Consider the following 72,089-nt stretch of genomic DNA (forward strand, 5'->3'; position numbering starts at 1 on the left):
AATGTAATTGCTTGCAGCATTGTCAGATAAGTCAATGATTCACCTCAGGGGGCAGCAACTTCACTAAGTTGAAGGGGGACCGCCGTTCATGGATATGGCAAAGCCACCCATGACTATGGCCACATTACTGGTCCCAGCAGGAAAACAATACCTGGACTTGTTGGACTGCAAGGGTGAGTGGTGTTGGAGAAGAGTTGTTACATTGGGGAAGTGAAAAAAAGCACATTGTAGCGTTCTCTCCCCGCGCGCCTCCCACATGAGGGAATTGTTCTGCTTCTGTCTCACGCTGCCCGTTTGCACGCGAGACCCAGTGCTTACTTTGACAGTTGGAATTAATGGTCAGGAGGAGTCGTCGCCATCATCTAGAGGTGCTTGCACGTACGTTATGACTGTCTGTGGGAACTTGTCTCTACAAATAAAGTTTACTTGAAATCCCTTGATGACTCGTGGATTACTACACATATCTTGTACAGAGCTTTTTGTCCAGGCATGCTGCATTTCTGAGTGGTGCAACACAGTTTTCTGGTGGGGAACTTCCCAAGATCAGGGTTTTTAAGGCGAGAATGGGGAAGCTGTCTGCGTCCTGTACACCTTCATGCTGTGAATTCCTGGACACACCTAGCAGTTTGTTTGCAATGAGGGTAGGCAGTCCAGATGAAAGACATCTGGAGCTTTGGTCTCTGAAAGAAAAGAAATCTGGAGATTAGCTCAGAAGATTAATGCATATGGAATAAAGACTTGTGTGTAACCTACACGCCATACGGTCAACTGCCTCTAAGATAGCCTTGTTGTTTTTAACTTGATTGTGTAGGCATATATTTCAACTCACCCTCATTTGGAAGCAGATATCCTCCGTTTCAACTCATTTCCCCCTTCCAAACGAGTGAAATGCCTCCCATAGACTTGAGTGGGATCGCCCACTGTGAAAACATGCCCAGATTCCAAAAAGCTAAATTAAATTGCCATGTACATCAATTTAAATAGATTTATCCTCCAGGACCTCTAAAATTCACCCTCCTCTGGGGCTACAAGGTGGCACCACTGGATTGTACTTTGGTACTTCACAACTCTCGGCTCATGACCTTTCACAGGTGACGCCCCAGGGTCCTCGCACTCACCCAGGTGCTCGCCTCTCTTCGTCACCCGTCTTGTCGCTTTGTGTTACTGTCACAGTGTTTCTGAAGCTCTGGCACTGACTATGGCGCTTGGACCAGGCCTGTTGGATGAGATTATAGTTCACAGAGTCCCACCCAACATAGGATCACAAGGGTTAGCAGGTGTAAACATATCATTTAAATCCGTACATTTTTAAAATACATTTAATGCAAGAAATATAAACTCGTCTAAAATATTCCAATGCAAGTCAGTCCTAAAATACTTTAAAAGTAAACGAGCAAAACTGCTGAGATAAATTACTTTCAGGGGTTTTACACAAACTGTAGCACTTCCAGAACCACTAACAAACTGAGTTAGCCTAACGACTAGACCGGCCGACCAAAAAGCTGAAGAACAGGATTTGAGTCTCAGCTCAAAAATATCCTGTGATTCTGGATGAATAACATAAATCTCTCCCCGCCTAAAAACGAACATATCCGTCTGTAGTGTAACTGGATCTCATATAAATGATTCTGATACCTTTGGTTCAGTTTGTGCTATTGCAAAAATGGCATAAAATGTCCAGTAAGAGGCGCCCCCTGCTGGAGCTGTCAGTACAGATGAAACCATGCCCTGGATAGATCACTCTGTCTGAGCATGCGCGGAACACCAGTTTTTGTGAGCATGTGCGGAATGTAGTGTTTTTTCTCTGCGCATGCGCAGTCATAGTATGTCTGTTCAGCGCCTGCGCACTCGCCCCATCTCCATCTTGCTCTGCAGGGCCCTCTCTGCTGTCGGTGCTGTTCCTCCTCCTTCCTCGGAGCCGCTCTCGGGTCTCGGTTCACGCGGAAAACATGAGGAAGAAAGGACCGGAGGAATGAGGGGAAGGAAACCAGAACAAGTGAGTGATGCTGTGTGCATTGAGTCTCAGGGCTGGAGGGAGGAGGGTCTCCCTGTGAATAGTAGTGCCCTTTCTTGGGTGAACAGGCCACAAGGCCGACCCTGAGCTAAGGCTGAGTCAAGGACGACCCTGAGCTGAGGCTGAGTCAAGGACGACCCTGAGCTGAGGCTGAGTCAAGGCTGACCCTGAGCTGGGGCTGGGGCTGGGGCTGGTCCTGGAAAGGTCAAGAGCTCAATACAACCTCGATTTGCTCTAATTTTGTTTTCAACGTTTACGAATTTGTTTGAAAGGGAGAAAAATACAGATTTTACAAAAGTTCGATTTTTACTGGCTGGGTTTATAAAACTGGGCATCCTGGTTGAAACCCTGGCCAGGTGGCAATCCTGTACGCAATATTTCATATTTTGTTTAATTTTATTTTTCATTTTTGGAGATTTATATAGCGCTAGCCTGACCCGAGGGTATCGGAGCGCATTACAACAGTGTTTCAGTGGAGATATTTAATAAAGCAGTCTCAAACAAAAGTTCGGAAGTCCACAGGTGCTGCAAATTATTGAGGAGTAGCAGAGTACTGAGGAGGATTTGTTGCATGCAATTGCAGAGGTAGTTCAGGGTTGCTGCAAATTCTAGAGGTAGTAGTCGAGTCTTGGGGTGATCTTGTTTCATGCATTGTTGAGGTAGTTCAGGAGACCTGGGGAAGCCTTGGTTTTGGTTGTGGTGGGTCATATGTAGCGGAGCCAGCGCGGGGGTAGGGTTAGACGTTAGTTATCCTTTCGGGTTGGAGCGGTTGAGGAGAAGGGCTTTAAGGCGCATTTTTAATTTGAGATGGAGTTCCAAATTTTGGCCGCATTTCCTGCGAAAGACCTAGCAGCTGTTGATTGATTGCGTGCTCTCATGGGGAGGAGAAGGAGGGAGTTGGAACTTCTGAGGTTCCTTGTCTGACCTGCCCTTTTGAGCTTGGCTGATAGGTAGTCCGGCTTCCCTGTGTGTAGTGCTTTGTGCGTGAGGCAGGCTGTTCTGAAGTATTATCACAACAGAAAACACCTGGGGGTCAAAAATAAGAGGTGGATCATAAAACCAATGCAACACAAAAGACACCAGTGAGTGAGCTTCGATAGTGAAATGCAGGCCGGGTTAAGGCTCAAGAGCAAATGGAGAAATAGTTCCCATCAGAAGCCACACTGTACCGCCCTTATTCTCATCATCTGGGTTCTCCTTACCCAGGAGACTGAACGGCCGGTCAGGTGTTACCGTAACCGATATGTGTGAGATAAGGGAAGTGAATAGAGTACAAAGAGTTAAGGTGGCTACTGTAGAGGCAGTGTTGTGGTGGGAAAAGTGTTAAGTGAGGGGAGAGAATATAAAATTAGGTGATCGGGTGGACGAACAACATTTATTAGTGTCTCCCAATCCCTAAAGTTTAAAAAGCAAGTGTAGGTGCGGGTTCCAAATAATCACCGTACTACATGGTGGTCGACATGTTTCTGCATTGTGTTGAACAAAGTTTCAAATGCATTCTTCAGGACCGAAAATGTAAAACACTGCTACTTAAATTTTGAGAAATTAAAAACAATATCACCTGATCTTCAGGTACAAACTCAACCGAATACTGTTGCGTCGCACGACATTAGATCCACACAAAAAGACAGACAAAATACAAAAGAGAACATGGATGAGTCATATTCCCATGATTGATATACTGTGACAAAAGGACATTCACATGTATAGAGACAAACATTGTCGATTAGCAGACTCACCCAAATATTGTGGTTGAGAGGCTTCACCCCACCTGGCCACAGCGCAGGTTTGAGGAGCACCGCTCTACAAAGAATTCATAAGTAATATCTTTAGAGCAATAAATCAAAAATTAAAATGAGTTCACATGGTGGTTAAAAGCTTGATATGTCCTTCATACTCCTCATTGAAAATGCGGAGCATCCCACTAATACTCAACTCCATCAATCCAAAAATGGCTGGCCAAGAGAAGGATAGCTTGGTCATAGAGAAGTTACTCGTTATATAAACTACGCTAGTCAGCGTGTATGTTTGTCAGTAAAGAATACCCCTCGAGTGTCAAATATCTTTAAGCCACATGCTGTTAGTATAATATTCGGCATTGTGCACTTCAAACTATAGGGCACTACTCCTAGCGCGATCGATATTAATATAACTAAAGTGACAGTATTTATTGCAATAACCGGGTCAAAGTACCCGTCTTACTAATAACGCGCTCGGCGTCCTGGAACAGGCAGGGAGTACTGGAGCGCGATAGCTGCACCAGCGCGTGTCAGTGCTGGCGTTCGTGATAGCGCGATCGTCATCTAACAGCGCTATTTTGGTTAGGCTTCGCGCACAGAGAAAGCTCACGCTCGCTTACCTAATCCGTCGATGTCTCCTGGCAGTCAGCTGTACTGCTTGGGGGGGCACCGACGTCACTGTGGACGGGACTGATATGCACTTCCTCGTTGTGCAATGAACAATGGCAGTCACATGGTCAAGTCACATGACCGCAGGAATGCTGGGAATTGTAGTCCCAACCGAAAACAGTGTGTAATATAGATAATCATTAGGGCAAATAAGTGCACCAATGAATATCTGGGGAATTCAATAGAGTAGTCTATGGCCAGAGGGCGCCGAGGCAGAGTTAAAGGGCTAGTGAGAACCCAGTGGGTAACTTATTGAGACTGCGTATATTGTAGTATCATAGGGACATCCAAGGGATAGGTTCATTTAGTCCCTCTTTGTCACTGTTAAGACGATATACCCACTTCTGTTCTATTTTGAACAGGAACCGGCTGATGTCAGTGCAGGACAGGGGTATTAGTGGTTGTTCAAGAACAGTCCAACAGAAATCTTCCGGGCCATGTCCCTTTTCTAAGAAATGCGCGGTGAGGCGGGTGGCTTGTTTTTTACAACGCACCGTGCTTTTGTGTTCCTGTAGCCTCGTCCTGATTTTGCGGGTCGTCATGCCTACGTATCGCAAAGGGCAAGGGCAGGTAATCAAGTATATTAAGTTGCTGCTGTTGCAGTTGGTGAATCTCTTCTGTGTCCAAGGGCGATTAGTCCCAATGTCAACCTCGGTGGATTTCCTGGTTTGGGGACAGACACTGCATGCCCCGCATGCCCCGCAAGGATGGTGTCCAGAAACTGGAGGTAAGTCCCACAACGTGCCAACTTGCCTGGGTTCTTTGTTGCGTGGGCGTGTGTGGACCAATTGATCTTTGAGATTTTTTCCTCTTTTGAAAGCAAAAATAGGTGGGGCGATGTCATCATTTTCAGTTTTTAGGATAGACCAATGTTTCTTTATGATTTTCTGTACCTTAAGGTGGAGCAACAGTCATCCTGGATACCGAGACGTACCGGAATGAGTGCATCCGGCAACTGAGTGACCAGAAATCATATCTTCCATTGAGAGAGGACCCCACCGAGAGGTTGCAGAGTAAAATCAGCAACCTGGTAGAAGAAGCAACCGGCGAAGGTTGGATAACGCCTCAAGAAGGACAGTATCTGATCACAAAACACCCGATAGTTCCGTACTTTTACTGTCTTCCAAAAGTGCACAAACCTCAGAGACCACCACCTGGCAGGCCCATTATCTCTGGTATTGGCTCCGTTTTAGAACCTCTATCAACTTTTGTTGATCATTTTTTGAACCCCATGGTCAGGGCCATGCCTACCTTCCTGCAGGACACAAAAGATGTCCTTAGACTACTACCAACAATATCATATGACGTCAATACAGACATCTTGGTGTCATTTGACGTAGAGTCTCTATATAGTCTATTCCTCAGACTGAGACCCTAGAAGTAGTAGGTGCCCTATTGGAACAGAGTGATCATCAATCTATCACGCCCACAAGTTTCATTATGCAACTTGCCAAGATCGCAATGAAAGAAAATTATTTTCGCTTTGAGGAGACCATCTACCTGCAGACGTCCGGGACCAGCATGGGCAGTGTTTTCGCGCCGAGCCTGGCGAACCTCTATGTTCATCATTTTGAACAGCAGGAGGTTCTGACGCCCACCAATCCATATATGTCGTCATTACATATATGGAAACGATATATTGATGACATTCTGGTGGTGTGGCGCGGCACAGAAGAAGACCTACTACTATTCCATGGCTGGTTGAATAGTAAGAATGCATACTTGAAGTTCACCATTGAACATAGTAGAACTTCATTAGCCTTTCTGGACCTGAGGTTACACGCAACCGTCAATGGCATTGAATCAGAACTTTATCGGAAGCCCATGGCTAGAAATGCACTACTAAGGTACGACAGTTGTCATCCTCGAGCCCTGAGAGACAATCTGCCCTTTGGCCAATTTCTAAGGGTACAAAGGAACTGCTCCAGCAAAGAAGCATTTGAAATTCACTCTAAGAATCTGGAAACCCAACTGAGTGAAAAGGATTACCCGAGAAAGATCATTCGGAAATCAAAGAAGAGGGCGTCCAACAATAATAGGGAGTCCCTTTTGGAGATACAGCCACCCAAAGACAAGACAAACCGCATTGCCTTTGTGAACACATTTAACACACGCTCAAACCAGGTACAGAAAATCATAAAGAAACATTGGTCTATCCTAAAAACTGAAAATGATGACATCGCCCCACCTATTTTTGCTTTCAAAAGAGGAAAAAATCTCAAAGATCAATTGGTCCACACACGCCCACGCAACAAAGAACCCAGGCAAGTTGGCACGTTGTGGGACTTACCTCCAGTTTCTGGACACCATCCTTGCGGGGCATGCAGTGTCTGTCCCCAAACCAGGAAATCCACCGAGGTTGACATTGGGACTAATCGCCCTTGGACACAGAAGAGATTCACCAACTGCAACAGCAGCAACTTAATATACTTGATTACCTGCCCTTGCCCTTTGCGATACATAGGCATGACGACCCGCAAAATCAGGACGAGGCTACAGGAACACAAAAGCACGGTGCGTTGTAAAAAACAAGCCACCCGCCTCACCGCGCATTTCTTAGAAAAGGGACATGGCCCGGAAGATTTCTGTTGGACTGTTCTTGAACAACCACTAATACCCCTGTCCTGCACTGACATCAGCCGGTTCCTGTTCAAAATAGAACAGAAGTGGGTATATCGTCTTAACAGTGACAAAGAGGGACTAAATGAACCTATCCCTTGGATGTCCCTATGATACTACAATATACGCAGTCTCAATAAGTTACCCACTGGGTTCTCACTAGCCCTTTAACTCTGCCTCGGCGCCCTCTGGCCATAGACTACTCTATTGAATTCCCCAGATATTCATTGGTGCACTTATTTGCCCTAATGATTATCTATATTACACACTGTTTTCGGTTGGGACTACAATTCCCAGCATTCCTGCGGTCATGTGACTTGACCATGTGACTGCCATTGTTCATTGCACAACGAGGAAGTGCATATCAGTCCCGTCCACAGTGACGTCGGTGCCCCCCCAAGCAGTACAGCTGACTGCCAGGAGACATCGACGGATTAGGTAAGCGAGCGTGAGCTTTCTCTGTGCGCGAAGCCTAACCAAAATAGCGCTGTTAGATGACGATCGCGCTATCACGAACGCCAGCACTGACACGCGCTGGTGCAGCTATCGCGCTCCAGTACTCCCTGCCTGTTCCAGGACGCCGAGCGCGTTATTAGTAAGACGGGTACTTTGACCCGGTTATTGCAATAAATACTGTCACTTTAGTTATATTAATATCGATCGCGCTAGGAGTAGTGCCCTATAGTTTGAAGTGCACAATGCCGAATATTATACTAACAGCATGTGGCTTAAAGATATTTGACACTCGAGGGGTATTCTTTACTGACAAACATACACGCTGACTAGCGTAGTTTATATAACGAGTAACTTCTCTATGACCAAGCTATCCTTCTCTTGGCCAGCCATTTTTGGATTGATGGAGTTGAGTATTAGTGGGATGCTCCGCATTTTCAATGAGGAGTATGAAGGACATATCAAGCTTTTAACCACCATGTGAACTCATTTTAATTTTTGATTTATTGCTCTAAAGATATTACTTATGAATTCTTTGTAGAGCGGTGCTCCTCAAACCTGCGCTGTGGCCAGGTGGGGTGAAGCCTCTCAACCACAATATTTGGGTGAGTCTGCTAATCGACAATGTTTGTCTCTATACATGTGAATGTCCTTTTGTCACAGTATATCAATCATGGGAATATGACTCATCCATGTTCTCTTTTGTATTTTGTCTGTCTTTTTGTGTGGATCTAATGTCGTGCGACGCAACAGTATTCGGTTGAGTTTGTACCTGAAGATCAGGTGATATTGTTTTTAATTTCTCAAAATTTAAGTAGCAGTGTTTTACATTTTCGGTCCTGAAGAATGCATTTGAAACTTTGTTCAACACAATGCAGAAACATGTCGACCACCATGTAGTACGGTGATTATTTGGAACCCGCACCTACACTTGCTTTTTAAACTTTAGGGATTGGGAGACACTAATAAATGTTGTTCGTCCACCCGATCACCTAATTTTATATTCTCTCCCCTCACTTAACACTTTTCCCACCACAACACTGCCTCTACAGTAGCCACCTTAACTCTTTGTACTCTATTCACTTCCCTTATCTCACACATATCGGTTACGGTAACACCTGACCGGCCGTTCAGTCTCCTGGGTAAGGAGAACCCAGATGATGAGAATAAGGGCGGTACAGTGTGGCTTCTGATGGGAACTATTTCTCCATTTGCTCTTGAGCCTTAACCCGGCCTGCATTTCACTATCGAAGCTCACTCACTGGTGTCTTTTGTGTTGCATTGGTTTTATGATCCACCTCTTATTTTTGACCCCCAGGTGTTTTCTGTTGTGATAATACTGTATTTTGGGGCATGCACCTGGTTGGTCGGTAAACTCGCCCATAGACCCTATTCTTATTGTTTGTTGTGTATGTTCTGAAGTATACCCACTGATCAGTAAGGAGCCATTTTAGATCTTTTAGTGCAGGCGAAATGTTGTTGTATTTCTTGACTCCAGTGACAATTCTGGCTGCTGCTCTAAGGGTTGTTTTGAGGGGAGCTAGGTGAGTTTTTGATGTGCTGGTGAGGGTTGCGTTCCCGTAGTCCCGTCTAGATAGCACCAGTGCTTGGGTGGCAGGTCTTTGTTGGGAATTAATGGTTTAATCTTGTAGAGAAGTTTCAGGTTGAGGAAGGTGGTCTTTGCTGAATTTTTGATGTGCCCGGTCATGTCAAGTTTGGGGTCAAGGGTGATTCCTAGTGATTTTACGGAGTTATCTAGGGTGAGGTTGCAGTTTAGAGTATCCAGAGCTTTAAGCCATTATGCAAAGTGTGGGTTCTCTTCTTTGTTGGAGATGAGGAAGATCTCTGTTTTGTCCTGATTAAGTTTAAGGTGATTTAGAGATAGCCAGTGATGAATTTCTTTTAGGGTGTGGTTTAGTCTGAGGATGTCATTAGAGGAGGAAGTTTCCAGATAGATCTGGTTGTCGTCAGCATGTAGATGGAAAGGGATATTGGCATTTTTAAGTATGGAGGTGAGGTGCTCCATGTAAATTGTGAACAGTTGTGGTGAGAGCACTGAACCTTGTGGCACACCCCTGTTGATGGGGTGGAGGTCGGAGGTGGAGTTTTTGATTTTTATCCTTTGCGATCGGTTGTGGAGGAAGGAGGTGAACCAGCGGAGGACCAGCTCGCCGGCCTCCTTTCTTGTAGGGCCTTGATAAGGAGATGATGGTCTACTGTGTCAAAGGCTGCCGATAGGTCAAGGAGAATGAGTAGGCTGCAGTGATTGTTAGCGAGAGACTTGCGAATATCATCTGTGATGTTTAGTATCGCCATCTCCGTGCTGTAGCCTTTTCTGAAGCCTGATTGGGGGGAACAAGAAGGTTGATGTTGTCCATGTGCTGAGTCAGTTGTGAAAGGACGCATTTTTTGAGAATTTTGGAAAGGAGGGGGGAGATTGGAGACAGGTCTGAGTTGTTCAGGTCTGTGGAGTCCAGACCTGTTTTTTTTTTTAGAAAAGGCGTTGTTTGGCCTTCTTTGAGGCAATCCAGAATGATGCCATTTCTCAGGGAGCTGATAATGATTCTGCACCAGAATGGGGCTATTGTGAGTTTGAGTTTCTTGGTCAGTTGAGAAGGTATCGGATCAAGGACGTGCGAGGCGGGTTTGGAGGTGGAGATTAGATTGATAGCCTTGGCTTCCAAGATTGGATTGAAGGATTTCCAAGTGTAAGTGAGGTGCCTGTATGTGCTTTCGGTTGGAAGTGGAGGCAGGCTTACGCAGGCGTGGTTGGTGGTGATGTTAAGTGAGAGCTCAATCTTGGAGATTTTTTCTTCAAAGACGCTGGCAAAGTTTTCGCACAGTTCTTTTGAGGCCTGGGTAGAGGCTACGGGGGTTTGGTGGTTTGCTGTTTGATGATTTTGTGCAGTCCGTTGGGCCTGTTTTTTGCATTGTCTAGGGCGGAGCAGAAAAAGTTAGACTTTTCCTTACATATGTGTTTTTTGAAGTTTCTTCGAGCTGCTTGGAGTTGTTCGAGTAGGCTGGTGGAGGGGTTGCTTCTCCAAAGTCTTTCTGTGGCTCTGAGTTGCCGCTTTTCGTTGTGGATGTCTTTAATGGTCAGTGAGTTCTGTCGTGGATAGTTCCCCGGGGGGTGTAGAGGAGGGAATTTACTTTTTCTTCCAGGTCGGTCATGTTAATATGGGTAAGGTTTCTGGTCCATTTGGATTCTTCTCGGATGGGGGGTTGTAGAGTGGCTGGCTGAGTGAAGAGGATTAGGTGGTGGTCAGACCACTCTACCGGCAGGGTGTGGATTATCTTCACTGTGTCACGTTTGGCGATAATGGCATCAAGGATTGCTCGCTTGTTGTGAGTGTCTTCTGTGCAGTGTTGCGAGAGGTTGATGTTATGTATTAACTTGCTCAGGTTTTGAATTAGCGGGTTGCTATCTTCATTCCAGTGTAGGTTGAGGTCTCCCAGAATTAGGTTATTCACCTCTCATTATGAGCAGTGGGCGATCAGGTCAGACAGGTGCTCTGTGAAAGTGGTGGTGTTGCCTGGGGGGGTGGTAAATAAGGTTGTAGGTTAGTGTTTTGTTGTTGCTTGTGTTGACTGTTGGGCACTCAAAGGTGTTGTAGTTGAGGGAGTCTGTTTCCAAGATGGAAATATTGTCTCTGTGTATGATTGCTACGCCTCCCCTCTTTGGTCTTTTCTGTCTTTGTTGTTGATAGTGAAGCCTGGGGGAACGAGAGTGTCTAGGGGAGGTGCGGAGGAGTCGTTGAGCCAGATTTCAGTAATGAATGGTATGTCTATGTCGTGAGTGAGGACGGATTCAGATAGTTTCGTGGCGTATTTGATGGCTGATCTGCAGTTTATGAGCATGCAGTTAGTGGGGGATGTCTCTGCTTTGGGTTTTTTCATTAGTGGGGCTGTGGGGATGCTAGTGCAGGTGGACGGCGGTCTGGGTGAGTTAGGAGGGGCTTGGACTCTTCCCAGTCCAGTGATCACCTGGATTTTAGATTGGGGTGGCAGCGAACGGATTGTCGTATGATGAGGCGAGGTCCGCCGCATCACTCTTAGACATGGCGTCTCTGGTTTATTTGCGTCTCTGAGCCAGAGGGGTGATGGGGTTGGCTCCCCATCCCCGTGGGGGGACTACGGACGGTCTTTGTTGTGGGTGGAGGAGTGGGTATGCTGAAGCTGCTGGGGCTCCGTGAGGTTGGCTGGGATATCGGAAAACCCCGTATAATAGTTGCCATTTGGCTTTCTAACTTTAAAAGACGCTGCTCAGTTTTGGGGTCATTGCGATAATGGGGCTTGACCTGGGTGGGACTTCTGGTTATGGGGGGGAGGGTACTGGGAGGCCTAGTGGTGATTGAGTTGTTGGTTCTAGGTCCGTGGAAAGCGAGTCTCGTGGGGGTGGGGGGTGAGGGGTTGGATTGCCTTGTTTTGTTTGTGTTGTCTGTGTGGGGTCTGGGCGGGACCGTGAGGGCAAGGTGTCAGGGCTCTTGTAGGAGCGTGAGTTCAATGTTGGCTGGAGGTTTGGGGAGGTCAGCAATCAGGTAGTTCAGGGTTACATGGAGGATTGCGGGAGTGGGGGGGTGGGGGAGGGAGCTGGCAGGTGAATTGAGGGGATGGGTACTGAGGATAGGGGGAGGGTGGGTTTTTTGTTCTTGATGGGAGTGGGCGGGATGTCAAGTGGCGAGGGTTCTTGCTGGGGAGTGGGATCTTTGTTGGGTTTGGGGAGGTCTGTGTTCCAGTTGTTCGTAGTGGATTGGGGTGGTTGAGTCTTGTTCTCTGTGGGGGAGAGGGGGTTGTCATGGGGTAGAGGAACTAGCTGGGGTGTAGATGCTATATTGCCCGAGCATTCGGAGAGTTTGGTGTTCAAGTTGCTCATAGAAGTTTTGTGTGGGAGGGAGGCTGGAGGCGGGTGTTGTAGCGTGTCTGTAGGAGGTGGGTAAGAGATTGGGTCTAAAGCGGGAGGAAGAGGGTTCCTGTTTCCTTTGTTGGTGGTGAGGCGGATGTCATGTGGTGGTGGGGGAGTGGGATTGATGGGGAATGTTTGGGTGGTAGGTGGGTGGTGGCGGTGGGATGTGAAAAGTATACCATACGGGGAGTTCCTCAGATTAAGACGCAATTGCTCGAGGGAGTGTGACTTCATAGCAGCAGCACCGGACAGCATTGCAAGATTTACAGTTAGAGGGTACAATAAAGCTCTATTAGATACCACTTTAGAAAAAGTAAAAAGAATCCCAAGATGTGAGCTACTTAAAGAGAAAGAAAGCAAAGCCAACACTGAAGAGAGGTTCAGATTGATCACCACATACTCGGATGATGCCAATTCCTTAAGAAACATACTTAAGAAGAGTTGGCACATCTTAAAAACCAATGTTATCATCGGGAATTACATCTCCCAGGTCCCGCTGATTACGTGTAGAAAAGCGAGATCATTACAGGACCGACTGGTTCATAGCCACTTTCAGAAAATTCCCGAAAGAACAGGCATGATCAGGGATATGAGAGGTTTCTATCACTGTGGGAAATGCAAAGCGTGTGCCAAGAGTAGAAAGGTGTTATCCTACGACATACCAGGATTAAAACAAAAGAAGGTAATCAACACATTTTTAACCTGTCATACGACACATGCCGTGTACTGTCTTTTATGCCCGTGTGGATTGAGATATATATAGGCAGCACAGTACACAGTGTCAAGATACGGGTCCCAGAACATCAGCGTGTAATTGTAAATAAAGACTTTAATTACCCAGTTGCGAGGCACTTCCCCATTAAACATCAAAGCAACAGGGAGCTGTTGCCGTATTTTGCGATAGATCATGTACCATCAGATCCAAGGGGTGGGGACAGGGTACTCAAATTACGGAGACTAGAGTCCCGGTATATTATAGATCTGCTGTCGAAAGCACCCCAGGGATTAAATAAAGGGGAAGAACTGGCACTACATTTGGGTCAAAAATTATTCACAGATTGAATTTCACAGACTTGATCCATCGGAAATAAACAGCATAAATTTGGACATCATAGATATTGAGATTGGCCAATTCATGGCGAGATATTGGAGATTGGTAAACAGTGACGATTGCCAATGCACAGCTTAATTGTAAGGTATGAAAAAAGAGAGGCCTAGACACGAACCCATATGTATAAAACAATGAAAACCGGGATAGGAGACATGCATGTCAGAATAAGAAAATCATGAGCAGTTCTAAAGAAACATGTGCACGCAAATACTTACCGTAATTGGTATTTAGCGATCAAATATGAGGTGAGAAAGAATGCATAATTAATTGAGTATGTGAATGCAATGCCTCCGAGTACCGACATGAAATGTAAATATGTAAATGAATGTAAATATTCATATGATACAATATTAACAAGCATTTACAATGCAATGGTTTCGCCTTTTGAAAAGTTTGAGCTATTGGCATTGTAAATGTCAACATTTGTATTTTTGTGTTGGTTTTGAAAACAGATAAATAAATGGCATTGTCATTTACAATGCCAATAGTTTAATCTCTGGCAAATGCCACACAAAAACACACAGACCCACACACACACACACAGACCCACCCACACAGACCCACACACAGACCCACACACACAGACCCACACACACCAACAGAGCCCCACACACACACAGAGCCCCACACACACACAGAGCCCCACACACACACAGAGCCCCACACACACACAGAGCCCCACACACACACAGAGCCCCACACACACACAGAGCCACACACACACACAGAGCCACACACACACACACAGCCCACACACACACAGCCACACACACAGAGCCACACACACACAGAGCCACACACACACAGAGCTACACACACACAGAGCCACACACACACAGAGCCACACACACACAGAGCCACACACACACAGAGCCACACACACACAGAGAGAGCCACACCCAGAGCCACACACACACACACCCAGAGCCACACACACACACACACAGAGCCACACGCACCCACCCAGAGCCACACGCACCCACCCAAAGCCACACACACCCACCCAGAGACACACACACCCACCCAAAGCCACACACACCCAGGAGAGCAAGCACAGCGAGGAGGCCGGGAAGCAAGCACAGCCAGGTGGCAGGGGAGCAAGCACAGCCAGGTGGCAGGGGAGCAAGCACAGCAAGGGGAAGGGGAACCAGGGGGTGGGGGAGCAAGCACAGCCAGGGGGCAGGGAAGCAAGCACGGGCAGGGAAGCAAGCACAGCCAGGGGGCAGGGAAGCAAGCACAGCCAGGGGGCAGGGAAGCAAGCACAGACAGGGGGCAGGTAAGCAAGCACAGCCAGGGGGCAGGGAAGCAAGCACAGCGAGGGGGCAGGAAAGCAAGCACAGCCAGGTGGCAGGGAAGCAAGCACAGCCAGGTGGCAGGGGACCAAGCACAGCAAGGGGAAGGGGAACAAGGGGGTGGGGGAGCAAGCACAGCCAGGGGGCAGGGAAGCAAGCACGGGCAGGGAAGCAAGCACAGCCAGGGGGCAGGGGGACAAGCACAGCCAGGGGGCAGGGGAGCAAGCACAGCCAGGGGGCAGGGAAGCAAGCACACCCATGTTTCCAGTGCTTGGGTATTGTTAACAAATCATTGGTATCCGGCCTGCTACTCAAACGAAAACAACTCCCAGAATACCTTCTATGAGCATTGGTACCCAGGAACCTGCACTAGCCTAACTGACTTGAACAGTGACCAAGTGGCCTCACAAGTGGTGTTACACCTTGAGCCAGTTCGGACCTTTTATCCAATCGCACTTTTGACTCTGGGAATAGTGAGTCGTTGACTTGTGACTGCAGTATGCGGCTACAGATCCCTACGCACATCGCAACAGCTGGTAAACGTCAGACAGTATAGTGCTACCTATTGTGTGTGAGAAGAGGGGGTGCACACTGGTTCCAAAATGCTTGGGCATATCTTCAGCCCTGATTTTTTATAGGTGGGGGGAGCCAACATGTTAACAGGCAGAGCAAGGAGCAAACGAACCATAACAACCCTGCCACTGATAACTGGGTGCGGATTATCTCGCTATTGTCTGGGATTTATAGCCCCAATATAATCAAGCCACACAAATACGAATAGCATCAATAATAGAAGTACAAGTACATACATGTGTGTGTTTGGAGACACGAGCTTGCATGGAATGCGGATCACACATTACATATTTCTGCTTCCCAAGATGACAGCTTGTTTTCCGAAGCCTGCAGCGCCCCTCTAGTGATAACCATCCACTCTTTTAGAAAAAAAGTATCACAAATTTCCAGCGACATGTTTATTTTTTTATCTGCATAGTATGGGAACTGTTACCCAAGATTCCATCGGACAACTCTACAGAGATTATCAGGTATCTTAGTACCATCACAAGCAATGAGTTGGAAAGATTTTTTTTAAAGCCATGTGTAAAAAATGGGGTTACCCAAATCTCCAAGGGGGTAGCATGGAACCAAGCGGGCAGGCCAAACTTCGGAGGACATGTGAAGCATTCACGCAGTACCCACGGACTACACACCAGGCACACCACAAAAGAGGCAGGACACCAGTTTAAGTTGGAAAATTAAGAAGTTTAGTATCTCCAACCTGCAAGGCAAAAATGCAAAACAGTGGTATCATAACATGGCGCCAACTGGCACCAGAGCCAAGTGTATCAAGGGGATTATTTACATGGGAAGTAAGGGCTGAGTCTGTAAGTCCAAAGCTGAAAATAAAGAAGAATGTTTAAAATGACATTAGATCTGGGGCCAATCTGGCGGGGACAACTCGGACTCTCATCCTTAGGGGTAGGCTGTAATTGCAAAATACCACATTAGCATAGATATACATCATGCACGATAACGCCAACCCAACCCCTGTAAAGGAAAACTGCAGGGCATCACAGTAAATCACAACAAACAGGAACACCTGTCATAAAAAATCAGTGGGATATAACCAGGGGCCTGGAATGACACGTCAGGCCAACCTATAGACCAACATTAGGCAGAACATACATCGCCCAGCATTAATATCAGATAGGGGCCCTCCTCATAGACCAGGAACACCTGTAAGGAAACAGCTAGGCTCCCTCTACCATCAACCTAGGGGCATCAAACATCAGGGTGTACACAACAGCCAACCCTCATTAGGCCCCAGACGTCCCCAGTCTCGGGCAGGGGACGCCGTACGCTAGGCACCCTGCTTTAGCATAAGGCTCAGCCCTAACTAGGGAGGACAGGCAGGTAGCAGTCACATAACCACTAGGTCCGTATCACATTGAACCTAACAGGGGCCTGACTCTAGGCCTAAGAACCTCAACCTAGGGCAAACCCTCATCGGGGCATACATATATAGGTGGGATGTCAGGCCTAAACACTTCAGGGAAAATCAGGCAACAGGCAAAAAGGTGCATTTTAATGAGCCTCTTACTTGGCTATGCATGTCAAACCTTTCCCTGGAGGCCACGACAACATTCTACCTCCCCCCCCTGTGACTTTTAGGGTGAGCAGGGGCTTCTGTAGGCAGTTCAGTAGGCCTTACTGGTATCCTGGGACTCTGAGGCAGCAGTCACCAGCAGCCTTTACTCGGTTTCTGGGCACTTGGGCCCCACTTCAGTCAACAGAGGAGGGGGGGGGGACACCGACCTTGTGTCCCATTGCCCTCTCCACCCCCCACACCGTATACTGTTGCCCACACTCACCGGGCTGTCCAGGGCCTCCTTGGCGGTAGCGGCAATGTGCCTCGAGGCCCCTGCTGCACAGCGCTCTCACTCGCGGGGCTTCCCTGACCAACCGGGAGCCCCGCAGATCCTGCAGCGCCTTCTCGCTGCTTCCGGTTTCACCCGGGCCCCTCTTATCTCATGGGGACCCGGGGCTTCAAGGCGGAGGGGACAGGCACTGGCAATGTGCCCCGAGGGCCCCCCCCGCCGCGCAGCACTCGCAAACTGAGCTCTCCTCCCCTCCGGGGGAGTCACCCGGGCCCCTCCTCCTCACGGGAGCCCGGGGGGGGGGGTGGGGGGGGGTTCAAAACTGCCTCGGGCGGCTCAATCGGGGCTCCCTCGACCTCACTGGAGCCCCGCAGTCTCTCTACTCCGGTCGCCTCTGGTCGGGAGGCGGGGCTGGCACCGACAGTGTGCCCCGGCCCCGCCTACCTCACCGGCCCCTCGCTCGGGGGCACAGACCAACGGGGTGGCCTCCCGCTCCGGTCGCTTCTCTCGGGGCTCCCTCCTCGGCATGGGGCCCCCGCAACAGCACTTCACCTGGGTCCCCCTCCCTCACGGGGACCCAGGGCTTCGTCGGCTCCTCTTCTCTGGCTGCCGGACGGCGCCAATCCCTAGCGGCCTCTCAGGCACGGCCGTGCGGGCCAATCCGTGCGCGGCGGGGGCGGGCCGATGACACGGCCGGGCCCCCGTCACATGACACGGGTGACGGCGGCCTCAGGGCCTAGCGCAGCCCTATCTTCACTTCGGCGGCCCTCTCCTGGCACCTGGGGCCGCCGCAACGATGCCCACAGCAGTGGGGGGGGCTCCCCACGACAGCGCCGGGCTGCGGCGGTGATATCAGCGGTAATAAGGGGCAGGCTCCCTTCTATTTAATTATTTATATGGCGGACAGCGCGCCAAAACGAGGGTAGGCTCCTCCAGCGCGATTCTCCTCAGCAGGATGGCGCTATTCACAGCGCACTGCTCCTCCCTCTGCCCACAACCTCAGCTCCTTCCTCAGACCACGCAGAGGGGGCGGGAGTTTAGCACTTCTCCAGCGCTTCACCACACAGCGCTATGCAGGGCTAAGTTCGAGTTTCTAGCGCTTCACAATTATAGCGCTTCCCCAGCTGTACAGTTCAGATCAGTGCTTAACTTCACCCAGCGCTTCTTCCCAATTATAGCGCTTGACAGGCAGTGCCTTAAAAGGGGGTGACAGTTCCTAGGTTCATACTCTTCCCCGGATGGCGCTTTGAAGGGGGCCACAGCTTCACAAGGGGGCGGACAGTCCCACAGCAGTTCCTCAGGGGCACACTCCTCACCTCCTGGGCGCTTCTTCACGCAGCGCTGGCGTGGTACATGGTCCAAACAGCTTCAGTGACCTGGGTAGGGGCCCTCCTTTGTCAGGGGCCCATGGGGGACAGCAGAGGGGGGTTTATAGGGGTGCAGGGCCCAGCTCACAGGCCCATGTGGCGGTAGTACCTCACAGCAGGTCCCCTCCCTTTCTTGTCCCAGGTCTGACTGACTCTCTGGTGGCACATCCCCCTTACTTATACCCTCCTCCCAGGCAGTGCCAGAACCTTCTAGAATGTTGGCAAAGCTGGCCTAAACTGGCTCAAGGGGAGGGGGTGAGCACCCTGGGTGCCAGGCTTTCCCTCCAAAAGCTACGGGTAGCTGGGTAATATTATCTAGAACGCAGACCTATGGCAGTCCAGTGGCAAAACCCATGGCCATGGCATCCATTTTAAACATAGGACATTTTAGTCAGGTCATCTCTAAAATGGGGAAATTTACAAGTGCTCACACCATTACATAGCATTACAATTTTAACAAGGTGTCTCACACCACTCATGGCCTATACAGGTTTAATCCCATGGGGGAGACATCCTGGACAAGGGGGTCAAAAGCTAAACATTTTGGGGGAAAAGGCCAAGTCCAACACCATGCAACCTGGGAGTACAGATTCTGCATGTAGAAATTGCATTTGAATTCTGTAAAATATCAACAAAACTGCACAATGTTAACCTGTGTATCATGCGTGCATTAGACGAAATATATTTACAACGGTTGGCACTGGCAGCCAAGGTAGGACTTCCAAAAGTCTACCTGGTTCCATAGCACACCTTCCACTCTACTCCATTAAGCCTCCCCATACTTAAACAGTGAGGCCATTTTAAGTGTGCACAAAAGGGGCAATGAAGCCCTAGTAGGCCTATGTTGACATACTGTGTTACCCTCTCTGGTCGACAATATACTGGCTTGCAATGAACTTTGGGACTCGTTTGTAAAGCCACAGGGGCCTCTAAGCAGCCTACTTACAGGTCAACATTTTGGGAGTGTATAGGGTGGGCCACCCTATCGGTCAACTTTTAGTTAGTCCAATAAAATGACCAACCGAAAAGATAACTGAAAGCTGTAGTTTTTATAGTTGTGGCCTTAACTAGTAATAATCACTACAGCAGTACGACAACCCTACGAACCCAACCAAGTATTAGACATTAACCCTTTCTCGAAGTCTTCGGACTGAATAATCCCGATCTGGGCAGAGATGGTGCCCCCTCCCCTCTGTGTATTTGCAATATGTGTTGACATTAGGGATTGGTGAGAGCTGCGATGTGAAGACAGACCTAAAAAGATATATTGTTGCCTACAGAGCGCAGGGAATCGATGAGGTTTTGCAAAGAACACTTATGTATCGATTTTCAGCAGCACTGTTCAGTTTGCTTGACTTTATAAACTTGATTTTCTCTACATTTTCATACTACTGACAGTTGAGGGTATCATTCCGCCTCCTGTAAAGAGTGAGGGACTCTTTTACATCTAAAGTACACAGAAACGTCACTCAAGTTCCTTGTCTCCTGGATGCCCTGTACACAGACCACAATCATTTGTGTTATGTTTTTTTTACTGCAACAAGCTTTTAACAAATATTTTAGGACTAAAATTGCAAGCCAGACCTTATTGGCTTTACCAACAACGCCTGTTTCCTTTGGTGCAATAACCGTGTCTCCTGGACTGCTGACTGCAGAGAAACTGAAAAGAACAGGAACTCCGCCTGGAAAGGGTTTCTTTGAAGAGTGCTGGTGCACTCAGGGGCTCGCATTGTCCGTGTGCAGAGGGGCTTCTGCCGGCAGAAAAGGGGACTTCAGTGGAAAACATCTCGGGAACTGTTGTGAAGCCGCTAAAGACACAATGAGAGGTTTCCTCATCACACAGGCTTTGGAACAAACAGTGCACACCAGCTGATGCAACTGTTGACACGCCATTGCACGGAGGGTCAGAAGAAAGTAGCCACATGCCCACGGCAAGTCATTATATTCATTAAAGTCACCCAGTGACACAGCTAGAAAGATTAGCGCCTGCGTCAGGGGGGGTCATTCACGCCCCGTGAAGCCTGCATCCCCGCCGGCTCTCATTTAGTGTAATTATACGGTGCGCCCCTGTTGCGCTTTCTTCGAAAACCAAGCAGGGATTCACATGGATTGTTTATGGCGAGAGCTTTAGTGCGGCAGGGAGATGGCTTCTCTGGCCACTGGACTGCGCCTCGCGTCGCCCTACCGCTTCCAAAAGGCACAAAGAAATAAGTGATTTATTGAACTTTCACCTATTCCCCCACGCGTCCACACTAAACCACCCAGAAAACACAAAAACTACACACCGCTTCTTTTTATTAATTACGAAAGGTCAACGTGTCTACACCCCGCACTCAACATGCGGGCACCGACTTGTTCTATAATAAACCGACGCTGCCCAAGTGCCGGACACACCAGTGCAGCCTGTCACACACCATCAGCAGTAATGTAAAGTCACCCACGGCAATCTCTCCCCACGAGGTGTCCTGGGCACAGCAGTGTATCTGGTCTGTTTTGTCGGTGGTTGCAAGGGGTGAGGCGCGACTTTCCCCACAAACCAGCCCCGAGGTGAACACTCACTTTTGATAAGCTATCTCAAGCCATGTATCTTGTTTCCAGACTCAGTTTTAAGGTCACACACAGACAGTACAAAAGTCCCAGCAGCCACGTGTGGGAGGCACAAGGGGTTCTGCTGGGAGTATTTAGGGAACGGTGTGCACATTTACAAACCCTACCATTACCACTGGGATACTCCCTATCCTGCAATTTAGCGCTGTGTGTGTGAAACCACCAAAAGACATTTATTATGGGGAGGAATGGGGGGGGGGTGCTTAAAAAAGGCCCACACGGACAGCGGGAGGGGGGGCGGGAACGGGCTCACGGACAGCGGGAGGGGGGGGCATGAACGGGCTCATGGACAGCAGGAGGGGGGGGGCGGGAACGGGCTCACGGACAGCAGGAGGGGGGGCGGGAACGGGCACAGGCACAATCAAAAGGCAGAAGGCAAGAAAAATAAAACCAAGCACTCACCTGGACTTCTTCCGTACAGGAGATGCCAGAAGTCGACGGGCCCCGGCGCCATCTCCAAAGAAATGCCCAAAAGAAACAGGGAGACAACATGAGACGGGGTACACGTACAAACACGGGGCATGTCGGAAGTGTGCATGTAGAGACGACATCGAGACACACAAAGACGTAAAACAAACAGTTTAAATTATAAACAAAATGCTGCTTACCAGATCGCAAATAAAAACAACTTCCTGGCAACTTAAATCTTGCAAACCACTCCGGCTAAAGGCACTTCGAAAAATACGAAAACAACACGGTGAAGAAGAAGAAAAAAACACCCGCCCACCGCCGCAATGACATGCTAAAAGGGGCAGGATGAGAAAAAATCGCCGGAACGCCCACGAATCGCCTCGCTCAGTGACGGACGCCTCTCTCTTCCAATGGCTAGCCTCCATTTATGGAGCTAGCCAATGGAAGACAGAGGCGGGACAAAGCCCACATACTATTCTCATAAGATTTCGCCTGCGCAAAACGCCGCTGCACAGCTTTCAACAGGTGAAACCTAAAAAGTGGAAAAACCACAATAAGATGGCACCGTCGTCACTGTTATAATGAAGTCTCCTTTCTATATCCATGAATTGTGACGAAATGTAGTTTAAACTGACGAAGGTATCCTGAAACGCGTTTGTTGTGAATAAACAACTTCAGAAAACTCTCCCCGTGAGTGCTTGACGCGAGACATTGAGGCCCTGCACATTAATTATTCATGCCGACGTGGAAAACGTTTGCCACTTTCCTATTGGTTACAGCCCCACCAATGGGTGTATATTTTGGAGAGACTGACCTGTGCACATTTTACAAATGATTTATAGCACTGAAGAAGGTAATGACCAAAATGCATTTGCAAAATAAATTGTTTTGAAGACCCCTGTGTGTTTTCCGGGTTTTTGTAGTCGTTGTGGACCAAGACTAACTCACCTGTCGTCTACGGATGCACCCACCGTTGTGTTCGGCTGCCCGGTGAAGTGGTGTTGTGCAGTACTGTTGGCGTGCTTGAACCGCCGCTGCCAGTTCCTGTCGTTGTGAGGGGACGCTGACCATCAGGTCTGAGATGTTGAGACCATGAGAGGCATCTACAGGTCCTGTGCCTATTCCTATCAGCGGCTGGCGAGGGTGACATGCACAGACGGAAAAAGGATTAATAGTGGCTGCCAATTGGAATAATGCAATACATCTATGACTGATGGTGAATTAATGTAAATGTAAATGTATAGGCATTTATATAGCGCACTACTTACCCATAGGGTCCCAAGGCGCTTCGACCGCTGCGAAACCCTTCCTGGCTTCCCTGAGAGATGGTCCCTTAATGGGTATCTCCAGGGTGAGACCAGGCATCCCCGGCGGTCTGGTGGGGCCGTTAGTGAAGATGAGGCAAGCTAATGCCCAGAGTTGCCGAGTGTGATTGCTGATCAGAGTGGGCACCGAGGCGAGAGAATTATCGAGTCCGCTGACCCTGGTCCAGAAACCTGCCGCGCCGGGAATCGAACCCTGGTCCCGGGCCGTCCTCTGCTCTCGGGTCTGCCGCCTCTAACCAGTGAGCCACACTACTTCACTATGGGACATGGAGGCCCTGCACATTAATTATTCATGCCGACGCGGAAAACGTTTGCCACTTTCCTATTGGTTACAGCCCCACCAATGGGTGTATATTTTGGAGACTGAACTGTGCACATTTTTCAAATGATTTATAGCACTGAAGAAGGTAATGACCGAAATGCATTTGCAAAATAAATCGTTTTGAAGACCCCCGTGTATGCTCCGGGTTTTTGTAGTTGTTGTGGAACAAGACGAACTCACCTGTCGTCTACGGATGCACCCGCCGTTGTGTTCGGCTGCCCGGTGAAGTGGTGTTGTGGAGTACTGTTGGTGTGCTTGAACCGCTGCTGCCAGTTCCTGTCTTTGTGCGGGGACGCTGACCATCAGGTCTGAGATGTCGCGACCATGAGAGGCATCTACAGGTTCTGTGCCTATTCCTATCAGCGGCTGGCGAAGGTGACATGCACAGACAGAAAAAGGATTAATAGTGGCTGCCAATTGAAATAATGCAATACATCTATGACTGATGGTGAATTATGGGACATTGAGGCCCTGCACATTAATTATTCATGCCGACGCGGAAAACGTTTGCCACTTTCCTATTGGTTACAGCCCCACCAATGGGTGTATATTTTGGAGAGACTGAACTGTGCACATTTTACAAATGATTTATAGCACTGAAGAAGATAATGACCGAAATGCATTTGCAAAATAAATCATTTTGAAGACCCCCGTGTGTGCTCCGGGTTTTTATAGTTGTTGTGGAACAAGACGAACTCACCTGTCGTCTACGGATGCACCTGCCATTGTGTTTGGCTGCCCGGTGAAGTGGTGTTATGGAATATATATATATATATAATTCACTGAAAAAACCATAGGTTATAGACCATATATAGTTAGGAATTCGCATTTACAAAACCTTATTTTACTCACACAAAACCATTGAAATTCCATATATAGTTAGTTGCACTAACTATATATCGCGCACCCGCAATCCACTGCTGATGATGTCACATATTACATCATTCATGACATGGTCAGTGACATCACTGATGACATCACTGATGACATCTCAAATGACATCACTGATGACATCTCAAATGACATCACTGATGACATCTCAAATGACATCTCATTTGACATTACTGATCACATCACTGATGATATCATTCATGTGATAATACGATGAACCTCTTCAGACTCTAATATAACCTTAGATACAATCAGTGTAAACAGACATTCACAGACTGTCACTCATCCATGGAGTTACTCACACACCTAGTCAGTCATGCAAAGAATCAATCACACCTCCATTTCCTCAACTATACAGTTATACAAACTTTACTTATTCAAACATATACTAACACATATTTACTCTCTTATACAATCCCTGATACAAGTTCACAATGATCCATACAGCCACTCACACATTCACTGGCTCTTATGCAAAGTTATTTATATATGTCAACTCTCACATGTACTGTGTTTTACATATGTACTTACTTTGACATGTAGCACTGAGATATCCATTCACTCACCAATACACTCATGCACACAGTCAACCGCCCATACAGCTGTTTCCACATGCACTTTTAAAACCATACATCTAGTGAATCAACTGCTCACACATCTATGCACAGAGTCATACACCTCCCAGCCACCCACACACACACTCAGTCTCCCATACAAATACTTGGGCAACCAATCAATAACCCATATAGTTACTCATATAGCTACTTATCAACACATGCAACAGTTTACAGAACAACAGACATAATGATGCACAAATTAAGACAGTTTAGTCACTAACCCATGCACTCAGTGAGACACATTTAATCACTCACTCATACAGTCAGTCATGCACCTACTAAATCCTTCATCCAGACACTTATACATCCACTCATTCTTCAATATGTAAGACATATTTTAACTTTACAGAAACATACAGTCACTGGATGTTGTCATCAGTGATGTCATCAGTGATGTCATTTGAGATGTCATCAGTGATGTCACTGACCATGTCATGAATGATGTAATATGTGACATCATCAGCAGTGGATTGCGGGTGCGCGATATATAGTTAGTGCAACTAACTATATATGGAATTTCAATGGTTTTGTGTGAGTAAAATAAGGTTTTGTAAATGCAAATTCCTAACTATATATGGTCTATAACCTATGGTTTTTTCAGTGAATTTTCAAGGTTTTGTAAATGCTAATTCCTAACTATATATGGTCTATAACCTATGGTTTTTTCAGTGAATATATATATATATACATACATATATAAACATATATCATCTGTATATCTATATAAATACAAACATAAATGCATGCATACATATACTTATATGCATACAGATGCATGTTATTTACATGAAAGTTGAAAAAACACTAATAAAAGCAAAGCTAAAAAGCCACCTCATTACAAACAGAATGGCTTTAACTTAAACGAGGGCGAGATCTATTGCATTTTCAATGCTTGTTTACTTTGGTTCCATCAAGAAGGCATTCAGATGTGTCACACATTTGCCATAAATTCTGAATGTTAGCACTCTAGTTGCACATTAGATCACTGTAGTAAAGCTACTGCTCACCAGGGACGGCTGCTGCTGGTATTCAAAGTGCATGTTTCAGTCTGCATGTCAGAATTTTTTTAATGAAATAGAAGAGGATTTGAGAAGTCACTCAAAATGATCCCTAATTTTTCTTTCTGAAGCACTAATCATACTTTCTATGGCAAAATTAACCCCCTCATGTTGTTCCTTTTTAAATTGAGTGTTTTCAGACTTACCACTTCATTCCAATCAAGATGGCTTCTGGTGTGCCATACTTTTGTCATAAGTAAGACTGTTAGTGCTCTAGTTGTTCTTTAGAACACTCTGGGACATTCTGTCATTGGGCTATACTTGGGGTACATCTGGGTGATATTTGGGCTACATTTAGGCTCTTTTGTCTCTGGTGGCCATTGTATGTCAGAATTTTTTAATGAAATTGAAGAGGGTTTGAGAAGTCACTCAAAATTGTGCCCTAATTTTTCTTTCTGCAGCACTAATCATAATTCATATGGCAAAATATACCCCCTCATTTTGTTCCTTTTTAAATTAAATGTTTTAAGAGTTACCACTTTATTCCAATCAAGATGGCTTCAGGTGTGCCATACCTTTGTAATAAGTAGGACTGTTGGCGCTCTAGTTGTTCTTTAGAACACTCTGGGACATTCTGTCATTGGGCTATACTTGGGCTACATCTGGGTGATATTGGGCTACATTTGGGCTCTTTTGTCTCTGGTGGCCATTTTGGGAGACTGCATGTCAGAATTTTTTAATGAAATAGAAGAGAATTTGAAAAGTCACTCAAAATGTGCCCTAATTTTTCTTTCTGCAGCACTAATAATACCTTCTATTGCATAATATACCCCCTCATTTTGTTCCTTTTTAAATTAAATGTTTTAAGAGTTACCACTTTATTCCCATCACGATGGCTCCAGGTGTGCTATACCTTTGTAATAAGTAGGACTGTTAGCGCTCTAGTTGTTCTTTAGAACACTCTGGGACATTCTGTCATTGGGCTATACTTGGGCTACATCTGGGTGATATTTGGGCTACATTTGGGCTCTTTTGTCTCTGGTGGCCATCTTGGGAGACTGCATGTCAGAATGTTTTAATGAAATAGAAAAGGATTTGAGAATTCACTCAACATGTGCCCTAATTTTTCATTCTGCAGCACTAATCATACTTTCTATGGCAAAATATACCCCCTCATGTTGTTTCTTTTTAAATTAAATGTTTTAAGAGTTACCACTTTATTCCAATCAAGATGGCTTCAGGTGTGCCATACCTTTGTAATAAGTAGGACTGTTAGCGCTCTAGTTGTTCTTTAGAACACTCTGGGACATTCTGTCATTGGGCTATACTTGGGCTACATCTGGGTGATATTGGGCTACATTTGGGCTCTTTTGTCTCTGGTGGCCATTTTGGGAGACTGCATGTCAGAATTTTTTAATGAAATAGAAGAGAATTTGAAAAGTCACTCAAAATGTGCCCTAATTTTTCTTTCTGCAGCACTAATAATACCTTCTATTGCATAATATACCCCCTCATTTTGTTCCTTTTTAAATTAAATGTTTTAAGAGTTACCACTTTATTCCCATCACGATGGCTCCAGGTGTGCTATACCTTTGTAATAAGTAGGACTGTTAGCGCTCTAGTTGTTCTTTAGAACACTCTGGGACATTCTGTCATTGGGCTATACTTGGGCTACATCTGGGTGATATTTGGGCTACATTTGGGCTCTTTTGTCTCTGGTGGCCATCTTGGGAGACTGCATGTCAGAATGTTTTAATGAAATAGAAAAGGATTTGAGAATTCACTCAACATGTGCCCTAATTTTTCATTCTGCAGCACTAATCATACTTTCTATGGCAAAATATACCCCCTCATGTTGTTTCTTTTTAAATTAAATGTTTTAAGAGTTACCACTTTATTCCAATCAAGATGGCTTCAGGTGTGCCATACCTTTGTAATAAGTAGGACTGTTAGCGCTCTAGTTGTTCTTTAGAACACTCTGGGACATTCTGTCATTGGGCTATACTTGGGCTACATCTGGGTGATATTTGGGCTACATTTGGGCTCTTTTGTCTCTGGTGGCCATTTTGGGAGACTGCATGTCAGAATGTTTTAATGAAATAGAAAAGGATTTGAGAAGTCACTCAAAATGTGCCCTAATTTTTCATTCTGCAGCACTAATCATACTTTCTATGGCAAAATATACCCCCTCATGTTGTTTCTTTTTAAATTAAATGTTTTAAGAGTTACCACTTTATTCCAATCAAGATGGCTTCAGGTGTGCCATACCTTTGTAATAAGTAGGACTGTTAGCGCTCTAGTTGTTCTTTAGAACACTCTAGGAGGCTGCAGTAGAACACAAAGGAATCAACTGACAGTCTCTGTCCTTGTTGGATGTACATGTTTTACTGAGAATGTCAGACTTCATTTTCACATGACTGAGAAAGATAATGTGAATTTACAGAAAATATGCTTTCAGTTTAGCTTATAGATCCCCTTCCAAACCACTGTGGGAAAATCATGAGATATTAGTTTTCTTTCAAACAATATTCATGATATCACAGCAGAAGGTTTTTTCACATGGTAAAATCACCTTAGAACCCACCACAATTCCTAAAACGAGTATGGTACCATCAACAAATGATTTATAATGTAACTAAAGTCCTAAAACCCTCTATTAACTACAATGCTTTTTAATGAGGTGCTATCATGTATATTGGTCCCAAGATGGCTGCCAACACTTCTTGGATGAAGTGCTGACAGCCAATCAGATCAGATGTGTGGTTAGGCTCCGCCCAGATATATATCTTTTTTTGAACCTAAATTACTCAAAATCCACTGGAGCACATATATTGAGACCTAGCAAAGGCACATCGGGCTAACAGTCTCTACAATTTTGCCAAGTTTCATGCAAATCCATTCAGCCGTTCGAGCTAAAAGTGAGGCCAACCGCCCTATTGAAATTAACATGGGAAAAACATGCTTTGGGACCCCCCTTTTTTCTCGGCCCCCCCTTGATGAAACCCCCCCAAATTGTCAGGGGCTGCTCAGAAACAAAATGTTCCATTTTCCTGAAAATTTCAGCCAATTCCGTCCACAAACGCCAAAGTTATTAGACATAGAATTTTCAAAAATCCCATAGAGAAAAAATCCTAACTATATATACCTACTGGCGACCGCCAGTAGGTAATATATATATATATATATATTGATACCACACCAAACTTCACCATCCAAGAAGGCGCTGACTCTGTGTATCTTAGTTCAAGGGTGTTTATTTTACATCAACTTCTGCTCAGATGCGTTTCGGCGGCAACCTCCGCCTTGCTCACTAATATATATATATATATATATATATATATATATATATATATATATATATATATATATATATATATATACACAATAAAAAGTTGTTCCAGGTATTTTACAAACAACAAGCTGCAGCTCATTTAATTTCTTCAGTGAATTTTTATTCGGCACAATCGCCCGACGCATTTTTCAGCGTCCGCTGCTTGTTTACGGGTACGGGTTCTAAATCACACAATAAAGTTATATTGATAGGTAACACCATGTGATAATTCTCACCATAAGTGAAGACAGACTTTGCAAACATAAAATTGCTCATAAAGTGGTACAATATAATCACTTTACATTGTATGTTTGAACCAAAAGGATATAAGTACTTTGTTCGTTTTAAACATTTTCCGGCATTGCTTATTTTCAAAAGCGTGCTTAGCGGTCATTTATACACAACCTGCAATGTGCTCTGCTCATCAGTATGACAATTATTGCGGTTGATTAATATTAATCGGTGCATTTCTCACAAATGGGTACAACCATTTAATCTTCTTCAAAATAATACAATCGGAGCCTCGAACCCCTGTCTTTCATATTTCTTCCAAGAAAGAAGTTTGTATTCCGTGCTCATATCGTTTGAGCCACAGGAACACTGTGATTTTAGCAGGATACTTTCTTTCGATTATCCATTTCCAGCCATAGTGGGCCAAACAGTAAATTGCATCACTTGAATTATCAAATTTAGACCTCATTAGTCGCATATTCACATATCACAATTGTGTGACTCAATAATATATTCAGCCCAAGTGGGCTCACCAAATTATTCTTGTCTGGTTTATCCAATAAATAAACAAATACAGCTAGTTATAATCAGTATTCACTCATACTCAGCTAGCTGGCAATTCTGCCCAAGTGGGCCATTATAACACATAGTTCACAATTATCATTGCATTCCAAGCATTACATACAAAATTATACTTTGGCTCTTTAACTTTTCTTGGTATTCTCCAATGGACCACTGAGCATCTGAAATTTAAAAACAAAGAATATCTTAATTAAAACATCATAATAACAGTGATGGTAGTAAGCAATCCCCAATTAATGAGAAAAGTGAATCGGCTAAAAACATATATCCTACTCGGTTTTCATTATAGTTTTACGACAGACAGTGCCTTATATCATTAACCCAATGCACAGCCAGTGTCTCTTCTCCGTTATGGCCTGATGGTTGTAACGTGTGATATTTGATAATCATTCGTGACTCCAATCTACGCATTTCTTTAAGTCTATCTCCCCCTCTTTCCAATCTCGGAAAAACAATCCAAAATGACAAAAGACAGGAGGCTTGTATTTTGCCTATGTTCAGCAAAGAAGTGACGTGCGATTGGATATTGCCTGTCATGGTAGGTTATTACCCTCAGATGTTCCAGCACTCTCTTTTTCGCTTTATGTATTGCGATACCTATGTAATACTTATTACATGGACACCTGAGTACATATACTGCATACTCAGTTTCACAGGATAGATGTTTTGTAATCCTAAATGTGCTACATTCTCCTGACAATGTCACTGTCTTACAACTGGAGCTGTACTTGCAGGCCTTGAACCTGTCACATGCATAGAACCCCTATACAGCTCCAGTTGACTTCTTGTTTGTTTTAGGTAGCAAAAGCAGGAGACATCAGATCTTTCAAAGACTGTGCTTTTCTATATGTAATCTCTGAGGGGTTACCAATAAATTTTTCTAGGTCCGAATCTGTTTGTAATATACTCCAGTGTTTTGCTAGACATTTTCTCTGACCTAACCATTTGTTGCTATAGGTGGTAATAAACCTAACTGTGTCTGTCTCAACTTTTTCCACAGGTTTATTTTTGATTGTTAGCAAATCATCTCTGTTCATCATGTCCACCCTTTTGCATGCTGTTTTTATGCATGCTTCACTATAGCCTCTTTCCTTAAACTGTTTGGTCATTGCGCTCTTTTCCATCTCATAACTTTCTAGGGTGCTACAATTTCTTTAAGCCCTTAAGAGTGCCCCATAAGAGATACTATGAACCAAGTTCCTGGGGTGGCAACTTCGTGCATGTATAGGCTGTTGCCAGCCGTACTTTTGCGATGCAGAATGGTTTCCAATTTACCATTACATACTTCAAGCATTACATCTAAAAATTCCATCCTAGTTGAATTGATTTGACTTGTAAAGGATAGATTCAAATTATTCTTGTTCAGTATAGTAATGAACTAATCAGCTTCACTTTTTGTGCCCTCCCAGATACAAAAAATATCATCAATGTATCTTGACCAAATTTTAACATTTTTCTGATACTTGTCGAGTGCCCGGACAACCTGCTCCTCCCACCAACCAAGGTTGAGACACACAAAGCTGGGGGCGAAGCAGGTTCCCATTGCTGTTCCAAGTACTTGTCGGTACATCGTATTGTCAAAAAGGAAAAAGTTATTTCTGAGGCAGGTTTGCATCATCTCTAATATCATTTCTGTATGTAACAGATGTGATAGATAAAGTATCTACAAGCTTGAATTCCTAGTTCATGTTTGATATTTGTGTATAAACTTGTTACCTCTAGACACATCATCATATAGTTCCCCTGTATCCTTTACAAATGATGGCAGCTTTTTTACCAGAGGTTGCAGAAAATTGTCTACATACCTTGACGTATTCTCCAATGTACTTCCCCTTGAGGAGACTATAGGTCTCCCTGGAGGTTTATCCTTGTCCTTATGAATTTTAGGTAATAAATAAAGGACTGGTATTTTCGGGTATTTGCATAGGAGAAAGTTTTACTCATCCTGTTCCAGTAAGCCTCTTTCTTTCCACTCATATAACTTTAACTCAGTTTCATACAATGCATTTGTGGTGATCTCATATTGTATTGGATCACTCAATTGTCTTACACCTTCCTCAATATACCGGTCTCTTGCCCACACCACGACATTTCCCCCTTTATCCGATTTTTTTATGACAATAGTGGTGTCATCTTTCAATGTTTTTAGGTCTCGCCTATTCTATCCCGCAGGGATAAATAGGCGAGATTATAGTAAGCGGAAAAGTCAAGTCTACCTATTGCGGATCGCGTACAGTTCATGCGAGCTATGCCCATGCACGTCATCGCCAGCCACAACACACCCCACCACTTGTCTGTGCCTCGGCATCAGACTTCAAAGGCTGCCGCTCCCCTGCCCCCCCCCCCCCCATGTGCACATCGCACACCACCATTTGTCTGAACCTTAGCATCAGACTTCAAGGGAATGCGCTCCCCCACCCCGCCAGAGCAATGCCGAGAGCTTGGGTTTTTTTGCATCCATTTCGCGGTGAAGCCATGTTTTGTTCGGCGTTCTCTGCACCTTTCTAATTTTTTTTCTGGACGAAAGTTAAAGCCTACCGTGCTTGTTTACAGTAGCCTTGCTCCTCCAATGCTGTTGCTGTGTTGCCATCTCTCTAGGGACACTCAACTTGCTAGCTGCAATGCTACATCCGCTATGCTTTGCCTCTAGACATGTTGATCCCTCGCAGACTGTGATGACTTTGCCCCTCCTGATTCTGAAACTGACCAACGCAGTCACCACGCAGTCTCTTCTCTCTGTTTTATGATGTCTGCCCTGCCACCATTTACTTCGGACCCTCACACCTCCTCACCCTCACACACCCTCACACCCCCCTCACCCTCACAACCCCCTCAACCTCACTCCCTCACCCTCACCCACTCTCACCCTCGCACACCCCCTCACTCTCACACACCCTCATCCTCACCCTCGCACACCCTCTCACCCTCACACACCCTAACACCCCCTCATATCCCCTCACCCTCACATCCCCTCACTCTCACCCTCCCTCACCCTCACACACACCCTCCTCCTCCCTCACCCTCTCACCCTTACCCACTGTCTCACCCTTACCCACTGTCTCACCCTCACCCACCCTCTCACCCTCACCCACCCTTTCACCCTCACCCACCCTTTCACCCTCACCCACCCCTTCACCCTCGCACACCCTTTCACCCTCGCACACCCTTTCACCCTCGCACACCCTTTCACCCTCGCACACCCTTTCATCCTCACACATACCCTCTCACACTCACATCCCCTCACCCCCACATACCCTCACCCCCTCACCCTCACACTCCCTCACCCCTGTCACCCATACCCTCCCTCACACCCCCTCACACCCCCACTCCCTCTCCCTCACCCTCTTACCCTCACCCAGCCTTTTACCCTCACCCACCCTCTCACCCTCACCCACCCTCTCACCCTCACCCACCCTCTCACCTATGCTTTGTTATGCTGTTTTGTTATGCTATGCTAAGCTTTGTTTTGTTATCCTATGCTATGTTGTGTTTTGTTATGCTATGATATGTTTTGCTATGCTTTGCAATGCTGTTTTGTTATGTATGCTATGTTTTGTTATGCTATGTTTTGTTTTATGTTATGTTCTATGTTTTGTTGTGTTTGTTATGCTATGCTATGTTTTGTAATACTATGCTATGTTTTGCTATGCTTTGTTATGTTATGCTATGCTTTGTGTTGTTATGCTATGTTTTGTTTTGCTATGCTATGTTTTGTTATGCTATGCTTTGTTGTGATTTGCTATGCTATGTTTTGCTTTGCTTTGTTACGCTATGTTTTGTGTTGCTATCCTAAGCTTTGTTTTGTTGTGCTATGTTTTGATAGCCCATGCTTTTTTTGTTATGCTGTGCTATGTTTAGTTATGCTATGCTGGTGAGGGTGTGTGAGGGTGAGTGAGCGTGAGGGTGGGGGGGGTGAGAGGGTGAGGGGGTGTGGTTTGTGAGGGTGTGTGGTTTGTGAGGGGGTGTGAGGATGAGTGAGAGGGTGAGTGAGGGTGAGAGGATGAGTGAGGGTGAGAGGGTGTGTGAGGGGGAGTGAGGGTAAGCGAGGGTGAGGGGTGCGAGGGTGAGGGGGTGTGAGGGAGTGTGAGGGTGAGGGGTGAGAGGATGTGAGTGTGAGGGGGTGTGAGGGTGAGGGGGTGTGAGGGTGAGGGGGTGTGAGGGTGAGGGTGTGTGAGGGGAGGGTGTGTGAGGGGAGGGAGTGTGAGGGTGTGTGAGGGAGAGGGAGTGGGGTTGTGTATATCAATACATGTAAGTCACGTAAATACAACACATATTGCATTACAAATGCTATAGGTATCACATTTGCGAAAGTTATAACTATTGGCATTGTAAATGACAAAGCTATTAATTTAGCTATTCAAAACCAAAACATTAAAAAACAATTGTCATTTACAATACCAATAGCTAAAACTTTCCTAATGCGAGACCTATTGCATTGCAAATGCTTGTTATAGCAGCATTTTGTTGGGCCGTAAGATTGTTACAACATCGTCTAGGAACATACATCAATTTTCTGAAACCTTTGACAACTCCTTTTCGAAAATATTGAGGGCTTCATTATGAATTTGTGCGAGAAAGATGGACTTAGGTTCGAACTGACTCTCACAACTTAAGTCTAGCAAATATTATCATTAATCAAATTCAAATAAGGGTCCGAATTAAAATCCTGCTGACCCCCAATTCATTGAGTGCATGCAGCATTTCAATATCATTGATACTAAGATTACTTACAGTGTCTAACAATTTATGGCACACAATTGTGGTATGTGAATATGCGACTAATGAGGTCTGAGTTTGATAATTCAAGTGATGCAATTTACTGTTTGGCCCACTTGGGCTGTAAATGGATAAACGAAAGAAAGTATCCTGCTAAAATCACAGTGTTCCTGTGGCTCAAACGATATGAGCACGGAATACAAACTTCTTTCTTATAAGAAATATGAAAGACAGGGGTTCAAGGCTCCGATTGTATTCATAATATAATTGTATGTTTATTTTGAAGAAGATTATATGGTTGTACCCATTTGTGAGAAATGCACAGATTAATATTAATCAACCGCAATAATTTTCATACTGATGAGCTGAGCACGTGCAGGTTGTGTATAAATGACCGCTTAGCACACGTTTGAAAATAAGTAATGCCGCCATATGTTTAAAACAAACAAAGTACTTATATCCTTTTGGTTCAAACATACAATGTCTATCCAAAGACCTTCAACATTTTTCCTTAATGCTGAAAGGAAAGCACAAAAAAAATATATATATATAGAGAGTGAGATTGATCTACCGTATTTTCCGGCGTATAAGACGACCCGGCTTATAAGACGACCCCCCACTTTGCTTGATCAAATTTAGGTTTTGTGCTATACTCGCCGTATAAGACTACCCCAAGAATACCCCCACTTCCAGCACAGTCCAACGCTCTACTTGTACCTTGTACGCTTTTATAACCTGCACACTTATCACTTTTTTCTCTTGTAATGTACCGATTGCTACCTCATGTATTTTGTTATACCGGTAACCTGCACACTTATCACTTTTTTCTCTTGTAATGTACCGATTGCTACCTCATGTATTTTGTTATACCGGTAACCTGCACACTTATCACTTTTTTCTCTTGTAATGTACCGATTGCTACCTCATGTATTTTGATTGCTCGCTATTGTCACTTTTGAACCATGTAACTTAGGCGGGAAATGTTTCTTCCACCTTGCTTGTATGCTGGGAATATTGCAAGCCTACCGTAATCTCTCCACCCGCTAGTCCTCCGAGTACGCTCAGCTTACCGTAGTGAAGCAGCTCCAGTGCCCGGCGGCGTCCTCCGACTCCGTGGATGCTATCGCGGATCCTCAGCGTTGTCCACCGATGCAATGCTCCGGCGGGAATCCTCCGGCATTATGGCTGCCAATTTCTGCGGGAGGCCTCGGGGTTACCCACCAGGCAGTAGGGGCGAAGTTGGAGCGAAGTTGCGGCTTGAAAGCCAATTGTGCGCGGGAGCCCCCAGGATGCAATGCTCTTCAACTCTTCACCTCTGTGGCTGGCGGGCGGATTAGAGCCACCCTCCCCCACCTCCGGCTGGATTAGAGCCACCCTCCCCCACCTCCGGCTGGGCCAGAAGCGCGAGAACCTTCAGGAGTAGTCCGCGCTGTTGAAAAAAACCACGAAAACAAACAGTCTAATTTTGTATCCGGCGTATAAGACGACCCCCAACTTTTCAGAAAATTTTAAGGGGTTAAAAGGTCGTCTTATACGCCGGAAAATACGGTATATAGATATGGATATATATATATCGAAAAAACCAAAGGTTACAGGGACGTTATAGTTAGGCTGACATTTTACTGGTACAAAACCAGAGAAATTCAGTGATGTCACTGACCATGTCTGAGTGGTGTAATATGTGAGGTCATAAGCAGTGCATTGCCGGGGCATGAGTTATAGTAAGCTCAGCTAACTATAACTGCTGAATTTCTCTGTTTTTTTACGAGTGAAATGTCAGCCCTGATTTCGTACGAGTGAAATGTCAGCCTTACTATAAAGCCCTGGTAACCATTGTTTTTTTCCCTGAATTTCTAAGGTTTTTAGGTTTCGGCTACCGTCCCACTGCGTAAGCAGTGGGTGGGCGGAGCCGAAATCTTTTGTTAGTAGTAAGGGGGCCTGAACACGCCCCTCTTCCTCATTGGCTGGCCTCGTAAATGCTGGCCAGCCATTGGAGGAGAGGAGCGTCACTGAGTTCAGGGCCCGCCTTGACGCGATTCGGGGGCGTTTCCGTGTCTTTTTTAAGTCACGCCCTCTCCTCTTCCCATTGGCTGGAATTTTACCTTCCAGCCAATGGGAAGGGGAGAGCACGCCCCCGAATCCCTACAGGACGCTGTGCTTTTGGTAAGGTGGCTGCCGCCGTGCCACACATTCTGGTACAAGTGTATGTGTCCTCAAATGCATTTTGCGAGGTTGCTCGGCTTGTTTATCCACTTTGGTCCACCTTTAACATTCCCTCTTCTTTTCTCCCTCCTTTTCAGTACCCTTTCCCTGTATTATCTTCAGTGTCTACTCAATATTCTTTCTTAACTTTCGCCCTCTTTTCTTCCCTCTCTTCCTATCCACAAACTTTTATCCGCTCTCCTTTCTGAACTAGTTATATTCCCATAGGACTGATGCCTCCGTCCGCGCATGCGCACACAGCGCGTCGAATTCCCCTCTCCTGCGCATGCGCCGTGTCTCTGCTGCCTGCCTCGCTGGCTGGCTCAGGTCTGCAGCTTCGGCAGTGATGCCTACCCCCGCGCGCGTATGAGGGCACCCCAGTGATTCCGTGTGCCCGGTATGAGGAAGGCGCCCGTAACCGAGGCGGGGGGGGCGGGCTGGGGCTGGGGCTTGGGCTTGGGCTTGGGTTTTGGTCCGGGACTTCGAGGTATGTCCGGGAGCACCGACTGTCGGAGAGAGGAGCTAGTCAGCCTGTCTTAAGTTCTGACCCGCAGCGTTAAGTTTGATAAACTCCTGGGAGCGGGCCAGCTGCCCGGTGGTTTTGACTGGCAGTAATTATGGCTCTCATGGGGTTGAGTAGGCTATACTTATAACCCACAGGGCGAGCTGCGGGTTTAACTGACTGATGGCTGTGACTCGCATGGGATTGTTTTATTTATAGTTCTGATTCTGGCCCATGAGCTTGACCTGAGCAGGAGAGATGACCTTTGGTGTTTTGCTTCCTCGTGGTTCTGACCCCTAGAACGCACATGGCTGACATAGAAATCCCTTAAATGGATTGGGTAAACCCTATAGGTACACCCAACCCATGACGTAACCAACCCATGGTTTTGTTATACTGTGTCTGTCCCATGATGCGGACCAGCAGTGCCTAGCTGCACCATGGTATTTAGAGACCCCGTGGTTCTTACTCCGTGGGAAGCCGGCCCATGATACTGATTTACACTTGTTTGTCTGAGCCATGGTTCTACCCTCATAGGGGTAATCTGCCGTCCTGGGTCCCGAGCTTTCGGTTTATCTGCTCAGTTGTTCTTATGCACATGGATAGCTCGTGGAGGATTATGATTTTACATCGTTTATCTAGTGTATTGGTCTCACCTGACCCGTGTTTTGATGTGGAATTAGCTGGTTCATGGTTTTGCCCAAGTACTTAGCTGGTACACGTTCTTACTAAGGACTCTCAACTGCGAGGTATGGTTTTAAAATGGTGGGTATTTGCGCCTCATTCTCTCTTCTGTCCTCTTCTTATTCCTAAACTCTTTCAGTCTGTTTGCCTCGCCCCTCCCATTCCTTTGGCAGTCGTCAGACTTCTGCATAGCTTGTTAGTTTCCTTTCCTGAGTGCTTTTGAGTGTGACGCCCATGCAGTGAACATCCAAGCAGCGGGTGTTACTGGTAAGTTGTTTAGCATCTTAGGCAAAAGTTGATGTTTAAACAATACTTTGTTTTTCTGTATCTTTTGTGGGACTCGCTGCTTTAGATTTCTGCCTGAGTGCCCCCTGAAAGACGTTTGAGTTAACAAGCTGTGTACTGTTTTTCCAAGGCCTAGATAATTGGAAACTTGAGCTGTTTATCTGTAGTGTGACTCCCAACACTCCTCTCATTGGTCTATTAGTTTTGTCTTCAAAATCTTTGTTGTGTTTGAGTGAATCCTATGTAGGATATTGTGTCAGTGTGTAACTGTTTCTTCTCTAGGGTCTTTGGATAGTGTGAGTGAGTTCCCTCCCCAAAGACTTGGCATTGTGTGTTGGGGGTGTATCTTCTTTTAGAAGAGTTGGACAATATGTGTTTGCGTGCTTCTGTCTCTGTTAAGACCAAGGGTTGTCTGTTAGTGAGCGTCATATGTGGCAAGCTATAGTGTGCACGAAATGTAAGCAGTGCAAAATATGGTCTCTTCTTTAGAGCCTTTCAACTGTGAGAGTAGGTCTCTTTAGGACCCCTTCTGCATTTATTGTGGCGCTTTTGAGTGGTACACAAGCGGATCTCTTCTATGTGATGTTTGCACAGTAGTAGTTCTCTTTTCGGGGATTTCCAGGGTGTGTGGGTGGACAGGTAGTCTCTCTTATATAGCTTCCAGCAGAAACACATTTGGGTAAGACTGAATTTAAGGTCGGCCAAAACTGCAGCTTTACCTTTGATGCCAGTGTGCTCTAGCAGGATTAAAACATTGAGACACAGGAGGCAGCTCGTGCAGGTGCTCCCAAATCCTGCAAAATGCTTTTTTATCTACCTACTCTATCCTGATTTTCACCAGTCTCTTAGCTGTTCCTGCTTCGGTATCATGTATCTTTATACTTTTTTTTCCCCACCAAACCTTTTGCTTGTAGTTCCTTCCCCCTGCATGTTATCCAACCTCCGTGCTCAAACAATACATATATCTTCAATTAACTTCGGATTACAGCAGCCAAACATCGATGCATAACTGTTTAGGACCTGAAATGTAGAACTAAAGAATATTGGTAACATGAACAGTGGTATGGCGAGGAGTGGGAAAAGTTAATATCTGCAGAGAAAGGGATATTTTTGGTAGCAAGATTTAAGGAGAGGGAATAATTTGAAGGTTCAGTTGGAGAAGGCTTCTTTGCAAACCGTATATTATGCATATCCTGTGACCAGATACCCTTCACAATTTTTCTTTGATGCTTTAGTGAGTGGTAGTTTTTATTTTGATGGTTCAATGTCGTCCTGCATGAATGAATGCAAGGTACCTTGGTGTACAGATCTGTTCTTTGCTGATAATTATAGTACCGATTGATCATTTGAGGTACAGCATGGCATGCACCCTATAAAATGTCATCATTTCGTTGGCATATGAAACTGCCACACACAATTGGTATTTTTCACCTATGAAGGCGGTGTAAGGGCAGCTGAGGATGCACCTGGCATGTAATGGCTCAGGGGTTTCCAACCAGTAGCTCGTGAGCCATTGTAGCTCTCCATTTACCTCTGGGTAGCTCACCTTTGTGCAGCCTAACTTATTAAATTAGAAAGCTTTTGCTTGGTTGAATTATTGTACATATAAGTTTTCTAAAAAAATATACAGCACTAATATAATTAGGGTAAATGGCTGAACCGGGGCCTGTGGAGCTGTATCATTATATCGTAGTGATTCATGGGCAATGTAGGCTGCGCCTAGAAGTTTGATGCTATCCCCAGGCACTTATAGTTGTAGCTAGGTATATTATTTCAGTCTCTAGCATAGCATAGCATGGAAGTAATTTACCATATGTTGGTTCATGGCTTATGAAGCTATACTTAGCATACAAGATTGCAGAGGCACTTAGAGTTTTGACTTAAGAGTGCTGTACTTCAGTTTACAAAGGCTGTGCTCAGCCTTATAATAACTGTACCTTTTATATTAAGTTATATTTGGCATGTTATGCACAAAATATGAGGATGTACCCAACTGTACGACATCTGAACCTGACATAGGGTCACTGTACCTTAAAATAGGATGCTGCAGCAGGCAGATGATTCTATAACCAGCATATGTATCGGAACACAGTAAACAATGCTGTACCTCAGTGTGATAGCGGAACCCAACATAAGATGACAGTACCTCGGTGTGTAGGTGTACCTAGTATGTGAGGGTATGCCTTGCAGTTAATCTAGCTGTATATAGGCCTATCCCTTGTCGTTCAGCATAAAGTTCTTTCTTTCATATGAAGCCACCTGGGCATGTGAAGATGTGCTGCACCTATGAATATGAGGATATGCCTGTCAAACAATGGCTTCACAGTGCATGAGGGCTTGTGGTGGCAGCCCCTGACATGTACTGATGTCCTTGGCATATGAGGCACAGCCTGGCATACCAGGCTTTAATTTACTTGTCGTATAATGTGAGTACGTGGGCTTTTGAGGCTACCCCAAATATATCGGAAGGTTGTGCACGCTGTTTAATGGCAAATGTATTAGCCAGTGTTTGATGTCCCCCTTTCATATTGCTGATGCAAGCCTGCCATAAAACACAAGCAAACTATGCATATTGAGTCAGACATTTATTTACTAATGCTCTCTTCTGTTTGTGATAATCTTAACACTGACACAATGTGCCTCCTCTCTATATTCATCCCTCTCAGAGCATGTAACAACTCTACACTGATCCTCATCCCCACGTCCAACAGGGTAAACCTTTGATTAGAACATTAAATGTTGGGAGCTCCATTGAATACTTTTCCATGACAGAGAGCAGTGGCTCTGTGGATCTTCTGCACCGGAATTAGAATGCTTGTCTTTCTGTTTCCTCCTTTTTAGGTTTTGCCTCGCCGAAGGCTGCGCTCTGCGCAGCTTTTCGGCGCAGGTGAAAACCTAATGAGAATAATATGTGCTTGGGAATCCGCTCCTCTGTTCCATTGGCTAGCTCCATAAATGGAGGCTAGCCATTGGAACAGAGATCTGTCCATCATGGCCGGACCAGATTCGTGGGCGTTCCCGCGATTTCTTCCCTCTCCACATCGTCACCGCGGCCGTGGGCAGGGTTTATTTTTTTTGGGGCGTCCAGGTTTGTTTTCGTCATTCCGCGGCCGACCGCCGCCGGAGGAAGTCCAGGTCCAGGTGAGTGCTTTCCGTGTGCCCGTTCGTTCCCCCCCCCCCCCCCTCCCGCTGTCAGTCTTCCCGTTCCTGCCCCCCCCTCCCGCTGTCCGTGTGCCTCCCGCTGTCCGTGTGCCGTGATGCTTATTTTCAAAGTTTTATTTTTAAAAGCGCAGAGGGCTTCAAATAAGTCCAAGTGCAGATTTCAGTGTTCTCGTGGCAACGTTCACACAAAACCTGTTGGTTCTGGAAACGACCAGATCCTTTCTCCGAGTTGCAGATGTCCCACTGAGTGCTGAACGCTTTTTATAGTTGTGTGACATCTGCGTGTGCATGTTACTCACTGAGGTGCTGTTGTCCTGGTAATGGCGAAATGTTTGAATGATCTTGTGCGTGTGCTTATCTTTGTTTTCGTTTGTAGAGTCGGGCCGTATGGTCATCTTCAGCTTTTCCTCCTTGACATGCGTTATCACGTTTGTTTTTCTGATCTAATATAAGCACAAACCATTTCCTCAATTCCTGATCTAATAAAGGCTTTAGACATGTGTTTCTTGTCCCCGTTCCCGCCCCCCTCCCACTGTCCGTGTGCCTGCCCGCACCCCTCCCGCTGTCCTTGTGCCTCCCGATGTCCGTGTGCCGTGATGCTTATTTTTGAAGTTTTATTTTTAAAGCGCAGAGGGCTTCAAATAAGTCCAAGTCAGTGCAGATTTCAGTGTTCTCGTGTTCTTTGTTTTCGTTTGTAGAGTCGGGCCGTATGGTCATCTTCAGCTTTTCCTCCTTCACATGCGTTATCACGTTTGTTTCCTGATCTAATATAAGCACAAACCATTTCCTCAGTTCCTGATCTAATAAAGGCTTTAGACATGTCTTTCTTTTAGGAAGGAGACCGTCACTGAGCAGAACGTCCTCCCTGCCTGCTCTTTAACAGGCTTTGCCCCCGAGGCCCGTGCGTCAGGGCCTTTGTCATAGGGAACGGAGAGACGAGCGTCACTTCAGGCACACACGGAGAGCATATCAAACCAGGGCTTCTGCTCACACAGAGAACACTACGAGCACACAGACGACAGCCCACATGGATTCTTTTTGTGATGTGTTCAGATGTAAGGAATTACATTGAAACCAATTATAAATAATAGTTCATGCCTACATTATATCTCTGACGCAGTGGAAGATGGTAATGCATTTTGTAGGTCAGGGTGGGTTTTCACGCCATAACTCACGTTGCCTTGATTACATTTGAGAATGATATAAATGGCCACAAAAAAGCACAGTTCTTAATCTAGTTCAGTATGTCTGTTTTTTAAGGACCGATCTATTACGTGCGCAAGATATAAGCGCTCTACCCAGTAAAGTTCCTACTGTATTTTTTGTTGTTGTCTAAGCTGCTGAGTTACCATCAATTGATTAATGCACGTGCCGCTGAGATGCTGCGTCAGTTGCACATTTCTTGTTTAAAACCCAGCATGACAAACCGATAGCTAACTCGGTGGCAAATACTAACTTGACATCTGTGATGTCCAGCTTGCGAAGCAACTATACAGTGGCTGCAGGCACAACATGTTTTTTCCTAAACAAATTGATGCAGACTGGAATCGTTTGAGTAGTTTTATGTTCCGTAAAATATCTGTTCTGAAAAAGCAGATATTCTGTACTAAGTCTGTGTGTCCGATGAATCCCAGTTCCCTCACCGTGGTGGGCTCATCGTCTTGGCTCTGAGTGAATGATCCCTTCTGCTGACTGAGTTCTTCAATGGCGTCCCGATGAACCAGCAGAGTCTTTGTTTTCTCTGTGTGAATCAGACTGTTGGTAATTGCTTGTGGAATACTTCCAGTCCCTAGCAACCAATATTTAATACTAATCAGATTTTTTTAAAAATGTGTTCACAGATTTAGTACTACACTTTACAAAACAGTATACATATATATCATTATTTTAAGCAAGCTATGTTTTACCACTTCATTTATTTAGTGGTACCCTGACTCAATCTGAGGTGACCGAATGCTGCGGTGTCCTTGCCAAAGCGCATACAGAAGCCACCGACCACCGCAGAAAGGAGTGGCATTCATTTCGCCATCTCATCCGCTAAAGAAGAGCCGTGTTGTATGGAAGTGGAACGACAGACTGGCTCTTACTTATCTCCAGAGTTGAACGTAGTGCCGATTGAGGTGGGTACACTGAACCATTAACCAGGCGGGCAAGCCAACGAATTGGCTCTCTTGGCTTGGATTGGCTTGGCTCTCAGAGCAGGCAGGCAGGAGGCTCGGCAATTACAAGCACACTCCGGCAGCGAGCCACACACCTCTCCGGCCCCCTCCCGTGGAGCCTGTTTACTGAGCAGAAAAGGCCAACCATGGAGCATCACCACCGGCGTGCCGAGGAGACGGCACAGTCCGGCAGCGATATAGGCTCCTAGATGTATGCACGTCAACATGCACACTGCAGAGGCTGGTGGACGACCTGGCGGGCACAAGACATGGGGCAGTGATCACTTTCAACCTTCACTAACAGATTCCCCCCAACTACTGCCTGATGCCTCAGTCCATCCATCATGAACCTTCTCCAAGCCCCCTGTTTCTGTCTGCTCCAGTGTGTGTGTGTGTGTGTATGTGACTGCTCCAGAGTGTGTGTGTGTGTGACTGCTCCAGTGTGTGTGTGTGTGTGTGACTGCTCCAGTGTGTGTGTGACTGCTCCAGTGTGTGTGTGACTGCTCCTGTGTGTGTGACTGCTCCTGTGTGTGTGACTGCTCCAGTGTGTGTGTGTGTGTGTGACTGCTCCAGTGTGTGTGTGTGTGTGACTGCTCCAGTGTGTGTGTGTGTGTGTGTGACTGCTCCAGAATGTGTGCGTGTGTGACTGCTCCAGTGTGTGTGTGTATGTGACTGATCCTGAGTGTGTGTGACTGCTCCAGTGTGTGTATGTGACTGCTCCAGAGTGTGTGTGTGACTGCTCCAGAGTGTGTGTGTGACTGCTCCAGTGTGTGTGTGTGTGACTGCTCAAGTGTGTGTGTGTGTGTGTGACTGCTCCAGAGTGTGTGTGACTGCTCCAGAGTGTGTGTGTGTGTGTAACTGCTCCAGTGTGTGTGTATGTGTGTGTGACTGCTCCAGTGTGTGTGTGCGGGTGTGACTTCTCCAGTGTGTGCGTGTGTGACTTCTCCAGTGTGTGCGTGTGTGACTGCTCCAGTGTGCGCATGCATGTGACTGCTCCAGAGTGTGTGTGTGTGTGTGTGTGTGTGTGTGTGACTGCTCCAGGGTGTGTGTGTATGTGACTGCTCCAGAGTGTGTGTGTGTATGTGACTGCTCCAGAGTGTGTGTGTATGTGACTGCTCCAGAGAGTGTGTGTGTGTGTATGACTGCTTCAGTGTGTGTGTGTGTGTATGTGACTGCTCCAGTGTGTGTGTGACTGCTCCAGTGTGTGTGTGTGTGTGTGTGTGTGTGACTGCTCCAGTGTGTGTGTGTGTGACTGCTCTGGTTGTGTGTGGGGGGGGGCTCTGGGTGTGTGTGTGGGGCTCTGGGTGTGGCTGGCTCCTGGTGTGTATGGCTGGCTCTGGGTGTGTGTGTGTGTGTGTGTGGTTCTGGGTGTGTGTGTGTGGTAGTAATTGCTGTATGCTGAGCTCGTCCGTAGGGTACAATCGTTCTCACATTTGCGAGAGATTAAGCTATTGGCAATGTAAATGACAATGCCATTTATTTATCTGTATTCAAAACCAACACATAAATAAAAATGTTGTCATTTACAATGCCAATAGCTCTAACTTCTCCAAAGGCGAAACGTAGGATTTTGTCTCAAGTTAGTTCTGTGAATCCGGACCTCTGTGTGTGTGGGGTGTGTGTGTGTGTGGGGGTGTGGTGGGGTGTGTGTGTGGGGTTAAGTGTTGGATGTGTGGGGTTGTGTGTGTGGAGTGGTGTATCTGTTGGGTGGTGTGTGTGGGTTTGTGTGTGGGGTGGGGTGGGTGTGTGTGGGGTGTGGCGCCAGAACCCACCATTCGGGCACGTTACCGTGTCTCTAAAAAAAATTTCACAAAAGGGTGTGTCACCAACATGAAAAGTTTGGAAAGCTGTGCCGTAAGGGGTCTGCTATTGAATTAAAGTCCCCACCCATCACTATTGGGCCTGCCAAAGAATGTGCTAACACTCCAGAAATCCTATCTAGGAAACGTGCCAGGTCCACATTTGGCGCATAAATGCTACAAAACGCTACCTCTATACCATACAAACGCCCAATGTGAGGGTTGTTGAAATTGAAGTTTAAGTCTGTCTATAGAGTGGAGTAGAAGATTTCAGACAGACGTGATGGGTTTTCAAACCACAAATTAAAGTCCTGAAGCGCAATATTGATGTCTTTATTGATGACCAATTTACAGAGGAAGACTTGTAAATCATGGAGCTTGGAAAAAGCAATGTTTAGTTGCCGGTATAGTCTATGGAGCTTGGAAATTACAATGTTATATTGGCGATATGGCAGAATTTGTTGCACAGAATTATGATTCCAGTATAATGAACTTGCCAGGCCTTCCTGAAGTAGAGAGTCTGGGTATGAGGAGGGCAGGATTTGAAGGTCCGAACAGTGGGTAATGGCGACCATGTCTCCCATGTGATGTATTGGTTGTTATGATATTACAATTTTCAGGTATGTGGATAGTGTGTTGGTGTTCAATGTTTTGAAAATATGATGCTGAGCAGATGGTGGGGAAAGTAAATAGGACCCGGTCATCTGAGAATGAGCGTGTCCAAACAGCGTTTGCCAATGAATGCAGTTGCTCAGAGGTAAGTAAGAAAAGCCAGCTTACCATATAGGAAAGAAGCAGCATTTCAGGCGGTGATTAGGGGCGTACAAGCACAGACAGGCTTGCCTATGTCACACCAGAGGCAATCCCTTGCAGCTTATGGCCTTATAGGTGTTGAGAGATTTCTGCACTTGCTCAGTACATGGTTCAGCTCCCTTTAATGACGTTTTTCAGATATTAGAGCAGTTGAAGGGAATTGAGTCATTACTAGTTGTATCATGAGCAACATGTCATTTTTGAGTGTAAAGTGGAAACCTCCAAAAATACTATTCCTATTTCACCAACACCAAGGAAGGTATACAATTAGGGATCCCACAGAAGGTTGCAGTATATGATAAAAGCTTCTGTAGAGGCAACAACTAAAGCTGTGCTTATTTTTTAGGTCTCGCTAGAGCCAGCGCTTGCGCTGCTCTGCGAGACATTTAGAAACTGGCTTTTAAAAGTGCTACCAAAGCCTTTTGCCGCCCATCAGCGTGCGGTCACGCTCGTGTGAACGTGCACAGGCCATCTGGCTTTAAGCCATGCTCCTCTACCCCCTCTCTCTCTCTTTCTTGTTTTACTCTGGAAAGTAAATTGGTAATAAAACATTATGTTCTGTTAGCATCACTTTTATGACGCTAATCCATTGCAAAATATTTGAAAATCTACTTCATAGAATGTTGTTTCTGCTCGGTCTAAAGAGAAGGAAATTCTCGAACAGCTATTTTCAGTGGGCTGCCTAACTTTCTGTCGTAAATACATCAAACCACAGTTTATTTTAAACAGCTTAATTGTTGGTGCTCCAACGTATAGGTTTTCAAAATCATGCGATTAAACCTTCCCTTCAACTCAGCACAAGCCTAGGAGAGAAGAGCACTGCCTGAACAACTCAAAGGGTTCCTTCCAGGTTACTTTAAAGAGCAATCACGCAGGTGTTAACACCTGCAAATCGTGGTCACTTTCCAGCCCGCAGGTCAAGGACTAAACACAAAGGCCTGCACTGCCTGATTAAAAGGACATCTCTCCCATCCCCCAGCGCCTTGAAACTCATTCTGCTGTATTTTAATAACCTCTTTAAACTAATCCGGGAAAGTTGCGAGCAAGAGTCCGTTGACTCTTTCCAAAGGCTGTCAAAACGTAGCCGTACTTTTAAACGATGAATGGACTAACTGAAAACCTGCTTCAATAGCACTTTTAAGGGAAATGATGCCTACACAAATTATTTTTTTTACAAATTTCCATTTTCGTAGAAATCTATAAATCAATGCAGAAGTATAATTTACATATGCATTGTTCGAGCAAAGCTTTACAAAGGTTACAAGCAGGCAAGCAAAGTTTGTATGCAGATTGCGGGATAATTTAACCCACATTGCATTGTCATTTTCAATCTATTCAAACCCAAAAAAATGCAAAATGAGCACAACATATTTCTCTGTAACTGCAGCATAGTACATGCTGCTGGTACTGGAATCCTAAACTGAGGGTTATGTTGATTATCAGAGTTTAATTTATCCAATACCAGGCGCTGCCCTAGCCTTGTTTGCTTCCCGAGGCAGTCCTGCATTTCCACTCATAAAAGCTACACTACAAATTCGAGAATGTAAACAATAAAACTAGGATTTCATATGCTACTTTTTAACAGCCCTGCATTTATATACCAGACTCCTTATTTAAGAAATGTAAGAAGGAGAGGCTTGCTGTATACAACTCTGTTCTCAGAAATCACGCACGGGCCATAATGAAAACACTTTACAGAGAAAATTTAAATCACCGAAAAAGCGCAGGCACATCCAACACAGTTCAAGTTAGAGACCTTTTAAAAAAAAAATATTTACAGATTTGAGATGAGACTTTGTAGTTTTCTAGGGATGCACTCAATTTTCCCCCCCTTCCTCCCAGAAATGGCTTGTAGTCGATTTTTAAAAATTATTTCCAAGTCGCAGGTGAATGTGTTGAAATGCCGCTTCTCACAGAACGAAATAGAAGATAATTTCTCCATTGCTGGAAAGGGGAGAACATTTCACTTGCTGAGAGAAGAGCTTCCTATGAAACATCCTCTTCCCCCATCTCGTTGATATGCGAGGTGAGTGCTCCTATTGTCAGGGCAGTGGCTGAGGAAGAGGTGCGAATGGGTGCTGTCCCAGGCAGCTCTGAATCACAAAGGGCCCAGACCAAAGCTGACACTCCCAACTCCCACCAGTCGCTTTCATTCCCTTGTACTAGTTAGTATCTGTAGATTGGTATGGACTTCAGTTACTTCTCAATAAACTGGAGTCACTTTGACATTCGCGCTGCACACATGCTTAAAAGCAAGGAATGCTCCGTGGCAAAGAATCCGTATATTCAATGCTGCAGCCATTTAACATCTTTTAACTTATGTAAAAAGGCCATCCAACCTGCACAGAGGCAAACGTCCAACATAAGATTTTTTTTCACTTTTCAGTTGCTGTTATGATTTTTATCCAGAAGCTCAGTGTCATTTTAAAGCAAGTTCTTTGCAATCTAGTGTTCTTGTTCTTAAAACATACAGTATGAGCAGCATTTGTTTGCTCGAAAATCTTTCAATGGATCAAGCTTTCCATCTTCATTCATTACAACAAGCGCTGTTAGCATCTCAAGTAATCAGGGCACATAAGCATTTGAAGTTGGTTACTCTCCCGCACTGGGGAATGGGCTATGCCTCAAGGCACACACCTTTCTACCAGTAAGCATTACAGGTGTCCTGGTGGCAGTCAATGTCAGGCAAAAGTATTCAAACAGAGGTTGTCACTGATTACAGCCTCCAGGGTGGAACGATTTCCACATCTGCAGTCACATTTATTTGTATGCAAATTCGAGGAACAACACTTATACATTTTTTATTAAACAACAATCTGTGATTACCCAGCATTTTAAATCAATTTGAGTTCGGTCACATTGGATTTTGAAACTCTGGTTTAAGGTCTTTTTTTATTAGACGCAAAATGGATCAGATGTCTAAAATGTGAAATCTTGTAGGCTCTGAAGTGAGCACTACCCCATCTCCGTACATCCATTGAGTGGATAGAAAACCTAAAATGCCCACACATCTCACCAAAGCCTATCTTTGGAAAGGAATTACCTTGCACTAGCATGTTGGAAAAAGTTGGATGGGGTAGGAACTCCCGCACGCCCACTCTGCCATTTGCACCACGTAAGCAAAAAAGTGTAATTTAGACATGTATACCACAATTATTTGTGCACATAAATATACTACTAGAATATATTTTGCAATTGAACAAAGTATTCCTTATGTCTAGACGGCAGCTGTACAGCGAAAGGGCGCACTGTGAACGATGGGTATCTCATAGCCTATTTTGTTCATGAAGGCACCCAAAACGCTCCTTTTACCTCAGTTCCCAACCATAATCTGCAAATACATTTACCAGTATTTCACATCTTTTAGTACATATTCCCACTTTTTGAAAAATAAAAACGTAAGTAAATTTTGGCGAATGAAAGTCAGAACCAACAGCGGCTGTCCACCAAACATTGAGTACCTTGACTGTAACTGTGTGGCCGGCAGTGATCTCTAAGTTTGGCAACTGGTAGTTCGACTGCCAAACACTAGATCAGGCCCTTAGGTTTTGTGTTACTTAAAGCTCTGATCAATGGATTAGAAGATATCTTTGTTTTTGGCATATCCACGCTCCACAATTTAGATCACATATCATTGTTTGAGTTTTATGTTGTGCTTTTGGGACATTCGATCTGTCACAAAAATATACATGGAAACTTTTATCAAGGAGTAGTTGTGTTCGTAATCTTTAACCTGAACTCTTCGTTCCTCTTCAGCCTTCCAATTGCAAATCCCAGAAAAGTGTGTGTGCCTTTTCAGTCACTGTTGCCAAACTGTGGAATTCTCTTCCTTTATATCTCTGATCGATGCCCGATGTACTTGTTTGTACAAAGCTTCTAAAAACTTGACAATTTCTCCAATAAAACCTTAACCTCTGGCTGCAGCGTTCTCTTCTTTAGCACTAGAAAACTGTATTTGGTATTGCTGTATTCCTAAATAACTGGAATAAATACATGTCTTAGAAGCTTTCTTATTCATCTCAATGTATTCTGTGGATATCGCCTTTTAACGATAATGTTATTATATTCATGCCGTAATTATTGGATTAGATATCCAGGTTTTCGTTTTAATCCATTTTGTCAGCATTCATCATTACCAATTGTACCTATGTTTCTTATTATGTGTTACATATATCTCAGTGTCCATAATAATTTCTGTTGTGACCATTGTTAGTGGATGACTAACAATGTGCTTTGGATCTCATTACAAATTTGCAAATGTTTTGGTTCATAAATGAATAAAATACTGTGGTCACCAGATTGTTAATACTAGTTCTATGCTAATGCGTTGTGACTATAACATACAGAAGCATTCCTTGAAAACAAATAGATTTTTTTAATGCTGATATTTTAGTTTTTTGGCTCATAAAATGCTAATGCTTTTATATATTTTTTTGTTCCGTAGGTGAAAGAAATCCAGAAAAAAAGCAATAGAGAAATATTGTGGACACTAGGAACTGCAATTTAACTTTTGAGACACTAGCCCCCTGAAAAGTACGAAACAGTTTTTGGAGACTTTATTCCACTAAAGAATCTCTATGTACTTGCTAGCCATGTGTGCTCCTTGCGCAAACAACCAAAATTGGTAGGAGACCCCAATGGATGCCTCATGAATTTGACATAGTACGTCACATCAAAGGAGTAAGGAGTATTTCATGAGTATGACTACAAATTAACATTCCAAGGAACTCTAATCCATCAAGGGACCCACAAAGGTGAAAGGCCACACAAATGTACAGCATGTAATAAATATTTCCAGGAAAACAACTTTTCAGTTCTAATACTATTGCTAAGAATACAAAAGGTAGAGAGGTTATTTTTCATCTATATGTATAAGTAAACTGCAACTAATTTGAAAGTACTAACCTGGACATACACAGGAGAAGCTAAACAGATTAGCCCAGTGTCTCTAGCATTTTATTACAAGGAATTCCTTATTTAAGCATATTGTGTGCATTATGGAGGAGGCGCACAATTGCTCTACATGTGGCAGCGCTTTCTATATAAATACCCATTAGGAAAACATCAAGGAGATCTCAGCATACTAAGACAAAATAAATCTACAATGTTTACCAAGCCATCTGTTAGAAAAAGCCATTCGATGGTGGGCCAACAAAATCGTACAGAAGAAAAAACATTTCACTGTCTCAAATGTAAAGGTTTTGCACAAATGGCTCTCTCATTTGACAAAAGTCAGGCCACACTGAACCAAGACCATATAAATGCAGTGAGTGTGACCAGACGTTCATTACAAAGGCACAGCTGAAAATAGATCAACAAACTCCTACTGGTGAGAAACCATGTGAATGTTCTGAATGTGATAAGGCTTTAAATCAAAAGGGTGAACTAGTACTACATCACAGAAATAACACTACTCAGAATCCATATACATTTTCTGAATGTGACATGGCTTTCAATGAAAAGAGTGATTTATTATCACATGAGAGAATTCAAGATGGGGGAAAAACCATATAGATGTTCAGAATGTAATAAGACTTTCAGTCAAAATGCATATCTGAGAAAACATCTGAACATCCACACAGGGGAGAAACCATATATATGTCCTGAATGTGACACGGCTTTCACGCTGAAGAGTAGTCTTTCAGTTCATCTGAAAATCCACACAGGGGAGAAACCATATAAATGTTCTGAATGTGACAAGGCTTTCAGTAGAAAAGGAAGTTTAAAGCTGCATCACATGTCTCACAGCTCTGAGACTCCTTACAAATGTTCTGAGTGTGGCAAGGGTTTCAAAACCAAACCTCAACTAATGCAACATTGTAAGGTTCACACTGCAGAAAAACCATATAAATGCACTGAATGTGACAAGACTTTCAAGCAAAAGGTTGATTTATCATCACATGAGAGAATTCACACTGGGGAAAAACTATATAGATGTTCAGAATGTAATAAGGATTTTCGTCAAAAAACAAATCTGATACGACATCAGAGAACACACACTGGAGAGAAACCACATACATGTTCTGAGTGTGTCAAGTGTTTCATCACGAAGGACAAGCTAATAATACATCAAAGAATTCACACCGGCGAGAAACCATATGAATGTTCTGAATGCCAAAAACATTTTAGCAGAAAAGATGACCTATCCACACACCAGAGAATTCACACTGGTGAGAAACCTTATAAATGTTCTCAATGTGAGAAGGCTTTCATTAGAAAGAAACACCTGATGATACATCAGCGGATTCACACTGGAGAGAAACCATATAAATGTTCGGTATGTTCTAAAGCTTTCAGTCAAAAAGGTCATCTGTTGACCCATCTGAGAAGCCATATGTTGTACCTTGGGTCGTCTCCTTGTTAGCTGCTCAGCCAGTATGAATGTGATGTCTGCGTGGAATGTTGAATGCTGGATGACAGAGTGAGTAGAATGTTAGTGTGCCTGGTATGTGTGGGGAATGACAGTTGAAGAGAGTGGGCTGAGCAGTAACCATCCTGCTCCTGGTGGGGTTTCCTCCTGTATATCCTATTACCATCTTACTTGAACAAAAGAGCTTCAAGAAACTACTTGACTATCCATCTTTTATTCACAACATTTTGGCGACGGGGATTTAATTTTTGTTTAAGCTACCTGGCACTACAAAACCCCACCAGTGACCCCAAAATCGGTCGCCCTAAGCTCTAAAATAAGTGCCAGAATAAGTTTACTTGTCCAAGGTGAAGTCATCTTTATGGTGTTATGAGCAGAGAAGTGTGCCACGTTTTGTTGCTTCTCGTATTTGAACTGGTACTGTGATGAGGAGTGAAGCTCCAAGCTGATGCTGAGAGCAACCCTCTGATATTACAAATGAAATATGAACTGCTGATCTCAAGTTGACAAGGAGCTGTGAGAGCGTTTAGAGTTTTGTGAATGAATACAGCTACTGGGAAGATTTATGAATAACTGTTATCACATTTAGTAGAGAGCGAAAAGCTGTTAAGGAAATGGCTACTGGCTTGAAACATCGTTTTTAAACTGTGTGTTCTCGAGGAAAAGGAAATCAGATGTTGTTTTAAAAATGGAAACTGTGCGTAAAAAACACTCAGGTCTGGATTGTGACATCGTTTTCAAACTGTTTGTGTGTTTTCGAGCAAATGAAAGCACATGTTTTATTTACATGAAACAAACTAATAAATTGCCGAGCAACTAAGTATGAAAGAAATGAGCATCTAACTGGAATGGAAACTTAGTTTAGTGAAGCTGCCTTTGTACTTCATTTCTCGCCTCTTTTCGAGCATACAAAACATTGTTTGTTTAAAGAGATTTGCGGTGACTGACAACGTTATTGCTATATTTAAATGACGATTTGGGCATAATTTCAGTCCTCTGTGGAAGATGTTTTAATTACTTTATTTCAATTGTGAGAAGCAACATGAAAAGTCGTTACCTTCAAAGTAGGCTCGAGCTATCTATTCCTCCACTCTTCTCGAGCCGATTGTGTCCCACGTTTCTGGTTGCAGCATTTGCTTCGTTCTTCACGTTATTCCTGTGATCCCAACTTTCAGCTGAAAGCACGTAAAAACGACGTTGTGGCCATTTTAGATAACATCACCATGACAAAGCCACGAAGATCTTTTTGGATTAGCAACTTTGGTCGGAGCTTCTTCTTGCATTCATTATTTTCTTTTGTTTTATCGTTTTTGGGAATATTTTGTGTTAAAGTATTCTGTGCGATACAAAGGACAAGCTGCCACACTGGTAAATATTGTATTTATTGAAAAGGAATAGTTATTTGGCTTCAGTGGTAAAAACAAGTGTTTTTATTGATTTCTTCCTTTGAACAACTCCATCTTTTGGCAAAGTAACAGTCATATAACAAATTGAAAAGGAATGAACCTGAACAGTTTTTTGATCTACTAAACAAGGTCATACTGCCATCTACTGGATTATATTGGTATTTATTTTCTAGTTCTTCATTGACTGTTCTAAGGTTTCCTGGAGCTTCTACTGTTTTAAAACACTGTACTGATTTGAAAGCTGTACTGCTTATGATAATTTTTACAACATTTTAAGTAAAGTTGATTTATTTTAATGATTTGCAACAATTTAAATGCTATTTTGATCATTTGGGTTAATCTATGCAACGTTTTCAGGAAGACTTATTTATTTATGAAGATATAAGCAGTTTACTTAGCGGATTGTATGTTTTACAATGATAGCGTTTTAATGCTAATGATTTATACTGCTGTTTAATTAAGTTTCTACGTTTGCGTCAAGTCATCCAGCTATTTCTTTAAGTATGTTCCATTGTAATGATATTAGCAGCAATTTTAGTAAGGCTGTTATGTTGATAATGACTTACAGTTATTTTTAGTAAGACTGTTACACTATGTTTATAGTTATTTATACAGCATCCATTAAGTCTGTAATTCGTGCAGCAATTTAGTGACTGCTATACAGCATTCCAGTAAGTCTGTAGTATTTATTAATATTTATAGTGTTTCTTACAGCATTTAAGTAAGACTGTAATGTTTTAATGTTATATACAGCAATTCAAGTAAGTCTCTGTTACTTTTAATGATTTGTACAACAATTTTAGTACAAATTTAGTGGTACAGAGTTAGCAAGATTAGCCCCTGATTGGGTGGATCTTGTAATTGCTGGTACTTTAAGTCTAGATGTTATTTCAGTGCGGGGTGTGCGCACACCCTTTTCACTGTTTTCACCCTACGTTATCTTTGTGCTTAGTATCAGCTTTGCCTTTTTATCTATCTGTACTCACTTGTGCTATGCCTACTCTGCACTTGATTATTATTTACACATTTTGGTATTATTGCATTTTACCATCTCTGTATTTTTATATCGTTCCCAAGGGAAGGGGATGAGTCTTCCTATATTTTCTCATTTTCCCTTTTGCACTCTTTCCTTGCTGCTTTTCTTTTACTGAGTCTTCCTTTCTCTTATCTTTGGTATTCTGGTCTTATTTTCAAAATATTTTGCAAGTTTTATCTTTTGCTATTTTTAAATTGCTATGTAGTATATTATTGTGTTTTTTGCTATTGAAGGAAAGGGGATATGTTGTACCTTGGGTCATCTCCTTGTTAGCTGCTCAGCCAGTATGAATGTGATGTCTGCGTGGAATGTTGAACGCTGGATGACAGAGTGAGTAGAATGTTAGTGTGCCTGGTGTGTGTGGGGAATGACAGTTGAAGAGAGTGGGCTGAGCAGTAACCATCCTGCTCCTGGTGGGGTTTCCTCCTGTATATCCTATTACCATCTTACTTGAATAAAAGAGCTTCAAGTTCAAGTTCCAAAATTTGTATAGCGCACTACTCACCCAGAGGGTCTCAAGGCGCTTGAGGGAGGGAGGTGCTTTACTTGACGAATATCCAAGTTTTTAGTTGCTTTCTGAAGGACAGGTGGTTCTGTGTAAGGCGGAGGTGGGTGGGGAGAGAGTTCCAGGTCTTGGCCGCTAAGTAGGAGAAGGATCTTCCTCCCATGGTGGATCTGTGGATGCACGGAATAGCGGCGAGGGCTTGATTGGACGATCGTAGTTGGCGGGAGGGGGTGTAGAAGGAAAGTCGCGTGTTGAGGCATACGGGTCCTAGGTTGCAGAGGGCTTTGTGTGTGTGGGTGAGGAGATGGAACGTTATTCTCTTGTTGACAGGGAGCCAATGAAGGTCTTTGACGTGGCCGGAAATGTGGGCTTGCCGAGGGAAGTCCAATAAGAGTCTGGCTGAGGCGTTTTGGATGCGTTGGAGTTTTTTCTGTAGTTTGGCTGTGGTTCCGGCGTAAAGGGTGTTTCCGTAATCCAGTCGGCTTGTGACCAGTGCGTGGGTGACCGTCTTTCTTGTTTCGGTGGGGATCCAACTGAAGATTTTTTTGAGCATGCGTAGGATGTTGAAGCATGATGATGAGACGGCGTTGACTTGTCTGGTCATCGAGAGGGAGGAGTCCAGGATGAAGCCCAGGTTACGTGCGTGGTCTGTAGGTATGGGTGCGGTTCCCAGGGCCGGTGGCCACCATGAGTCGTCCCAGGCAGAGGGGGATGACCCTAAGATGAGGACTTCCATTTTGTCCGAGTTTAATTTTAGACTGCTGTTCTTCATCCACTCGGCTACTTCTTTCATTCCATCGTGTAAGTTGGTTTTGGCGGTGTTTGGGTCTTTGGTGAGGGAGAGGATCAGCTGGGTGTCGTCTGCGTGGGAGATGATGTTGAGGTTGTGTTGGCGTGCGATGGACTCGAGGGGACTCGTGTATACGTTGAAGAGGGTGGGACTGGGTGATGATCCTTGTGGTACGCCGCAGATGACTTCGGTGGCCTCTGATTTGAAAGGGGGGAGGCGGACTCTCTGGGTTCTTCCGGCGAGGAACGAGTTGATCCATTCCAGTGCTTTTCCTTGTATTCCGGCGTTGCTGAGGTGTTGTATGAGGGTGCTATGACAGACTGTGTCGAAGGCTGCGGAGAGGTCAAGTAAGATGAGGGCAACTGTTTCTCCGTTGTCCAGTAGTGTTCGAATGTCGTCTGTTGCTGCGATGAGGGCGGTTTTGGTGCTGTGTTTGGCTCGGAAGCCGGATTGTGAAGGGTCGAGGGATTTGTTGGATTCGAGGAAGGCGGCGAACTGACTGTTGACGGCTTTCTCAATGACTTTTGCAGGGAATGGGAGGAGCGAGATGGGGCGGTAGTTCTTAAGTTCGGTGGGGTCTGCTGTGGGTTTCTTCAGAAGGGCGCTGAGTTCGGCATGTTTCCAGTTTTCCGGGAAGGTAGCGGAGTTGAAGGAACAGTTGATGACATCGCGGAGATGGGGTGCGATGATGGAGTCTGCTTTGTTGAAAATGTGGTGGGGACATGGGTCGGTTGGCGATCCTGAGTGGATGGAGTTCATCAGGCGAATGGTGTCTTCAGTGGTGATTGGGTTCCAGGTGTAGAGGTTGTTAGAGTTCAGTTTAGGTTCGGAGGTGAGTGGAGTGGACTGGTCATCGGACTGGTTTTCAAAGCTGTTATGTATTTCGGCGATTTTGTTGTGGAAGAATGAGGATAGGGAGTCGCAGAGGTCTTGGGAGGGAGTGATATCGTTGGTGCCGGCGGTGGGGTTAGTAAATTCTTTGACGATGTTGAAAAGTTCCTTGCTGTTTTGGGCATTGTTGTCAAGTCGATCCTTGAATGCTGATTTCTTGGTGGAACGGATTAATTGGTGGTGTTTGCGGGTGGCGTTCTTGAAGGTGGCTAGGTTGTCAGTGGTTGGGTTTTTTCTCCAGGTTTTCTCGAGAGTACGACAGAACTTCTTGGATTTCTTAAGATCGTCGTTGAACCAGGGGACTTTTTTGCTGCCTTGCTTGATTAGATGGTTTTTCAAGGGTGCTAGTTCATCGGCGCTGTGGGTGATCCATTGTGTGAGGTTAGTGACTGCTTGGTTTGGGTCCGATGATTTGCAGGGGGGTTTTGGTGAAGTGATGTGAAGAGCTGGTCGGTGGTGATTTTGTTCCAATTTCTTCGAGGGATATGTTGTGGGGGGTTGTGGGTCGTAGTCTTTTTGTAGTTGAAGTGAACGCAGCTGTGGTCTGTCCAATGGAGAGCTGTGGTGCGATCGAAGCAGACGTGCTTGCTGGAGGTGAAGATAGGGTTGAGTGTGTGTCCGGCCAAGTGGGGGTGTCAACAAGTTGCTTGAGTCTGAGATTGGCTAGGTTGTCCAGAAGGGTAGTGGTGTTGCTATCGTTTTTCTTTTCCAGGTGGAAGTTGAGGTCTCCCAGTAGAATGTAGTCCTCGGAGGGGAGGGCGTGAGGGGTGATGAAGTCAGTGATGTCTTCGCTGAATTGTGTGCGGAGTCCTGGTGGTCTGTAGATGAGGGTGCCTCTGAGTGTGGTTTTGAGGTCGGTGTGAATCTGGAAGTGCAGATGTTCGGCGATAGCGAGGTTATCGTCGGAACTGGTAGTTATGCGGATGGTGTTCTTATGGACGATGGCGATGCCTCCTCCTGTTTGGATGGTGCGGTCCTTTCGGATGATCTTGTAGGCGTCCGGGATGGCTATGGCGATGTCGGGTGCTGATGAGGCGTTCATCCATGTTTCTGTAAGGAAGGCGACATCCGGCGATGTAGTGTTGAGTAGGTTCCAGAGTTCAATGGAGTGTCTGTGGACTGAGCGGGTGTTGAGCAGGATGCAATTTAGGTGGTTAGTTTCGGAGCTTTCTTTGGAGTTTGTGGGTTTGGTGTGGGTTTTGATGCAGTCGAACTTGCAGGAGTGGCAGGTGAAGGGTCCATGGGAGTGTCCTGGGGCGGCTTGGTAGCAGTTTGGGAAACAGCCGGGGTTAAGGGCTGAGAGGGTTGCGGCGTCGTATGTTATGCGGGTGGAGTAGGATTTGCGGGGGCCAGGGGTATGGCGCTGGGCGCGGTCCAGGCGCGGACGGGCATAGACTGGCTTACCTTTGGCGCACCTTCGGCGCGCATGGGGCTCGATCGCTGCGTGCGGAGACATCTGTCATAAGAGATGGGGGGAGGGGCGAGGGAGGAGCAGCTCGGAGGCGGGAGCGGGGTGGAGATCCGGGCAGGGAGGCACGACCACAAACAAAAAATGGCAGCAGGCCAAAAAGCGAAACTGGATTGGGGCACAACCTTCAATAAACGCTTTGCACAAATGAATGAAATTATTCAGCCAAAGGCAGCCACGCACAATGCAATGCTACTGGATGCGCGCTTTCAGAATATAGCGCTACGATAAATATGTAAGCAGAACAGCAGACAGGCACTAATGCGCGTTTTCGAAATAAAGCGCTACGATTACAATATTAATAGCAGACAGGCACTAATGGGAATAGGAGCAATGCGAGCTCTCCAACTATCTGGCAGTACAAGCAATTTGGCAGTGAAAAGCGCTACAATACCACAACAGTGTAGGGAGCAGCGTGGGGAGCGACCGCTTCTGAGGGCTTCAGGACGGTCACAGCGTAAATGCACGAGGGTAGAGCTTACAGTATCAGTGGGAGGGAGGAGCAGCTGGGAGGCGGGAGCGGGGTGGAGATCCGGGCAGGGAGGCACAACAACAAACAACAAAATGGCAGCAGGCCAAAAAGCGAAACTGGATTGAGGCACAACCTTCAATAAACGCTTTGCACAAATGAATGAAATTATTCAGCCAAAGGCAGCCACGCACAATGCAATACTACTGGATGCGCGCTTTCAGAATATAGCGCTACGATAAATATGTAAGCAGAAAAGCAGACAGGCACTAATGCGCGTTTTCGAAATAAAGCGCTACGATTACAACATTAATAGCAGACAGGCACTAATGGGAATAGGAGCAATGCAAGCTTTCCAACTATCTGGCAGTAAAAGCAATTTGGCAGTGAAAAGCGCTACTATACCACGACAGTGCAGGGAGCAGCGTGGTGAGCGACCGCTTCTGAGGGCTTCAGGACGGAAAAGAAACTACTTGACTATCCATCTTTTATTCACAACACCATGCATCTTTACTACATGTGTAGGACCAATGACAATTGATATAATTTACAAGGGTGAAACCAATATTTATTTACTTAATATGACAACTGTTTCAAGGAAAAGGATCATCTATCACCCCACCTGAGAAGAGATTAAGGAAAGAAATCAAATTGATGTACTTAAGGACTGATAAGAGTTGGGTCATTATTTATTGCCCCTGATAAATACTGATACCATGTGGTACATATATGATGTATCTATCAGGTGCCATAAGTAAGACCTATTACAAGTTTATGGGGCATAACATGCATGTTTTGATCTTTAACGCACCTAAATCAACATGATACTGCTGTAAGCACCATATGTTTTCCCCTGTTGACTTTTGGCAGGTTTGACCTGCCAAAATGTAACAAAGGTTAAGCTATTTAACACATCCAGATGTGTTAAATACCTTCAAACTCGTAATTCCAACGTATGAGTAAACACAGGTTAACACATGGTTCAGAAAATTACAACCAGGTCATACGCAGGCCCTAAGTGCAAAAGTCTTTAACTACATAGGTTCATCATATGCCAGTCACATAGTCTGAAATTTTTTAACTACTTTGAATGCGGCAAAATATTAACTACAGAGATATCACTAATAATACACAAAAGAACTCACACTAGTGTGAAACCGCATGCATGTTTTAAACGTGGTAAGAAATTCAAGTAAAAAAAAGTCCTTTCTCGTTGCATCAGAAAGTCCAGAACAGGGAAATCAATCAATCAAAACATTTATATAGCGCGCTACTCACCCGGAGGCTCTCAAGGCGCTTGGGGGGGGAGGTCCGCTACTGTTCGAACAGCCAGGTCTTGAGCTGATTCCTGAAGGCGAGGTGGTCTTGAGTCCGGTGGAGGTGGGTCGGGAGGGAGTTCCACGTCTTGGCGGCCAGGTAGGAGAAGGACCTTCCTCCTGTGGTGGCTCTTCGGATGCGGGGGACGGCCGCGAGGGCATGGTTGGTTTATGGAGCTGGCATGTGGGAGTGTAGAAGCTGAGGCGGCTGTTGAGGTATCTTGGGCCTTGGTTGTGTAGGGCTTTGTGTGCGTGGGTGAGGAGTCGGAACGTGATTCTTTTGTTGACTGGGAGCCAGTGCAGGTCTCTCAGGTGTCCGGAGATGTGGCTGTGTCGGGGGATGTCGAGGATGAGTCTTGCTGAGGCGTTCTGGATCCGCTGGAGTCTCTTCTGGAGTTTGGCAGTGGTTTCGGCGTAGAGGGAGTGGCTGTAGTCCAGTCGACTGGTGACGAGGGCCTGGGTGACCGTCTTCCTGGTCTCGGTGGGGATCCACCGGAAGATCTTACGTAGCATGCGCAGGATGTTGAAGCACGACGAGGAGACGGCGTTGACTTGTCTGGTCATGGAGAGGGAGGAGTCCAGGATGAAGCCCAGTTTGCGTGCGTGGTCCGTTGGTTTGTGTGCGCTGCCCTGGGCAGGGGGCCACCAGGAGTCGTCCCAGGCGGAGGGTGATGATCCTAGGATGAGGTCTTCCGTCTTATCTGAGTTCAGTTTCAGGCGGCTGTTCATCATCCACTCGGCTACATCTTTCATCCCTTCGTGTAGGTTGGCTCTGGCGGTGGCGGGGTCGTTGGTGAGGGAGAGGATCAGCTGGGTGTCGTCGGCGTAAGAGATGATGTTGAGGTTGTGTTGGCGTGCGATGGCCGCGAGGGGGCTCATGTAGACATTGAAGAGGGTGGGGCTGAGCGAGGAGCCTTGAGGAATGCCGCAGATGACTTCGGTGGCTTCTGATCTGAAAGGGGGGAGGAAGGAGATGATCCATTCTAGCGCCTTCTCTTGGATTCCGACGTTGCTGAGGCGCTGCACTAGGGTGCAATGGCAGACAGTGTCGAATGCCGCGGAGAGGTCCAGGAGGATGAGGGCCGCAGTCTCTCCGTTGTCGAGCAGGGCTCGGGTGTCATCGGTGGCTGCGATGAGGGCGGTCTCGGTGCTGTGGTTGGCCCGGAAGCCAAACTACGAGAGGTCGAGGGATCCGTTTGTTTCGAGGAAGGCGGCCAGCTGCTTGTTGGCGGTCTTCTCGATGACTTTGGCCGGAAACGGGAGGAGCGAGATGGGGCGGTAGTTTTTGAGGCCGGTGGGGTCTGCTGATGGTTTCTTCAGTAGAGCGCTGAGTTCGGCGTGTTTCCAGCTCTCCGGGAAGGTAGCGGTGTCGAAGGAGGTGTTGATGATGTCCCGCAGGTGGGGTGCAATGACGGCGTCAGCCTTGAGGAAGACTTGGTGGGGGCAGGGGTCGGTAGGAGATCCGGAGTGGATGGAGTTCATCGTGCGTTGCGTTTCTTCGGTGTTGATCAGGGTCCAGGCGCGGAGGGTGGTGGTGGGGGGGTGCCGGTGCGGTCGTGGGGTGCGTTGGCTGTGTGCTGAAGCTGTTGTGTATGTCTGCGATCTTGTTGTGGAAGTAGGCGGCGAGGGAGTTGCAGAGGTCTTGTGAAGGGGTGATATTGTTTCCGTTGTTGGGGTTGGAGAGCTCTTTGACGATGTTGAAGAGTTCCTTGCTGTTGTGTGCATTGTTGTCCAGTCGTTCCTTGAATGCGGTTTTCTTGGTGGCGTGGATCAGTTGGTGGTGTTTTCGAGTGGCGAGCTTGAGGGTGGTCATGTTGTCTGGTGTTGGGTCTCTGCGCCAGGTTCTCTCGAGGGCTCAGCAGTTCTTCTTGGAGCTCTTGAGTTCGTCGGTGAACTATGGTGCTTTCTTACTGCCGGGTCTGCTGGGCGGGGTCCTCAGAGGGGCGAGGTTGTCAGCGCATCTGCTGCTCCACTTCGTGAGGTTGTTGGCGGCCTGGCTAGGGTTCGCTGAGCTGGCGGGGGGGTCCTGACTCAGGGATGCGGCGAGCTGGTCGGCTGTGATCTTGTTCCAGCTTCTGCGTGCAACCTGTTGCTGGTGGTGGTGGATCGTGTTCTTTCTGAAGCTGAAGTGGATGCAGCTTTGGTCCGTCCAGTGGAGACCGGTGGCGTGGCTGAAGGCGATGTCCTTGCTGGAGGAGAAGATGGGGTCGAGCGTGTGTCTGGCGTGGGGGGTGGGGGTGGTCACCAGCTGCTTGAGACAGAGGTTGGCGAGGTTGTCTAGTAGGGTGGTGGTGTTGCGGTCGTTGTTGTTCTCCAGGTGGAATTTGAGGTCCCCGAGGAGGATGTAGTCAGCGGAGGGGAGGGCGTGCGGGCTGATGAAGTCGGTGATGTCTTCGCTGAACTGTGTGCGTGGTCCCGGAGGTCTGTAGATGAGGGTGCCTCTGAGGGTGGTCTTGGGGTCGGTGTGGATCTGGAAGTGCACGTGTTCGGCGGTTTTGAGGGTGTCGTCGGTGTTGGTCGTGATGCGGATGGTGTTCTTGTGGACGATGGCAATGCCTCCTCCGGTCTGATTGCCGCGGTCCCTCCGGGTGATCTTGTATCCGTCCGGGATGGCGATGTCGGGTGCTGAGGAGGCGTTCATCCAGGTTTCCGTGAGGAAGGCGACGTCTGGTGATGGTGTCGATCAGGTTCCAGAGTTGGACGGCAAGTCTGTGGACGGAGCGAGTGTTGAGAAGGATGCACTTCAGGTGGTTGCTGTTAGTGCTCGGCTTGGCGGGTGCAGTGCAGGTCCGGATGCATGAGAAGTTGCAGTAATGGCAGCTGAAGGGTCCGTGGGTACGTCTCGGGGTGGCTCGGTGGCATCCGGGGATCCGGCCGGTGTTGAGTGCATTGAGTTCAGTGGCGTCGTATGTCCGGCGGGTGGGCTGGTGTCTACGGGGGCCAGGGGTCCGGGCTCTGGGCAATCCAGTACATATTTTGCATTTTAATAAGAATTCAGTTGAAAAATTATAAAGGACAAAGGCTTGGGTATTAAGTAATCTTGCAGGGCAAACGTAAACCATCCTTCATCCACATAGGTAATGACAACAGCAGTTACTCAAATTTTCAGACTACTGTTCAGCGTGGGGAGATGAGAGTAAGTGCTGATTCAATAATTTGACGTGGCAATACAATGTACATTTCAAAACTGTTATAGAACACATCCAGTACATGAAGAGAAAATCAGGAATACATGCAGTATAACCGAATAGCGATTTAAGCAACAGATCAAGCAGAAGGAAACTAGACAATTGGGCCGAATTTAAAATAAAGTAAAAAGTACAAGGTACTACAGAAACATCATACTGATTGAAGTAGAGGCATAAACAGTTATGTGTGATTATGAAAAGTCAAAATTATACCCAGAAAGGATAGATTACTTGTAAAATACCTGGTTAGTTGACATTCATACTGCATGTTTTGCCAAGTGTGTAGAGAAAAACTGTACAATCGGAAAGATGCATAATCTCCAATACACGAAAGATACACCAGACAGGCGTCACTTTCCAGATTCCAGTATCATCCAAACAGTTTACAGTATGGCAGAAACACTGCGACCACGAGCTAAAGAAAATTATGAAATTACAATTTTTTCTAAACTGTTTCACCACCACATTCTATAGTCGAGCGAAGTATAAAATATAATGCATCTCTGTACCTTAAGAGTACTTGAAACTGAGCTTTTCACTTCAAGGTGCTACATATATATTTGTGAACATGAATCAATTTTGGAGAGTCAGTCCGTGCACTCATTGAAGTAACTCCCTTCTTTTAAGTGCTTTGTGTGCTAGGCCACCCATGGATCTGAGGTACACAACAAGGAAAGATATCTGGGGCAAAGAAATCTGAAACAAGGGGACAGATTTGTCCTTGAAATTAATTTAAAATGAGTAATTCCCTCCAGCCACCCTTCCTGAGTGTGCTTGTTGTTATTGCATCACAGCATTTTGACAATTGTTTCTCTCAAGATCTGCCATTTACACAATTACAATAAAACCAATAATTCTCGTCTGAATATTTGTGAGTTGTTGCCTTTAGACGTGGTTAGTGTGATAAAATTGAACAGCCCATCTCAAGGAGCATGGCGAAATGGCAGTAATATATATTTTTAAAATGTTACCAGTTTCACAATGAAAAACAATATATTCCAGTTCCATGGCAGTTTTAATAGAATACAGTACGTAGAAGTGAAGGTACCTTGCATATTGCTGCTGAATATACATATGCATTGCAGTTGCCCCTAAGAAGAGCACAGGCACCAATAGTTCTGCAAAAGAATAAAATGTGATTATACACAACAAGTTGGATATATTTGTATTAAGAACACATTGAGACACTTCATAGAGAATAAACAAATTAAAGTATGATCACATTTGGGCACTCCTGCTTTCTGACCCACATTTGGCAAATTTTCCACAGTGGCTATATCAAAAATGAATCTTTCCACGAAGTTTGGCTAATCTGCCCATGTCATTTTTCAAAAGAACTGAGAACCATTGGTTTTTAAACCATTTTAGATTTATTAATTCTTGATTTTTCTCCAGTGTGCCTAGTGACAGAATCAGCTATGAAGGGAGGATTTTCTCACAGCTTCCTCTGATAAGTTACATAAACGTTACATCGTTGCTCATTTAATGTTCCTCTCCAAAGTTTTTTGGCAGCCATATTGAACTTTTGTGAGCAGAATGTTAAATCCTACATAGTAGCACAAAGTGGATTCTGAGCAGTATCCATTCATGCACATGCCAATTATATGATGAGATGTCCCCGGCCTAGAAGAGGTGTGCATTTGTGTCTCTTCAGTTTATGCATAGCCTAGATCTTTTTCTAATGTGCAATGGCGGTTGATTTAAGGAAGGCAAGTATTTTATTGCACAAACTCCTCTTTACTCAACTTAATGCTGACAGGACGATATCAATCTTGAAACATGTTTCTAGGCTTTTTGGTTGTGTGCTGTTGTGTCTTTTTGCAGCTTGTAGATTTCCTTTAGCCTTTCCTCTGCTAAGCCCTTTACCACGTCATTGCTGCAGGATAACTGGCTGTACATTATCAAACCAGGTATTTAAAAGTCTTTGCTGTTTTCTAATCTATGGTTACCTAAATTAAATTGTTTGCATAGTGTCCTTTTGCATCTTGGTTCCCTGATCATGAATATAGATTTTGATAAACATAAATTTCTTGGGACATCTGCACACAGACAGCAAAATGCTTGTGTTGCTTATTATTAGGGACATCAGGAAATGCTGTAAGTAGTTTGCTATGCCTAAAAATTGAACGAGCAGAAGAGAGTAAAGATGCAACCTTGGTTGAGTACTTTTGTCTGTGACAAATGTTGTGCATCATGTGCCATTTAGGCCTATCCTGAAGGTGCTTTAGAATCGGTTTATAATCTGGCTGTTATTTCTAAGCGTGGATGTGGAAGACCAGGCTAACACTGTGAAAAGTCCCAAAAAGCACTATTCAAGGTTATTTTTCTCGAGGTGGAAAACTCCTAGTCAGAATGTTGGATGTTCTGACCTATTGTCAATAGACCACCTCTGAAGCTGCCTTGCGTTAGGTTTAACAAGTTTTTTCTGTGGCAATTCATTTATATTTTTTATCTATATCAATGAACCTGATTGGTGTGTGTGAACTTGTTCTGAGATCTCACCTTTACTCTTCAGAGGTATGACCAAGCTTGTTTTTCAGAATTCTGGTAAGCATACTATACTTTAGCAGGTGTAAACTAGCCTGCCAGGATGATTGAATGTGCTTCCTCAGGTCTTTGGTGTTTAGTGTCTGCAGTATGGCCGTGGTTATCATTTTAGAAAATTGTATCAAAATATCCTACTCCTTTTCTAACTGGTACAGTGAGTTTATATTAGTTTGCAAGTACCCTATACGTTGATACCAATAACCAGAATGACTTGGCATTACTGACAACTGCTTCTTCTATATAGAGATTTATTTATTTATTTTATTTATTTATTTGGCAATTTTTAAAGCGCGCAAATACCCTTGGGTGTCTCGGCGCTGTAGATGCAGAACTCTCATGGGGGGGGGGGGGGGGGGGGAGGGAGGTTTAGGCAGGGAACAACCAGGTCTTTAGTTTCTTTCTGAAATTCAGAAGGGTCGGAGCACACTTGATGTGTAGAGGGAGTGTGTTCCACAAAATGGCTGTTGCCACCACTGAGAAGCGTTTGTCGCCCCAGTTGACCCTTCTTGTACGGGGGACCATGAGTAAATGTGCTGAGGATGACCGCAAGGTTCTTGTGTGTTCAAGCGGTCGGAAGGCTCTTCTTAAGAATAGGGGTCCGTGATCATGGATAGCCTTATATGCTATGCATAATGCTTTAAATTTGATACGGCTCCTCACCGGTAGCCAGTGCAGCTGTCGGATGTAGGGGGAGACCGATGCAAACTTAGGGATGGATAGCAGTGTCCTGGCTGCTGCATTCTGCACTGTTTGCAGTTTATTGAGGACCTTTTGTTGTGCATTGAGAAACAGTGCGTTGCAGTAGTCAGTTTTGGAGAATACCAAAGTACTGACCAGGGTTTTGCCTGCATGAGGAGGAAGGTATGGGATTAATTTTTTTATCCTTTTTAGTGTGTGGAAGGAAGAAGAAACCACTGCATTAGCATGTTGCTGAAATGACAGCTTGTTATCGAAGATAACGCCCAGGTTGCGTACCTTCGTTACAGGTTCTGGGGGTTGTCCCATCTGGTGGGGCCACCATTGTGGGGACCAGGTAGGTTGAAGCCTCCCGAATGTCATCACTTCTGTCTTATCAGAATTGAGTTTAAGACAGTTGGATGACATCCAGGAGCTTATTGCCATCATTCCCATTTGGAAGTTGGCTGCCACCGAGATTCCATCGTTGTGTATTGACAGCACCAATTGGGTGTCGTCGGCATAAGTAGTCAGGGAGATTCCGCAGGATTTTATGACCCTCGCCAGGTCCGACACATAGATGTTGAATAGTGTCGGACTTAGCGAGGATCCCTGCGGTACTCCACATGGCAGGGAGAAGGTCTGGGATGTAAAATTGCCTAGCTTTACAGTTTGCGGACGGTTTGCCAGAAATGAGGCCAGGAGGTTTTTGGCTTTGTCTGTGATTCCTATGGCCTCATAATATAATCAACAAGAGAGTAAGGGTTATAAGAAAAACACTCCCATACCCCTATGTATTCATAATTCAAACAACAAGAGAGTGTTAGTATCCACAACAGGCAAACTCTACTAGTCAGAATTAGTTGTATATACCACTAGGTTTAATAGACAGAGTTGTTATTGTCAGTTGGAAAAAATAGAGTGCACGTGTTTAAAGAACTAGCTAAAAGGACCCTCAGGCCCCCGTGAAACACTGGTAGCCAGTTGTCTTCATTGGGCCCCTTATATCGCTAGAGAGGTGAAAGTGAATCTAAAAAGAGTATACGCTACTCCTCAAAATTATTTACTAAGAGGGTAGCTCTAACTCTATTAAAAACAGTGATCAAAAACCATAGCTGGTTTTTCTGGACTACTCAGGGTTGTGCAAATTTGAACCAGATAGTCCCATTAGTGAAGTGAAAAGAAATTAATTAAAATACGGTCAACATGTTTCTGCCATTTGAGTTCAATTTGCTCGGCATTCGTCAGGACCAAGAAAAAAGGATGAACTCACTGTTCTGGGCACCCTAAAATGCGCAGATACAGAGAGTTGTGACATTTATTGATACGACCTGCAAGTGTCGAAGCGCCTAGTTGGACATTCTTCCCCCAAGCTGCTAAAGGATCCTTCTTATAGGAGACACCATTGGATCTGTGAGGGTAGATAAAATGGAAGGAATCAGAATATGGAATATTCAGCTTTTGGCACCATAAAACTTATACTTCTACCCTATTATGGCTCCATTCACATGCACTCATTTGTTCACACAAAACGTGTCTTTATTTCGAAGGGGGAGAGGTTGTACCTTCAAAATAGTAAAGTAGACCCGTTTTTATCGGGGTGTCCACCTTTCAAACAACGTTAACGAAAAAGACATTGCTTTATCTTGACAGATATTGTATACCGAGAGTATGATTACATAAAAACAGTACTTCGATGTACCAAATTGTCATAAAAACTGGGTGAATCAGAAAACTCAACCAGATTACATTTAGAAAAACACACGCACACTTCTGCAAGAAGACGGTAGAGCACAGAACACTTCAAAAGGAGGTGAGCCTAATTATGCACTTACTACTCGTTTGGTGAAGATAAACTCCATAGGCAATGCGGCAGGAGGAATCTTCACGTTTGGGTGCTAGAAAGAAATATTTATAAACACGCATTTTAGCGTATTTCTAGGAACTGTGATAGTTTAAAAAAGACATCTAATCTTGTGTTCCTGCTGGTAGAGGACTTACTTTCTACCAAACGACTCCCTGCTGGAACACCTGAAAGCGACCACATCCGCCGCCCGTATCAATCAACGCGGTAATGGCGCCGTGTTCAAAATATACGCTTAGGACGTGCAACGCGTCCGGAGCGGTAACGTCAGTCACGTGACCCTTTAGGATCGCGTTATTTTTAAAGGAGCCACTTTATTTATCTACAAGAATAAGAGGCGATCTATGCACTGAAGGGAACTATGAGGGAGACCTTTAGGAATCTCATGATTTACGGAAAAGCCGCTTTGTTTGTCAACATAAAGCGTAAAAGCTAGCAGTTGGACACCTCCAGAATCAGGGTAAACTACGTGTTTGTGAAGTACAGTCATATGCCTTCCTCCCCATTCGTTTTTCACGCTAGAAGCAAAAACAAATGTGTCATAATGTAGTTGTTTTGTAGGTGAAACAAAAGTCCAAAGGTCTACTGTGTATGACGTGTGAGTAGATCATACATAGTTTAGTTATATTAACTGGATAGACAAGCACCGTGTATTGTCAGAGCTGATAGACAGATAATCTGGACTAGAATATTAATTATCAAGGTGGGCCGTTTATCGGCGCATTACCGATCCCCAAGGGATGTCGTCATTGAGGCCCTGTTTATGCGTGGACAAACGGTATATCCATCGCTGCTCCTTTATGAACAGTGTATTCTCATCGGTGTCATTCAGCTGTTCAATTACTACCCACTTGACGTCATTGGCACAGTGGCCCTGCTCCAAAAAATGAGTAGTCATTTTTGTAGTTGTTCTGCCACATCGGATGTTACTACGATGCTCTCCTATTCTTGTTTTGATTCTTCTTGTGGTCATTCCTATATACCTAAGGCTACAGGGACATGTAATCATGTAGATGACGTTACACGAATTACAGTTTGTATGGTTCCTTAGGTACCAAGTTTTGCCTTCCTCTAGCTGTAATGTTTTTTGAGGTGATGTTAAATGGCAGACGCTACATCCCCCACAGGGGAAGTGGCCAGTTACCGAGGGCAAACCCCAAGCATTCAGAACAGATGCAGCTTGTTTTGGTTGAATGGTTCTTGGGCGAGTATGCACCAAGGCATCTTGCAAACTCCTTTCTTTTTTGTAGGAAAATAATGGTTTCTGCCAATTTCTGCCATTACTTGTCAGGATTTGCCAGTGCTTGGCAATGCACCGACTTACAGAGTTGGAAATGTTGCTGTAAGTGGTTACGCAGGTCAAAGGGACCTCAGATTCACTTTCCCTATTGTTATCCTCCAAGAGCGCTTCCCTGTTGTTATTCCTTGCTCTTTTTCTACTTTTTTGTAGGATTTTGCTCGGGTAACCTCTCTGTTGTAATTTTAATGTGAGGTCATCCGCTTGTTTGTTAAAGTCAGCAAGGCTACTACAATTCCTACGTACACGTAGGTATTGACCAAAGGGGAGGTTCTCGCGTAAGGATCGAGGGTGAAAACTGGAGAAATGGAGCAGATTATTCTTACTAGTTGGTTTATAGTATGTCTTACTCGTTATTCGATTACCAGTTTTTGTAAGTGTGACATCTAGAAAGGTGATAGATCTAGAGTCATACTGATGTGTGAATCTTAAATGGGGGTCACAGGTATTGACCCAGTCAAAAAAGGATAGTAGGCTTTCCTCTGTCCCTTTCCAAATTAAAAGCACATCATCAATGTACCTCTGCCACAGGATAACATTGAGAGCATAGGGATTGGTGTTTGCCAGGATGTGCGTTTTTTCGAAGTTGTAGACATACAACCCCGCTATGCTGGGGGCAAAAGTACTGCCCATCGAGGTGCCAGTCTTCTGTAGATAGAGGGTGTCTCGATATTGGAAAAAATTCCGTTTTAAAGCCAAAGTGGCACAATCAATCACAAAAGTCTTGGAGGTGTTATAAGACCAAGTGGTTTGGTCTAGGATGTCTGCCAAAACCTTTAGAGTTGCGTCTTGTGGAATACACGTATATAAACTTTCAATGTCTAAGGACACTAGATAGCAAGGTTCTTCTGGGAGTTCTACATTTAATAGCATTGAAAGGAGACTTTTCGTATCCTTAATGTAAGTACTTGTTGATTGGATAAGGGGTTTAAAGAAAAAATCACAGTACTTGGAGAGTGGTTCCAACTGGGAACCAATCCCGGACACAATAGGTCTTCCCGGCGGTGGTGTGCGGTTTTTGTGTGTTTTGGGAAGGGTATAAAAGTAAGGGATTTTCTCTTCCGAGGTTGTAAGAAAATCTGCCTCACTTTTAGTAATATACCAGTCTCTTTCTGCAGTAGAGACCAACTCAAGAATTTCGTCTTTCAGGAAAGGAGAAGGATCTAGATGTAGCACGGTGTAACTGTTAGAATCACCTAGAAGCCTTTTGCATTCGGCATCGTAGGCTGTGGCATCCTGGACCACTATACCACCCCCCTTGTCGGCACTTTTAATTACAATATCCTGATTCTCTTGTAGGGATTTGATGGCCTTGTATTCTCCTGCTGTCAGATTTTTAAAAATAGTTGGTTCAATCAAGTTGTCCACCTCCCGTGATACCGCTTGTTCAAAAGTTATGATCCAATGGTGTCTCCTATAAGAAGGAGCCTTTAGCAGCTTGGGGGAAGAATGTCCAACTAGGCACTTCGACACTTGCAGGTCGTATCAATAAATGTCACAACTCTCTGTATCTGCGCATTTTAGGGTGCCCAGAACAGTGAGTTCATCCTTTTTTCTTGGTCCTGACGAATGCCGAGCAAATTGAACTCAAATGGCAGAAACATGTTGACCGTATTTTAATTAATTTCTTTTCACTTCACTAATGGGACTATCTGGTTCAAATTTGCACAACCCTGAGTAGTCCAGAAAAACCAGCTATGGTTTTCGATCACTGTTTTTAATAGAGTTAGAGCTACCCTCTTAGTAAATAATTTTGAGGAGTAGCGTATACTCTTTTTAGATTCACTTTCACCTCTCTAGCGATATAAGGGGCCCAATGAAGACAACTGGCTACCAGTGTTTCACTGGGGCCTGAGGGTCCTTTTAGCTAGTTCTTTAAACACGTGCACTCTATTTTTTCCAACTGACAATAACAACTCTGTCTATTAAACCTAGTGGTATATACAACTAATTCTGACTAGTAGAGTTTGCCTGTTGTGGATACTAACACTCTCTTGTTGTTTGAATTATTAATTCCTATGGCCTCGACACGGTCGATCAAGGTGGCATGGTCGACCGTGTCAAAGGCCGCGGATAGATCGAGGAGTA

At 45.1% G+C, this 72,089-nt stretch overlaps 1 pseudogene across 1 annotated transcript; it reads left to right on the forward strand.

The window, feature by feature from the left end:
- The first annotated feature begins 1,847 nt into the window (after positions 1-1,847).
- On the forward strand, positions 1,848-54,270 carry LOC147658873 (uncharacterized; annotated as a pseudogene). Its single transcript, XR_015307440.1, has 2 exons — positions 1,848-1,996; positions 50,624-54,270. The product of XR_015307440.1 is annotated as an uncharacterized LOC147658873 (transcript).
- Positions 54,271-72,089: the final 17,819 nt, after the last annotated feature.

The sequence above is a fragment of the Lissotriton vulgaris genome, unplaced genomic scaffold (genome assembly GCF_964263255.1).
Source record: "Lissotriton vulgaris unplaced genomic scaffold, aLisVul1.2 SCAFFOLD_520, whole genome shotgun sequence".
Classification (NCBI taxonomy): Eukaryota; Metazoa; Chordata; class Amphibia; order Caudata; family Salamandridae; genus Lissotriton; species Lissotriton vulgaris.